Here is a 72,089-nt window from a genome sequence, read left to right as displayed (position 1 = left end):
CCTTCTTTATGAGAGCAGGTAGGAAGAGGCTTGCCTAAGTTCCAGCAGCCCATAACTTCCATCAGAGTGGTTTTCCCAGGAGATGACTTTTGTTACCTCATTACTTCAAAAACGATGTTGTACCTCCAATAGTCTACTAGATAAAAAACAAATTTATCTATGACTTCAAGACTCTTACTATTACTTAACTTTCTTTTCATCCCTTTTTCATCCTTCTTAAGTATAACATGAATATTGCTTACTGTCTATATTATCTTCTATTCCTCTCCCCAAGACCTCTAACCCTTTTATAAATGAGGTGACACACCCATGTACACACATGCACACACATGCACACACATGAAGATTGCTTGATTCTTTTATTGCTGTTTATCCCAAATTCAACTTTAGCCTAGAAATAGCCTGCTAATCCAAAGAATATTTTGTTCTTCACCCCACTCAAAAAGTCCAGGTTGTTTCATCTGAACCCAAGTTTTATGTGTATATGTAGTTTTGTATATATATGAAGTTTAAACATACAAAATGCAAGAAAACAAGGTGCTGATAGCAATACCTGTATAACTACCACTGAGATTTAACAAATGTTAATATTTGATTCCGATTTATTTTTAATTTTTAGTTTTGTGTGTACATAATAGGTGTATGCATTTATGGGTTACATGAGATATTTTGTCACAAGAATGCAATGCGTAATAATCACATCAGGGTAAATGGTGTATCCATCACCTCGAGCATTTATCCTTTGTATTACAATCTAATTATACTCATTTAGTAACTTTAAAATGTACTATTAAGTTACATTTGATTATAAATTACATCTGACTATTGTGCTAGAAAACACTAGGCCTTATTTATTATTTCTAACTTTTTTTGTACCCATTAACCATTGCCACTTAAGCACCACACCCCCACTACCATTCCCAGCCTCTGGTAGCCAGCCTTCTACTCTCCATCTCCATGAGTTCAACTGTTTTAACTTTTACCTCCCACAAATAATTAAGACCATGAAGGGTTTGTCTTTCTATGTCTGGTTTATTTCACGTAACACCATGACATCCACTTCCAACTATGTTGTAGCAAATGACAGAATATCATTTTTTTGAAGGAGGGATAGTACTCCATTGTGTATATATACCGCTTTTTCTTTATCCATGTATAGGTTGATGGACATTAAGGTTGCTTCCAAATCTTGGCTATTTGTGTATAGCCAAAGTGTAATAAACATGAGAGTGCAGGTATCTCTTTGATATACTGATTTCCTTTATTTTGAATATATACATAGGAGAGGGATTGATGGATCTTATGGAAGCTCTATTTTTAGTTTGTTGAGAAACCTCCAAACAGTTCTCCATAGTAGTTTTACTAATTTATATTCCCACCAACAGTGTACAAGGGTTCCTTTTTTCCAACAGCCTCATCCGCGTGTGTTATTGCCTTACACTTGGATAAAAGCCATTCTAACTAAGATGAGATGGTATCTCTTTGCAGTTTTACATTTCTCTGATGATCAATGATATTGGGAAGCTTTTCATATATACGTTTGCCATTTGTATGTCTTCTTTTGAGAAATGTCTATTCAGATCTTCAGCCCATTTTTAATTGGATTGTTAGCTTTTTTTTTCTATAGAGCTGTTTGAGTTTCTTATATATTCTGGTTATTAGCTCCTTGACAGATTATTAGTTTGCAAATATTTACTTCCAATATGTGGGTTGCTTCTTCACTTTCTTTATTGTATTCTTTGCTATGCAGAAGCTTTTTAACTTGTGATTCCATTTGTCCATGTTTGCTTTGGTTGTCTGTGCTTGTGGTGTATTACTCAAGAAATCTTTGCCCAGACCAGTGTCCTGGAGATTTTCCCCAAAGTTTTCTTGTACTAGTTTTATAATGTTATGTCTTAGATTTAAGTTTTTCTTATCAGTGTATTTTTTTTTTTTTTGCATATGATGAGAGACAGTGGTCCAGCTTCATTCTTTTCCATATAGATGTCCAGTTTTCCCAACACCATTTATTGAAGAGAATCTCCTTTCCCCGATGTGTGTTCTTGGCCACCTTGTGGAAAATGAGCTCACTGTAAGTGTGTGGATTTATTTCTGGGTTGTCTATTCTGTTATTTTGGTCTGTGTGTCTGTTTTTATTCCTGTACTATGCTGTCTTGGTTACTATACCTCTGTAGTATAATTTGAAGTTAAGTAATATAATTTCTCCAGTTTGGTTCTTTTTGCTTAGGGTAGCTTTTGCTATTCTGGGTCTTTTTGTGACTCCATATATATTTTAGAATCATTTTCTCTATTTCTGTGAAGAAGATCATTGGTATTTTGACAGAGATTGCATTTAGTAGATACTTCTGTTAGTATGGATATTTTAACAGTATTTATTCTTCTAATACATAAGCGTAAAATATCTTTTCAGTTTTGTCTTCTCTTCAATTTATTTCATCAGTATATTATAGTTTTTATGGTAGAGATCTTTCACTTCTTTGGTTAGGTTTAATTCCTAGGTACATTATTTGTATCTATTGTAAATTGAATTAGCTTATTTATTTCTTTTTCACATTGTTCACTGTTGGCATATAAAAATGCTACTGATTTTTTGTATGTTGATTTTGTATCCTACAACTTTACTTAATTAGTTTATCAGTTCTCATAGTATTTTGGTGGAGTCTTTAGGTTTCTCCAAAGGTAAGGTCATATCATCTGACCATCAGGATAATTTGACTCTTTATTTTTAATTTGAATGCTCTTTATTTCAGTCTCTTGTCTGATCACTCTAGCTAGGACTTCCAGTACTATGTTGAACTGCAGTGGTTAAAGTGGGCATTCTTGTCATGTTCTAAATCTTTGAGTAAGGGCTCTCATTTTTTCCCCCATTCAGTAGGATACTATCTGTGAGTCTGGTGTATATAGCTTTTATTACGTTGAGGTATTTTCTTTCTACACTACACTCAGGTTTTTAAGGGTTTTTTTGTTTTGTTTTGTTTTTTTGTTTTTTGTTTTTTTTTTTTATCATGAAGACATGTTGAATTGTATCAAATGTCTTTTGAGAATCAACTGAACCGACCATATAATTTTTGCCCTTCATTTTATTGATATGATATATCACATTGACTGTTTTGCATATGTTAAACATCCTTGCATCCCTGGAAGGATAAATACTTGCATATTTGGCTCATCACCAACATTAGGCTATAGAACAGGAAGTAGCTGACTTATGAGTAATTGTTCATCTGCCCACCCAACATCCATAATGTGGTAACTGTTCATGCCTCTTTTGCCTCCACTACTTGATCTCTGTTGTCTATACCAAGAGGGGTTATAGAGGCTGGCTAAAACTATACTACTGTAAAATTCATGTGTCTCTTCCAGATATCCTGAGATTCCCCCAATAAGCCTTGCATTCTGTGTGACTGTTTTCTAAATAAGTACAATCTACCATGAAATGTCTGTGGCTCTCTATAAGTAGTGCAAAAAGAGGGATGTTTTCATTGTTCTCAAGTTTTAGTGACTGAGAAGTGCCATTAATCACAGTTTCTCTGCCACTGCCCTAAGATGTTATCTGGAGGGCAGATTCAGAGGTGTATTCATTTGGTAAGGAATTAAGTTCCCTTTTACTTGGCAATTTGTACTTAGAGACAGTGCATAGGCATGTTACAACCTGGCTTCCCACACATTTGCAAAGTGGTTGTCAGGACTTCTCCTCCAGCCAAAACCCACGCCAAATGGTATCTGACTCTAAATTACCTGGGCAAATCTCCTCTGTTACAGAATCTCTGTCATCTGTTTGAATGCAGATGACTTTTTCTCCAGCTCTCTGAAGTGTTTTTAAGAGGTTTATCCAGTATGCATTTTGATTTTCAGCAAGAAAGAAAACCTCTTCTAAAGCTTGCAAAGATTCAGCCAAAGTCACTTGTATGCTTCCAGATTCCAAACACCTTTGGGTATTACATCAAATTCTGCAGTTTCTTGGCCTCGGATGACTACAGCATCTTTTGTATCTACTCTGAAGAAGATTCAAAAGTCTTTTCTCCCTAATAGAATTTCCAGTGCTAGAAATATCCTTGAGTTTTGGTAGGTTATCATTCCTATAGCAAGCAAAATATTCTAAGTAAGATAGTTCATGTCTTAAGCAGGATATCTAGGCAAGGGTGAATTAGGGCTCTTTAATATCCCAGGAAATGCTAACATCTGTTGTTATATGCCACTTTCTCTCAGAAAAGAATTTCCTGTTTTGTTTCATTTCTGGTTTTAATTTAAATAAATTAAAAATCTAATATAAGGCCACAAACATGAAAATTTTATGAACTTTCTCTTTCTACATATTCTCCTGTGAATTATGGAGAAGTTAATCTCATCATCAAATTGTAGTAAAAGTGCATTCATTCTCTTCTACTGAGAATCCCTTCTATAGATCATCATGCCAAGGAGGTAAAATATATACTGCAACACTCTGTCCAATATAATAATGCAATATCCCCCTCTCATAGCTTTGGTAGATTTATATAACAGACCTTAAAATAATAGAAAAGTTGCAAATATATTACAAATAACTTTTTTTTTTTTTTTTACTGGAAACATTTGAGAGTAAATTGATTACCTTTTTTGTAATCCCTTCTGAATAATTTGGTGTATATTGCCTTTAGTCAAGGATATTCTACATAATTGCAATACAGCCACAAAATTAGAAAATTAACCCTGTTATATTATGACCATATAATCATACATGAGTGTACAGATTTAGAAATAGCCAGATCAAATCTTGACTTCTTTGTTGCTTAGAAATGTCTTCTGCCAGATACCCTAAATCATCTTTCTCAAGTTCCATAGATCTCTAGGGCAGGGGCAAAATGTCACCAGTCTATTTGTAAAAGCATAGCAAGAGTGACCCTTCCTCCAATTCCCAATAAGATCCTCATCTCCATCTGAGACCACCTTAGTCTGGACTTTATTGTCCATATCAGTAACATCATTTTGCTCAAATTCATTTAACAAATCTCTAGGAAGTTTCAAGCTTTCCCACATTTTCCAGCCTTCTTCTGAGCTCTCCAAACTGTTCCAACCTCTGCCTGTTACCCAGTTTCAAACTCGCTTCCACATTTTCAGGTATGTTTATAGCAGTGCCCCACGCTTGGTACAAATTTTCTGTATTAGTTTGTTTTCACATTGCTATAAGGAGCTACCTGAAATGGGGTAATTTATAAACCAAAGAGGTTTAATTGACTCATAGTTCCACATGGCTGGGGAGGCCTCAGGAAACTTACAATTATAGCAGAAAGTGAAGCGGAAGGAAGGCACGTCTTACATGGCAGCAGGAGAGAGTAAGAGTGGGGATATATGACACACTTTAAACTATCAGATCTCGTGAGTACTCATTATAACAAGAATAGTAAAGGGGAAGTCCACCCCCATGATTCAGTCACCTCCCCCTAAGCCCCTCCCCTGACATGTGGAGATTACAATTCAGGATGAGATTTTGGTGGAGACACAGAGTGAAACCGTATTAGGGTTTCTTTTCTTTTTTCTTTTCCATATTTGTTAAAGCCTTCTTTTGTCCTCATTAGCTTTAATATATTTACGTGTGTGATCAATATCTTCATACAGACACAGTCTCCCTTTACTGCCACCTTAACTTCCATATCAGCCTAGATTTCTTTCTCACCTATTTTGGGCTCCAAAATCCTGTCACCTTTTTGTATGAGTGTACTTTTTACCAAATTTTTGCTCCAACACATTAAGCCAGACTGTTGCTGATGCCAGTACCCTGTATGGAAACCTTGCTTACCCTGCTCAGTTATCTGCACCTCACACTGATACGCCTTTCATGTGGAAGCCCTCTTCATTCTGCTTGTCTCTCATACCACATGTCAGATTGCCCCTCCACACACCCTAGGCATGGATTCTTTCCTTACCCCACTCAGGCTCTGACCTTTGAATTCAGAACACTCCCCTTTCTCAGGTATATCTTTTTCATCCTTCTTGCTCACTGACACCTACCTCTAGGCCACTCTACTTCATCTGCTTATTGATAAAATATAATACTCTTGTGTATCTGTGTGGTTGAACTCAGACACTTCTGATTGGTGCTGCTAATGACCATTTCACAGCCAACCTAAGAGTACATGCATGTGTAGGAGTCTTTGGATGTACTATATGTGTTTAAGAGGTTGGCTATGCTATGGTTCCTTTCTTGACCCTGGATAAAGTTCTAAACTAGATAAGAAAAAAATGGCATCTGGATTAATGTCCTACTAATGCATACCAACGTGCAGCACTAACAATATAAAAATAGTTGAAATGAGCTTCCATAAACCTTAGTGTTGAATTTGAAGCTTACTTGTTCCAGATTGAAATCGGACATCTAGAAAAGACTTACCAGAATATCCAAAAAAATAAAAGGATTTAAAGTACAATTAAAATAAGGAGGTAAGCTTAAATATTGAAAGAATTTCATCTTAGTTTCTTCACATTATTAATAATAATGTTTCTAACATTATTCATATTTTATTTCAGTGAAATGTTTTTACAGAATAATTGAAATCATTCTTAAAGTCCCTATGATGGATAAATGTAGCCCAACAAGAATTAGACAAAGGTAGAATATTGGAATTACAATGTGGTTTAGGAAAGACAAAATACATATTTGCTGTATTCTTCAGCGACGAAGGCAGTTTAAACCTTTTACAGATTCCATCATTTGTGTTTGCAATACCTGTATTGTTTAAAACAGTGTTGGTAAACATTTTCTATAGAGAGTCAGATAATAATATATACTTCATGGGAAACATAGTCTCTGTTATATATCCTTGGGTTGGGGGGATGTTTTAACAACCCTTTAAAACTTAAAAAAAAAAAATTCTTAGATCATGGACTGTACAAAAATATGCTGAGGGTAAATTTACCAGCAGGTTTACCCCTGGTTTTAAAAAAAAAAAAATCCCATGGTTCTCAAAGTGTGATTCCTAGAGTAATAGCATTAGTGTCCCTTACGAACATGACAGAAATGCAAATTATTAGCCCCAGACTTACTGGATCAAATTCTGGCAATCTATGGTTTGACAAACTCTGCAGTTGATAATGATGCCTCCTCAGTTTGCAAGACACTGATTTAGATTCAAACAAGAGCCTTTTAACCAGATGTTATGTTAGACGTTGTCAATCTAAAGATGAATAAAATCCACCTTCATCTACAAATGCCTTATAATTTATTAACAAGTAATTTATTGCCTAAGGAATGCTGCAGATTTAAGATCCACACTGAGACTTTTGCCACGATTCTAGTGCTCCGTTTATGTTACCATGGTGCCTCTTTGAGGCGAAGGATTTCCTTAAGGATAACTTTTTATCTCATTATAATACTTTTCCTAATTTGTTTGTATGAGTCTCTTCCATTTTCCTACGTCTTCCCTCTCTTTCATTTCTCAGGGTTTGGGCCATTTGACACTTGTCTTCTACCTTTAGAGTCCTCCAGTCTCCACAACCCCTTATCACAATCGGGACATTTCTTTTGATTGATAATAACTCTTCCACCAATTGCCAGTCAGAAAGACTTTAAATCTAGATGTGACCTGGAAGTACCCCTCTGAGTTGTCCTGACCTCCCAGTTAAAACCAGTGTAAATCTTACAAGCACTAATTGATGTATTACATCTTCCTAAAATGTGTAAATGTAAGCGGTACCCCAATCACCTTGGGCAGATTTTGTCAGGGCCTCCTGCGGGTGTATCACAGGCATGTCCTTAACGTTGGCAAAATAAACTTTCTAAAATGATTGAGATCTGTCTCAGATACTTTGAGGTTCACAAAGGGATTCTTAGTGTAGGTGCCCTTGAGCTTTGACAGGTCTCCTATAGGTGCTTAGTACCAGCTTGAGATAATCTTATGGCTCAAAGCAATAGGATAATTTGCTAAAGACTAAGAGCTCACCCTTTAATAGAATCCCCGGTCTTCCAAAAATGATTTTTAAAAGTGTTCCTTACAGAGGAGGCTCAGAGGCCACTGACTACAAATTTCATATAAGGTTTTATTTGACAATAGAGATAGATAGATAGATAGTTATGCCAGCGATAAAAAATTGAATTTTTACACACTATTCACAATAATATAAAAACTAAATGGTATAAACCTAACAAAATATATACCAGATCAATAGAAGGAAAAGTACAAAACTCTGGTGAAGGAAATAAAAAAAGATCTAAATAAATGCAGAGATATTTTATGTTCATGGATAGAAAGACTCAATATTGTTAATTTGTTCATTTTTCTTAACTTGATCTATATATTTAGTACAATCCCAATCCCATCAAGTTATTTTTTGAATATCAACCAAATGATTATAAAATTTATATAGAGAGACAAAATACCCAGAATACTGATACAGTATTAATAGGGAAGAACAAAGTTGGAGGGCTTCCATTACCTGACATCAAGGCTTACTATAAAGCTAGGATAAATTAAGACAGTGTGATATTTGTGAAATAACAGACAAATAGATCAATGAAACAGGATGCAGAGTTTAGAAATAGGTTTAATAAATGGTGCTGGGAAAATTGGCTAGCCGTAAGTAGAAAGCTGAAACTGCATCCTTTCCTTACTCCTTATATGAAAATTAATTCAAGATGGATTAGATCTAAAACCATAAAAATCCTAGAAGAAAACCTAGGTAACACCATTCAGGACATAGGCATGGGCAAGGACTTCATGTCTAAAACACCAAAAGCAACGGCAACAAAAGCCAAAATTGACAAATGGGATCTAATTAAACTAAAGAGCTTCTGCACAGCAAAAGAAACTACCATCAGAGTGAACACGCAACCTACAGAATGGGAGAAAATTTTTGCAATCTACTCATCTGACAAAGGGCTAATATCCAGAACCTATAAATAACTCAATCAAATTTACAAGACAAAAACAACCCCATCAAAAAGTGGGCAAAGGATATGAACAGACACTGCTCAAAAGAAGACATTTATGCAGCCAACAGACACATGAAAAAATGCTCATCATCACTTGTCATCAGAGAAATGCAAATCAAAACCACAATGAGATACCATCTCACACCAGTTAGAATGGCAATCATTAAAAAATCAGGAAACAACAGGTGCTAGAGAGGATGTGGAGAAATAGGAACACTTTTACACTGTTGATGGGACTGTAAACTAGTTCAACCATTGTGAAACACAGTGTGGCGATTCCTCAAGGATCTAGAACTAGAAATACCATTTGACCCAGCTGTCCCATTACTGGGGATATACCCAAAGGATTATAAGTCACGCTGCTATAAAGACACATGCACATGTATGTTTATTGCAGCACTATTCACAATAGCAAAGACTTGGAACCAACCCAAATGTCTATCAGTGACAGACAGGATTAAGAAATTGTGGCACATATATACCATGGAATACTATGCAGCCATAAACAAGGATGAGTTTGTTGTGTCCTTTGTAGGGACAGGGATGCAGCTGGAAACCATCATTCTCAGCAAACTATCGCAAGAACAGAAAACCAAATACCGCATGTTCTCACTCATAGGTGGGAATTGAACAATGAGAACACTTGGACATGGGAAGGGGAACATCACACACTGGGTCCTATCATGGGGAGGGAGGGGGGAGGGAGGAGGGGGGGATAGCATTAGAAGATATACCTAATGCAAATGATGAGTTAATGGGTGCAGCACACCAACATGGCACATGTATACATATGTGACTAACCTGCACGTTGTGCACATGTACCCTAGAACTTAAAGTATAATAATAATGTAAAAAAAAAAATCAACATTTTCAGAAATTCTTTTTAGTTTTCTCATTAGGACAAAGATTTCTGAAAAGACAGAGACAAGCTTCTTTAGACATCACATAAAGCAAAGTACACTCCAGGGATAACTGCAAAAACAAGCTAGGGGAGACCGAAGCCAAATGAAATGCGACAAGCAACTGTCATATTCCAAATGGTCAATCAAAAGCTGAAACAATGTGAATGCAACAGAAGTCTATTATGAGGAAAATAATCATCTCAGGACAAGGGACACTTAATGATTTGCAGATTTAAGTACAAAATAAATATTCATCCATGTCCGGGGGTAACTTTTCAAGTTCTAAAAAAAAAAAAAAAAAAAAAAAAAATAGGTTTATACAAACATAATTTTTGGGCTAAGGAGCAAAGTCAAATTTATGAAGAAAAATTAGTCTTTTCAGCAAATGCTACAGAAAAAATGGAACATCCACATGCAAAATAAAAAATGAATCTAGAGACACACAACACTTCACAACAATTACTTCAATATTTATGGTTACACTAAATGCAAAATATAAAATTGTAATTGTGTATTTTTCAGTTCTCATGCTACTAATAAAGACATAACTGAGACCGGGTAATTTATACAGAAAAAGAGGTTTAATGGACTCACAGTTCCACTTGGCTGGGGTGACCTCACAATCATGGCAGAAGGCAAAGGAGAAGCAAAGGCACATCTTACATGGTGACAGGCAAGAGAGCTTGTGCAGGTTTATAAAACCATCAGGACTTGTGAAACTTGTTCACAACAAAAAGAACAGTATGAGGGAAACTGCCCCCATGATTCAATTATCTCCACCTGGCCCCCCACTTGACACGTGGGGATTTTTACAATTAATGGTGAGATTTGAGTAGGGACATGGCCAAACCATATCATTCTACCTCTGGCCCCTCCCAAGTCTTATGTCCTCACATTTCAAAACCAATCATGCCTTCCCAACTGCCCCAAAGTCTTCACTTATTTCAGCATTAACTCAAAAGTCCACAGTCCAAAGTCTCATCTGACACAAGGAAAGTACCTTCTGCCTATGAACTTGTAAAATCAAAAGCAAGTTAGTTACTTCCTAGATACAATGAGGATACAGGCATTGGGTAAATATGCCCATTCCAAATGGCAGAAAAGGAAAAAACGGAGGGGCAACAGGTCCCATGAAAGTCCAAAATCCAATAGGGCAATCATTAAACCTTAAAAGTCCCAAAATGATCTCCTTTGACTCTGTGTCTCACATCTAGATCATTTTGATGCAAGAGATGGGCTTCCATAGCCTTGAGAAGCTCTGCCTCTGTGGCTTTACAGGGTACAACCCCCCACCCCAGCTGCTTCCACAGTTGAGTGCCTACAGCTTTTCCAGGTGTACAGTGCAAGCTGTCAGTGGATCTACCATTCTGGGGTCTGAAGGATGGTGGCTTTCTTCTCACAGCTCCACTAGGCAGTGTCCCAGTGGGGACTCTATGGGAGCTTCAAACCACATTTCCCTTCCTCACTGCCCTATAGGTAGTTCTCCAGAAAACTCCGCCCCTGCAGCAGACTTCTGCCTGGGCAACCAGGCATTTTCACACATCATCTGAAATCTAGGCAGAGGTTCCCAAACCTCAATTCCCGACTCTTGTGCACCTGCAGGCTCAACACCACGTGGAAGCTACCAAGGCTTGGGGCTTGCACCCTCTGAAGCAATAGCCTGAGCTATACCTTGGCCCCTTTTAGCCACAGCTGTAACAGCTAGCATGCAGGACACCAAGTCCCAGGGCTGTACAGAGCAGGGGGACCCTGGACCTAGCCCAGGAAACCATTTTTCCCTCCTAGGCCTTTGGACCTATGATGGGAGGGGCTTCCATCATGTTATTTGACATGCCCTGGAGACATTTTCCCCATTGTTTTGATGAGAGGCATTTGGCTTCTTGTTATTTATGCAAATTTCTGCAGCTTGCTTGAAATTCTCCCCAGAAAATGTTTTTATTTCTGTCTCATCATCAGGCTGCAATTTTTTAAAATGTTTATGCTCTGCTTCCTTTTGAACACTTTTCCACTTAAAAATTTCTTCCACCAGATACCCCAAATCATCTCTCTCAAGTTCAAAGTTCCACAGATCTCTAGGGCAGGGGCAAAATGGCACCAGTCCCTTTGCTAAAACATAGCAAGAGTCACCTTTATTCCAGTTCCCAACAAGATCCTCATCTCCGTCTGAGACCACCTCAGCCTGGACCTTACTATCCATATCACTATCAGCATTTTGGTAAAAGCCATTCAACAAGTTTCTGGGAAGTTCCAAACTTTTCCACATTTTCCTCTCTTTCTGAGCTCTCTGAACTGTTCCAACCTCTGTCTGTTAATCAGTTCCAAAGTTGCTTCCACATTTTCAGCTATCTTTACAGCAGCACCCCACTTTCCCAAGTAACAATTTAATGTGTTAGTCAGTTGTCATGCTGGTAATAAAGACATACCTGAGATTGCATAATTTATACAGAAAAAGAGATTTAATAAACTCACAGTTCCACATGGCTGGGAAGGCCTCAAAATCATGGCAGAGGCAAAGGAGGAGGAAAGGCACGTCTTAAATGGTGCCAGGCAAGAGAGCTTGTGCAGGGAGACTCCCATTGATAAAGCCAGCAGATCTCATGAGACTTATTCACTACTATGATAACAGCATGGGGAAAACTGTCCCCATGATTCAATTATCTCCACCTGGCCTGCCCTTGGCACATGGGGATTATTACAATTCAATGTGAAATTTGGGTGAGGACACAGCCAAACTCTATCAAATTGCTTTAGAAGAAAGTCAGAAAAAATATAGGCAAACTTAGCTTTGAAGGTAAGTTGTAGCAACCCAAAAAGCAAAGTTTATAATAGAAAATATAAATTGTTCTTTATTAAAATTAAAATATTTTGCATTACAAATGACAATGTCTAAAGAATTATAAACAAGCCAAGACTGAGAGAAAATATTTGGAAGACACATATCTGACAGAGAACATGTTTCTATAATATACAAAAACATTTAAATTGCAACAGTAAGCAAAAAACCCAATTTAAAAAATGGGCAGATATCTGGACATATGTTATCAAGAAGATAAATTGTTGGCAGACAAACCTGTGAAAAGGTGCTTAACATATTTTTTATTATGGAATTTTAATTAAAATTACAATTTGGTGGCAATATTCCTATGAGTTGAATTTTGTTTTGTCAAGGACATGTTGTATTAGTTCGTTTTCAGGCTGCTGATAAAGACATACGCAAGACTGTGAGGAATAAGAAGTTTAATGGACTTACAGTTCCACATGGCTGGAGAGGCCTCACAATCATGGTTGAAGGCAAGGAGAAGCAAGTCACATTTTACATGGATGGCAACAGGCAAAGAGAGCTTGTGCAGGGAAAGTCCCCTTTATAGATCCATCAGATCTCGTGAAACTTATTCACTATCACAAGAACAGCAATATAATAAGCTATTAATATTGGTTTGTTAGTTTTAACAAATGAGCCATACTAATATAAGATGTTAATAGCAACGAGATTTGGATGTTGAGTATATGAAAACTCTATACTATCAGTGCGATTTTTCTGTAAATCTAATATTGTTCTAAAATAAAAACTTTATTTTTAAAACAGTAAATAATATCAAACCAGGGTGGCAAGTTTAGAAAGCTTAGAAATACCATTAAGAATAGCATTCTTGTGGCATCATCTCTAGAAAGCTTCCATAACTATACTTCCTTTCCAGAAAGACAGAACTAGATGTTTTCCCATGTGATTCCATATTTTCACTGCTTATTTTCTTCATGACATCACACTGTAGACAGTAAGCTTATTATTTGATTCTAAACTCATCGCCAACATCATACTAAGTGGGCAAAAGTTGGCAGCATTTCCCTTGAGAACTGGAACAAGACAAGGATGCCCACTCTCAACACAGTTCTAAAAATCCTAGCAAGAGCAATTAGGCAAAAGAAATAAAAGCCATCCAAATAGGAAAAGAATAAGTCAGAGTATCTCTTCACTGAAGATACAATTCTATATCTAGAAACCCCTAAAAATTCCTGCAAAAGTCTCCTAGAACTGATAAACTACTTTAGTAAAATTTTAAGATACAAAATACATATACAAAAGTAATTGGTATTTGTAGACACTAATAACATTCAAGCTGCGAGCAAAATCAATAATGAAATCCCATTAGCCACAAAAGAATAAAATACCTAGGAGTACATCTAACCACAGAGTGAAATATCTCTACAAGGAGAACTACAAAATACTGCTTAAAGGAATCAGAGATGATATGAATAAATTGAAAAATATTCTATGCTCATGCATTGGAAGAATCAATATCATTAAAATGACCATGCTACCGAAAGCAATTTACAAATTCAAAGCAATTCCTAACAATCTACCAATATAATTGTTTGCAGAATCAGAAAAAATATATTCTAAAATTCATATGGAACCAAAAAGAGACCAAATAGCCGAAACTATAGTAAGCAAAAAAACCAAAGCCAAAGGCATCATGTTACCCTACTTCAAACTATACTACAAGGCTACAGTAACTAAAACAACATGATACAAAAACATGTATAAAACTGATATAAATACAGACACATAGACCAATGGAACAAAATAGCCCAGAAATAATGCCACACAACAATGACCATCTGGTCTTCAAAAAAGATGATAAAAATGAGCAATGAGAAAAAGATTTTCTATTCAACAAATTGTGCTGGAATAACTGATAACAGAAGAATAAAAATGGACCCCTACCTATCACCATATACAAAAGTCAACTTGAGATAGATTAAAAGATTAAATTTAAAACCTCAAACTATAAAAATCCTCTAAGAAAACCTAGAAAATATATTTCTTGCTATCAGCTTTGGCAAAGAATGTATGACTAAATCCTTAAAAGCAATTGCAACAAAAATTGACAAGTGGGACCTGATTAAACTAAAGAGCTTCTTCACGGCTAAAGAAATTATCAACTGGCCGGTCACTGTGGCTCACACCCGTAATCCAAGCACTTTGGGAGCACGAGGCAGGCAGATCACTTTGAGCTCAGGAGTTTGAAACCACCCTAGTCAACATGGCGAAACCCCATCTATATTAAAAAATAAATAAATAAAATACAATAATTAGCTGGGCATTGTTGGCTCCTGCCTGTAGTGCCAGCTTCTTGGGAGGCTGAGGCTGGAGAATCACTTGAGCCCAGGAAGCAGAGGTTGCAGTGGGTCAAGATGGTGCCACTGGACTCCAGCCTGGGTGACAGAGTGAGACAAAGAAAGAAAAGAAAGGAAAAGAAAAGAGAAGAAAGGAAGGAGAGACAGGAAGGAAGGAGAGAAAGAGAGCAAGAAAGGGAGGAAGGGCAGATGGAAAGAATCAACGGAGTAAGCAGACAACCTAGAGAATGGGAGAAAATAGTCACAACTGTGCATCGGAGAAAGGTCTAATATCCAGAATCTATAAATAACTTAATAAGGAAAAATAAATAACCCTATTAAAAAGTAGGCAAAGGTCATGAACACTTCTTAGAAGAAGGCATACAAGTGGCCAAGACACATACAAAAAAGAAAGCTTATCATCACCAATCATCAGAGAAATGCAAATCAAAATCACAATGAGATACTATCTCATACCAGTCAAAATTACTTTGGTAAAATGTCAAAAAATAACAGATGCTGGTGAGGCTGTGGAGAAAAGGGAACATATATACACTTCTTGATGTGAATGTAAATTAGTTCAGTCACTGTGGAAAGCAGTTTAGATAGTTCTTTGAGCAATCTCATAACTGGCTATATACCCAAAGGAAAATAAATCATTCTACCAAAAAGACACTTGCACCCATATGTTCACTGCAGCACTATTCACAATATCAAAGACGGAATCAGCCCAGGTGCACACTGATGGTGGAGTGGATTAAGAAAATGTGCTGCATATATGTGGGGAAAAGAAAGATCAGACTGTTACTGTGTCTATATAGAAAGAAGTAGACCTAAGAGACTCCATTTTGTTCTGTATTTGAGATGCTGTTAATCTGTGACCCTACCCCCTACCTTGTCCTTGCAAGAGACATGTGCTGTGGTGACTCAAGATTTAACGGATTTTGGGCTGTGCAGGGTGTGCTTTGTTAAACAAGTGCCTAAAGGCAGTATGCTGGTTAAAAGTCATCACCATTCTCTTAATCTCAAGTACCCAGGGACACGACACGTACACTGCCAAAGGTCACAGGGACCTCTGCCTAGGAAAGCTAGGTATTGTCCAAGGTTTCTCCCCATGTGATAGTCTGAAATATGGCCTCGTGGGAAGGGAAAGACCTAATCGTCCCCCAGCCTGAAACCCCTGAAGGGTCTGTGCTGAGGAGGACTAGTGTAAGAGGGAAGAAGGCCTCTTGGCGGTTGTTGGCGGTTGAGGTAGAGAAAAGCTTCTGTCTCCTGCCCGTCCCTGGGCAATGGAACATCTGGGTGTAAAACCCAATTGTATGTTCTGTTTACTGAGAAAGGAGAAAACCACCTTAGGGTGAAAGGTGGGACTTGCTAGCGCAATGCTGCTCTTTATGCACTAAAAAGGTTTATGGAGATGTTTGCATATGCATATCAAGGCACAGCACTTTTCCTTAAATTTATGTCACAGAGATTTTTATTCATATGTCTTACTGCTGACCTTCTCCCTATGATGATCCTATTATCCTGCTACTTCCCTTTTTCTAAGATGGTAAAGATAATTATCAATAAATACTAAGGGAACTCAGAGACCAGTGCCGGCGTGGGTCCTCTGTATGCTGTGCGCCGGTGCCCTGGGCCCACTTTTTCTGTCTCTATACTTTGTCTCTGTGTCTCATTTCTTTTCTCAAGTCTCTCCTTCCACCTAACGAGAAACGCCCACAGGTGTGGAGGGGCAGGCCACCCCTTCACATATACACCATGAAATACTACATAACCATAAGAGAGAACAAAATCATGGCCTTTGCAGCAGCATGGATACAGCTGGAAACCATTATTCTAAGTGAATTCGTGCAGGAAAAGAAAACCGAATAATACATGTTCTCACTTACAAGTCAAAGCTAAACATTGGGTTCACATGGACATAAAGATAGGAACAAGAGACACTGGGGAATACAAGAGAGGGGAGGAAGGGAGGGAGGGGAGCAAGGGATAAAAAACTCCCTATTGGGTCCTATGCTCAGTGCCTGGGTGACAGGCTCAGTCATACTCCAAACCTGAGCATCAAGCAATACACCTTTGTAACAAACCTGCACATGTAGCAACTGATTCTAAAATAAGAGTTGAAAATAAAGCAGAAATTGACATTTATTTTTGTATCCCCATCCTTTAGCATAGTTCTTGGCACATAGTATGCCTTTCATAAAAGTTTGTTAAATACATGAATAAATAAATGGAGAAAATAAGCTTCCTCTACAATAATTAAGTGCACTTGATTCTTAAGTTTGCCTAAATCTTCAGCATTCAATAGTATATTCGATGCATAAAATCAGTAATGACACGGAGAATGTGTCTGTAGCTAATGAAAGTGAATGAAAGCTTTTCAATAATCATTGTTCAATTGTGTTTGATTGAAGAATGTTCTATATTGTCCATAATATCTTTATTCTCCACATCCTTCCTCAAAAGTAAGGAGATAGGAATACTCAGTCAATTGATAAGGAGAGGCCACTGAGGCTATCAAAGATGTCAACATGACATTTCACCTCTTCTGTTTATAAACTTGGTTTAAAATTGACTGCTCTCTACTCTCTCTTTGAAATATTGTTCATTATCTTTTACTGACTATAAAATGTGTCACTTAAATCTTTCAAATAAATGTATAGGTCTATTCTGTTGAGATAATAAGGAGCTAATATTTTATAAACCATGGTCTTTACAAAGCCTTTTCTTGCCATCTGCATTTAATATTTAATTTACTCTTAGCTTTGCACAGGGCTCTCTCAAAACAAAAATCAAATCACTGCTATTATTATTGTCATCCGCTTCGTTTCAGTTTAGGCTTTTGATTTTATTATTAAAGGTTAGTGATTACTCTCTTTGTTGTGCATTAGTCATTAATAGGCCTCATTATTCAGTAACTACTGATTTTCGCAAGTGAGCAACAGATATCTTGTCTTAAGATAAAATGTTAAAGAGAACAAAGCAGAATAGTAACCTTTGAGTTTTTCCCTATCTGATGTCTTACAAGCAGAACACATATTTTCTTCCTAGCAAATATTGATGTAGTACCATACTCAGTAGATCCTGGCTGCCTAGCACTGTGCTTTAGAACATGGGAAATACAAAAAGTCTGATGCCTAGCTATGAAATGTTTCTAGTTATTTTTTAAGCTTAACAAAGGGTTGTTTTTAGTCATTAGCTTTATTCAATTATATGATTAATACATGATCATGATTGAAAAATTTAAAACAATAGAGAAGACTATAAAGTGAAATATCAGTTTCCATTCCTCCTTTTCTGATCCACCATTCTCCCTTCCTGGAGACAAATGCTTACCAGTGCCTTGCAGAAAACAAATGTCAGCCTGTTATACATTAAATTATGCCTTTTTACTTTCCAAGTCAGTATACAGATGTTTATCTCATTCTTTTAAATGGATATATATTAATAGTAATATAGTAAGTAAAGATATTTTAAGACATATTTTATGTAGAAAATGAATTTATGAAAAGGTAAAATAAATACAAAATAAAGGAGAATTTTGTGTCAAATACTGACAGACGCACATGCACTGTAGAAAACTAAGCTTATGTTTATTCTCTTTGACAAGTGTAGGCCTTTACTAGGAAGCTGTTATAAGTATTTTGAAATCCTTTATGCAGATTAATATTTATGTGTGTTATTCACTGAGTACCATATCTGAGTCAAAATTAGTACCAGTTGCTTACTATGTATCATACTATTGAGTTATCACCAAAGACATTGTAGTCAAGGAACCTTGCCTTTCATTCCCTAAGTTGTTTAACAACTGTATAGTATTAGGTACTGTGTCCTCGGTCTCCTAATCTTTAAAAAGACAATAATATTACTTACCCAAAAGGGTTTATGTGCTAATTGATATATGTAAATACCTGAAGAGTTTTTATGAAAATGAAATGAATTAATATATGTAGAAGCACCTAGAACAGAGGCTAATGAAGTATAAGTTCTATACAAGTTAGCTAAATAGTAACAAACTATGTGTTTAGCATAATGCCCACGGGTCATGCAACAGATTACGTGAGTCACAAAATATGTTAGGGTCTAGAGATATAATGGAATATTCTGGACAACTGAAATTAGAAAAGGTATTGGGGGGATGGATTTCACATTATTTGTAAGGTTACGTGTTGTTCGAATTATGAATAATATTTAATATATGAATTGACTTATATTTTACCAGTTACACATGCATATATAGTCTCTAAAATAAAATAGAAAAAGGCTTACAATAAGTGTATCTATACTTCTGTCCCTCCTCTCTCTATACTTAGTCGCATTCTTAAGAGGCAATCATTTCAATTGTAGCTGTTTTAAATGATATCAACTGCCATGTTTGTAAATAATATATGTATATTGGATTCATCAGTTTCTGACAGTGACTATTGAAAATATAGTATATTAGTTGGAAATTTAACTTCTTATACTACAATGCTTCCCCCTTTCCCAAGCCAGTTTCTCCCCATGTGGTTATATTAGACAGTTTTCTGCCATTGTCAAATGAGTGTTTAACCTTTGCATCAATAATGATTCAAATATTCTTGATTTCTGGGTCATTTTTTTCATGGAGTACACTTACTTTTTCTTAAAGCCTTTTATTTGTACCAGAGTTGTTAATCTCCTTCTCTTCCTCCTTCTTACCTTTCATTTGATTGGCTTTTAGGTACTCATTGCTACATTTTTCTCCAAATATGAATAAATATGCTGCAAAATATATCAAAAGCATCTATTGATAATGTCTATAAATAGTCCAAAACATTATATTACCCATTAACTTCTTTATGTAAAATTATCTTCTTCCTAGAGGCTCCAATTTTCTCTTTTTCTGACCTTCTCTGGTTGTTTTCTAAAGCCTGCTTCCTAGCTGTTATTCTGGTACTTCATTTGACCATTCCTCAGGTATGTGTCTCCTATATCTTGGGTCCCAAGTCTTTATCTTTTAGTTTACCCCTTTGTCATCTGAAATATATCTTTCGCTAGCTTTCTTAGAGTACACCATATGCAAATTATTGAGTTTTCTAATGTCTAAAAATGTGTTTTCTACCTTCATTTGATTGATAAGTGGGTTGGTATAGAGTGCACTGGTGAAAAAATTTAGTACCTGGAGATCTTCTTACGTATACTAGGAGCTGGGTAGAGGATGAGACTAAGAGTTTAGTAATTGAACTTTTACTTAATTCGCCTTTAAGCCTGTGTCTTATGCAAGTTTTCTGCTTCACTTTTAATCCCCAAGTTGAAAGACCCTCAGATCTAATTTCTCCCAGGAATTGAGAGCCTTCTGCCTGACAAGTTAGGAGAGGAACTCATTTCTCATAGTGTCTATGCAACTACCTCCACTTTCTGCATTACCTAACGACTTTATCCCTAATCATTGAAGCTAATGGGAGTCCTTCACAGGACCTTTTCTTGTCAGTCTTTTCTGATCTTTTCTTGTCAGTGTCTTTTTGAAAAAAACAAAATCCTATTTGTTGTTTTTTTCTCCCGTTTTTTTAATCTTTCTGGATTTGTACCTTACAGTCTGTATTAGGCAGAATTCTGCCCTGAAAAGCACACAAAATGTCTACTATTCAAATTTCCTGTAACTTGCAGTTCTCTCAGTAAATTGTGGGTTCCGTGAAGGCAGAGCCTTTTAAATTCCTCTAATATTCTTGACAGAACATTAGAAGCTTAGTAAAAAGTTCTTCATGAAAGAGTGTAAAAAAGAAAAAAGTAAAGTAACCACATCTGGGACAGAATTCAATTGCTTCTGTTCTTCTTAATCAAAATGCCATCTAGGTATTATCTTGCTAAAATAGTCTGTTAAAATAGTTTATTAATTTTTATGGACAACCCTAAGTAATCACAAATTTAGCTAAAAACTAATTGTATAGATTAAATTGTGTCTCTTTGGTTCTTCATCTGTGTGTTATAATTAAAATTAAACCATCTGCAGCCATTTTGTATTGATGGTAATTTAGAACTTTTGATTTGGCATTTTATAAAGGTGACGTGTTTAAAGTCAAATTGCCTAAAATACATTTTATGTTTCCTCCCTTGACCTTTGAGGAATTCAATTAGGTAATTAATATATATAATTAATGACATCAGTGACTTTAGCTCTTCTGCAGCAGAATCTCTAAGATGCCTCATACCTATCCAATGAGGAAAAAAATGCTTCTATTTTCAGGACATGCTTTTGGTTTCCATGGAAACAGTTCAGTAAAAAGTTTGGAATGTTACATATTACTTAATATCTTATATTCATATAAATATTGCCAGAAGATATGTCATATCTATTCAAGTGTAAAGTATCATGAGAATTAAGCAAAGGAATATATTAAATTGAAATTCTTTGTGGTCCATCACTGTTAACACTGCTGGCCTGGAAGGAACTTCAGTGAGAATCTCAAGGACTATCTTGAAAAAATAATCAATATTTTCGGTACAGAGTGCACTGATTTTAATTACAGAGGATTCTTGTAATCACTCTTTACTCTTCTATTAAAATTGCCAGTAGAAAAAAATCTTCCGGGCTCAAATTTAGCTTAGATTTTGAGGGATATCCATTTAAAATTGGCTTAAATATATTCACTTCAATTTATTGGGGAAGCATTAAACTGGATTGATCCTGAATAACAGATGTTGTTGGCTTTGCATTATAATATAAAGATCTCAAATATGTTAGCCATTTCAACAGATTTTTTTTTTTTTTTTTTTTTTTTTTTTTACTTTCAAACAATTCCATATACTATTGGCCAATCTCAACTATTAAGCCCAGGCATCTAGTTGTTTTGGATCACTAGGAATTCTCACATTGTAAACTCTACAAATCTTACAGATTACAAAAACACTGCTGAATAAATCTTTAGAGATAATCATGTTCAAGTGTTTTCTTTCATGTTTAAATTTGCCAAACAGTGAAGGAAATTGACAAATATTAAAGGAATTTGATGATTGCCATGAAACCTACATTTCATACTTTATTCTATAATATATTTACATTGAGTGTCATATGCAATTTCCATTAATGGCTGCTACATATCAAACTGATCATTCTCTAATGCACAAATCCCTGTGAAATCTTTCCTGTGCTGCTTAGTCTCAGAAGGAGAAAAGCTAAGGCAGACACTGCACCCACCTCGTCCTAGTAGTACTTTCAAATCTGTGTTTGCTTCCTTCCATATCAATCTTGCCATATTGTAAACTCCCTGATGCCAGGGGCCATGCTTATCAATTTCTCATTCATTCTTGCCTAGCTTATCTGAGGTGGAGTTCAATAAATTAATATTAATTGATCCAGTCTGAAACAGGCTTTGCTTAAAGAAGTATATTATTGTATTTAACAATTTATACTGGATGAGTATTAAAAATAACCTAGAAATAATTTTTGCATAAATTTCAATGTGTGACACATGCTAAATTTTCAAACAGCCAACGAGCCTCTTCCACAGACCCCCAAAAATGCCTATGTGACTTTTCTGTGAGAATCATGCATGAATGGCTTTTAAATAGCCCAGAGGTTAAAAGATACTGATAGGGTATTACAAAAACAACCTTGAGAATGCATTGTTTAAGAAAAAGACTATTTCAAAATCTATCCTTAAGTCATTATTGCAGTATAAAACACTGTGATTTACAAGAGGAGTGGTTACACCAACAATATATGATGGTACCCAGGAACCTTGCTGCTGTCTGACTCACTGCCTGACCTTGTCACTAAACATTTTGGTGCTTGTCAGTGAAGCTGCAAAAGTATGAAAAAAACAGTCTCGCCTAGAACCTTCCTAAACTGAGTTGTTCTGAGAGGTATGCATCTTAAAAATAAAAGTAATTGAAAGGAGAATGCCATAAGCAATACTATCAATCTAAGTAGCAAAAATTGCCCAAATGCTTATTGAAATATTTGACACAAAGAATTTTAAGAACATCATTGACTCTCCTGTATCCCTATCTCATCCCCTTTGGGTGGAATTAATCCTCCTCGGTAGCCTCAAACACTGCAGAAATCAATCAAAAAAGAAAGTTGCAACAAGTGCTACCAACCCAAAGTAACTCACAAAAGTCACCACACCAAGCCAAGGAGCTCTACCTGCTTTTTTTCCATTTTTGTTTGAGGTAACATCTTCTAGTATTGCCCATTCTGGAGTGCAATGGCACAATAATAAAACCTCTACCTTCTTTCAATGCTAGGATATTCTTCCATGAAGTAATGGATGAGATGGAAGGGGCATGGTAATATGATGCATGGAATGTTTCATTTATTGACATTGACTAAAATAAAGTCAGTTATGTAGCTATGGTATTGAAAATATCTTGTATGCCGGTTCAGTACAATTTTATGTAATTTTTTTCCAGCAGATTAAGGGGGTACAAGTGCAATTTAGTTAAATAGATATATTGTGTTATAAATATATCTTTACCAGTATATCTATGTTAAATAGATGTACTGGTAAAGTCTGGGCTTTAAATGTACCCATCACCTATATAATGTACATTGTATCCAATAGGTAATTTTACACCCCTCTACCCCCTCTTTCTCTTCCACCTTTTGGAGTCTCCAATGTGTTATTCCAATTTGTATTTTCATGTGTATGCATTGTTTAGCTCCCATTTATAAGTGAGGACATGTGGTATTTGACTTTTTGTTTCTGAGTTATTTCACTTAGGATAATGGCCTCCAGTTCTATCAATGTTGCTTCAAAATACATGACTTCATTCTTTTCATGGCTGAGTAGTATTCCATGGTGTATGTGTGTGTGTGTGTGTGGGGGGGGTGTATTTACATACATATAGATACATCATATAGATTCATATTATGTGTATATATATAGATGTGTGTGTACATATATACATGTATATATACATACACACACACATATATACACACACAGTGTGTATATATATATACACACACACATAATGTGTGTATATATGCATATATACACACACACACACACACACACACACACATACATACCATATTTGGTTTATTCAGTTCTTCATTGACGAAAATGAAGGTTGAGTTCACATCTTTACTGTTGTGAATAGTGCTGTGATAAACAAGTGTAGGTGCCTTTTTGGTAAAACCGTATATTTTGAGATTCCTGAATCAAATGTAGTTCTGTTTTTAGTTCTTTGAAAAATCTACATATTATTTTACATAGAGGTTATAGTCATTTACATTCCCACCAATAGTGTATAAGTGTTTCCTTTTCTCCACATCCTCACCAATATCTGTTGATTTTTGACTTTTTAATAATAACTATTCTGACTGTTGTAAGATGATATCTCATTGTGGTTTTAATATGCATTTCTCTGATAATTAGTTATGTGGAGCACTTTTCATACTTGCTTTGACTGCTTGCATGTCTTTTCAAAGTAATTTAAATGTCTGTATGTATAATCTTATACTTTGTCTATTGAACAAAACCCCTAACAAATTCTTTCCTTTTCATACCCTGAAGGTGGAGTTTGCTGGACCATATTTTACTCTGATTCCTGGTATACTTTCTGATTACTATTTACTTCATTTTATAAGCTTTCTGTTTTAATTATTAGAAGCTAACTCTGAAGGGCACAGAAAATAGCCTGGGCAACAAGAAGTGGGGTCTATGGAGTTCAGTCTGTTATAACCTCTGCTTAATTTGGTCAAATTCAAATGCGTTCTTCGCTCACTTCATTCCTGTTGTTTACTAGAGTGCAAATACTCCACTGTCTCTTCATCCTTTTCCTGTTTTCTTTTTCTACAATGTGTTATTTCTACATGTATCCCTGATTTCATTGATCTGGCAAACACTGTTTCTACTAATTGAAGCAATGCATTTTTCTTCTCCTATACCAGAGATGCCTTCTCTAACAACCTATCTAACAATCATTAAATCAATTCTGTTGTCTGGTGATATTCAACTAGGCATTATAAAGGGAATATTTAATATTGTTTCTGATTTAACCAACTCTCCACAAAGTAATATGTAACATTTTATGTATCTCCTTCTTCTGCAGACCATTCAGACCATTCACTTCCAAGCTGCTTTATTCTTGAAAATACCTAGGGAAGCCATCACATTTCTCTCCTATTTCATACTATAGATGCTTTATTAATAACTTTACAAATGTTTTGTGAGAAAACAGAACTCGCAACTCTTATTGTTTAAGTTTTCATGATAATATATATTTTACCTGAACACTTTCATGGTATTTCAGTTTGTTGATGTTTTGGAGGTTAGATTATTTACATAGAGAGGTTGATTTTTATCTAACTGTATTTTTGCACCCAGTAACCATCCTCTTTTCTTCTCCCTCTCTCATACTGTTTCCAGTCTCTATTAAATGCCATTTTACCCTTACCTCTATGAATTCAACGTTTTTAGCTCCCACCTATGAGTGAGAGCAAAAAGTATTTGTCTTTCTCTGCCTAGCTTATTTCACTTACCACAGTGAACAATGAACTTACCTCTAAGTTCATCCATTAGAGATTGATTTTTTAGGCTGTTATTACTTAGAAACCAAGACTGGCCCTAGCTATCCAGGTTGAAAAGAAATCGTGAAGTATACTTATAATGATGCAGACTTGTATTTCTTTTGGAAAATGTCATTTGTTAACTTTAAAAATGTTCTTTTTGATGTAGACTAAAAATGAGAAATAAACAGAAAAAAGAACTAAATGGGAGAAGATGTGCCATGAGATTATTCCAGAAATACATTAACTTCAAAAATATGCATGACTCACAAAAATACAGAGCAAAATTAAGGTTAGCATAAGGCATATTTTAAAACCACGTGAATTCATTTCAAAGGGTAAATTGTTTTATATTAAATAGTAACTATAGTTCCCAAAATGGACTATGGCTACTAATGAACATCAGGTCCCAGGCTTTTCATTACTGGGAGACTTTTTATTACAGATTCTACCTCATGACTTGTTATTGGTCTGTTCAGGTTTTGAATTTCCTCCTGGTCCAGTGTTGGTAGGTTATATGTGTTTAGGAATTTGTCCATTTCTTCTAGGTTTTCCAATTTATTAGCATATGGTTACTCATAGTAGCCACTAATTGTCGTTTCAATTTCTGCAGTACATTTGTAATGTAACCATTTTTACTTCTGATTTCATTTATTTGATCTCTCTTTTCTTCTTAGTTTGTCTGGCTAGAGGTTTGTAGATTTTTTTAACTTTCCAAAAACCACCTTTTTATAGGATGGTCTGATAATTGATGAAATCCCTCAGTTTTTGTTTCTCTGGATAAGTATGTATTTCTCCTTTAAATTTGAAGGACATTTTTCACTGGGTATACTATTCTAGCATAAAGTGTTTTTTTTTTTCTTTTTCTTCAGCACTTCATATATGTCAAGCCACTCTATCCTGGCCTGTAAGGTTTCCACTGAAATGTCCGCTGTCAGATGTATTGGAGCTCCTTTGTATGTTATTTGTTTATTTTTTTCTTGCTGCTTTAAGGATCCTTTCCTTACCCTTGGAATTTGGGAGTTTGAATATTAAATTCCTTGAAGTAGTTTCCTTTAGGTTAAATCTGCTTGGCATTCTACAACCTTCCTGTACTTGGATATCAATATCTTTCTCTAAATTTTAGAAGTTCTCTGTTTTTATCCCTTTGATTACATTTTTTACCCTCTTTGTCTATCTCCTTTTCAAGGACAATAACTCTTAGATTTGTCCTTTTTAGGCTATTTTCTAGATATTGTAGGTGTGCTTCATTGTTTTTTATTCTTTTTTCTTTTGTTTCCTCTATTAGTCCATTCTCACACTGCTAATAAAGACATACCTGAGACTGGGTAATTTACAAAAAAAAGAGGTTTAATTGACTCACAGTACAGCATGGCTGGGGAGGCCTCACAATCATAGTGGAAGGCAAAGAAAGAGCAATGGTACATCTTACATGGCAGCAGGCAAGAGACTGTGTTTTCCTGAACTGCCCTTTATGAAACTATCAGATCTCATGAGCCTTATTTGCTATCTTAAGAACTGCACAGGAAAACCCGCCCCCATGATTCACTTGCCTCCCACCAGGTCCCTCCCTTGACACATGGGGATTATGGGAGTTCCTATTCAAGATGAGATTTGGGTGGGGACAGAACCAAACTATATCATCCTGCCCTGAGCCACTCCTAAATCTCATGTTCTTCTCACATTTCAACACCAATCATGCCTTCCCAACAGTCCCCCAAAGTCTTAATTCATTTCAGCATTAAATCAAAAGTCCACATTCTAAACTCTCATCTGAAACAAGGCAAGTCCCTTCTCCCTATGAGCCTGTAAAATCAAAAGCAAGTTAATTACTTCCTAGATACAATGGAGGTACAGGCGCTGGGTAAATACACCCACTCCAAATGTGAGAAATTGGCAAAAATGAAGGGGCTACAGGCCCCAAGCAAGTCCAAAATCCAGCAGGGCAGTCAAATCTTAAAGCTCCAAAATGATTTCCTTTGGCTCCATGTCTCACATCCAGGTCATGCTGATGGAAGAACTGAATTCCCATGACCTTTGGCAGCTCTGCCTCTGTGGCTTAGCAGGGTACAGCTCCCTCCTGGCTACTTTGATGGGCTGGCATTGTCTGTGGCTTTTCCAGGAACACAGTGCAAGCTGTTGGTGAATCTACCATTCTGGGGTCTGGAGTATGGTGGCCTTCTACTCACAGCTCCACTAGGCAGTGCCCCAGTGGGAACTCTGTGTGAAGGCTCTGACCCCACATTTCCCTTCCTCACTGCTGTAGCCGAGATTCTCCATGAAGGCCCCAACCCTGCAGCACACCTCTGCCTGGACATCCAGGTGTCTCCATACATCCTCTAAAATCTAGGTGGAGTTTCCCAAATCGTGATTCTTGACTTCTGTGTACCCACAGGCTCAACACCATGTGGAAGCTGTCAAGGCTTGGGGCTTCAACCCGCTGAAGCCACAGCCCAAGCTCTATGTTGGCCCCTTTCAGCCATGGCTGGAGTGGCTGGGACACAGGGCACCAAGTCTCGTGGCTGCACACAGCAAAGGAGGCCCTGGGCTCAGCCCAGGAAACCATTTTTCCCTTTTGGCCTCTGGGCCTGTGATAAGAGGGGATGCTTTGAAGTTCTCTGACATGCTCTGGAGACATTTTCCCCTTTGTCTTGGTGATTAACATTTGGCTCCTCATTTACTTATAAAAATTTCTGTAGCCAGCTTGAATTTCTCCCCACAAAATGGGGTTTTCTTTTCTATCACATCCTCAGACTACAAATTTTCCAAACTTTTATGCTGTGCTTCTTCTTGAGCCCTTCGCCACTTAGAAACATTTTCCCCCAAATACCTTAAATAACCTCTCTTAAGTTCAAAGTTTCATAGATCTCTGGGGCAGGGGGAAAATGCTGCCAGCCTCTTTGCATAGAAGGAGTGACCTTTACTCCAGTTCCCAACACATTCCTCAATTCCATCTGAGACCAGCACAGCCTGGACCTTATCGTCTATATCACTATCAGCATTTTGGTCAAAGCCATTCAACAAGTCTCTAGGAAGTTCCAAACTTTCCCACATCTTCCTGTCTTCTGAGCCTTCCAAGTCACTAGGAAGCTCCAAACATCCCCACATTTTCCTGCCTTCTTTTGAGCCCTCTAAACTGTTCCAACGTCTGCCTGCCTATTACCCAGTTCCAAAGTTGCTTACACATTTTCAGGTATCTTTACAGCAGCGCCCCACTCCCTGGTACCAATTTATTGTATTAGCCTGCTCTCATTCTGTTCTCTTTCCTCACTTTCTTCCACACATACAGAGTTTCTCTCTGTGTCCTGAGCAATCTAAAGCTGGGGTGGAGTTACAAGTACACCTGTGCTCACCACTCCTGGGAGTGATCTGAGTCAGACCCAAAGGCAGCATAGCACTGGGTCTTGTCCAAGGCCTGCTGTAACCACTCCCTGGCTACTGCCTTTGTTTGTTCAAGTCCCTTGGGCTCTACAATCAGCAGGTGGCAAAACCAGCCAGGTCTGTGTCTTCCCCTTCATGGTGGCAAGTTCTCTCAAGCCTCTGTTGGGTCTAGAGGTGCCTTCTGGGAGTCAAGAACTGGAGTCATAAATGTTAAAAGTCTCTCTGGTGTTCGTTGTAGTGCCACTGGACCAACATTCAAAATACAAGATACAGTTTTTCCCACTCTTTGCTCCCGTTTCCAAAGGTAGGGGAGAACTCCTTGTTTCCACCACCAGCACATGCCATCGGGAGTACTGTCGGACTACTGCCAATGTTCCATTAATGCCCAAAGGCTCTTGAGTCAGCTTGTGGTGAATGATGCTTAGCTTGAGACTCACACTTAAGGGAAGTGGACTCCCCTTTAGCCAAGGGCAGGTCCAGATATGCTATCCAAGCGTCAAGTCTTGGCATCAGGGAGCTTAAGAGGCCACTTAGTGGTACACCTTGTATGGCTGTGCTGGTACCTAATGTGTAAAGCAAAGCCCCTTTATTTTTCCTCTGTTTTTCTCAAGCACAAGGTGTTTTGCCCAGTAACCACCACACATGGTAATGTGCTGAGTTTCACCAAAAGCCATTAAGTCTCAGAGGGTCACCCAAGGCCACTGGGGGTAGTAACTGGGTATCACTGCTGGCTATTCAGGGCCCAAGGGCTCTTCAGTTAGCGGGTGATGAATGCTGCCAGAACTGGGTGCTTTCCTTCAGGCAATTGGTTTTATTCTGGCTGAAAGTGTGTCTAGAAATGTTATCAGGGTACTAGGGCCTGGAATGTAAGCCTCATGACTCAGATTGGTGCCCTATCCTTCAGTGGCTGAGCTAGTAGCCAACATGCAAGACAAAGTCCTCCCCACTCTTCCCTTTCCTCTGCTAAAGTGGAAGGAATGGCTCTTTTTTTGACCCACAAGCTGTGCAGCCTTGAATTCAGGAAGGGATGATGCCAGCATTTCCTTTGCCCCTTCAGCTGGTGTCTCAGTGGGTTGTGTGTCTTCCCAGTCCATTGTCTTTAAGGCCACTTCGACACTATGACTCACCTAAAAGTTGCAGATTTTCTGGCTGAGACTGCCTTTCCAGGTTACTTAGAGACCAAGAGCAGTTTAGCCCTTGGTGGCAAGATTTGTGAGAACTGAAGTCCTGACTCTTAAGATCAGTGATTCCCCTCTGGCTAGGGCTGGTTCAGAGCCCTCTTCATGGGTGGCCATCAGCTAAGTTTGGTTTGGTTTTTGTTTCTGCTCTAACAGGACATCACTGTGTTCAGTCCCTCACAACTGCTGTGTTCTCCCTCCTCCAGCACCCAGACACACTGTCTGTGCCATGCTGCCACTGCTGAGAGCTGGGGAAGTGGAAACATGGGCAATTTGAAGCTGTTTTTTTTTTCCTCTCTCTTCAGTGCCTCTTTCAGCAATGTGAAGATAAAGCTAGGTATTATGATTTTTGGTTCTTATGAAGGTATTTACTTAGTGTAGATAATTGTTAATTTTGTGTCCTTGTTGTGGAGATGATTGGTAAAGCCATCTATTTTGCTATATGAAGGAGGTATGTAGCTTTTTTTATTTTTGTAGCTTCTTATTTAGAATAAAATGGGAGGCAGCTTTGCCTGACATAGTTCCCTGCTAGACTTTTTTCTTGGCTTAGTGATTTAGGGGTCCCGAGATTAATTTTCTTTTCACAGGTGGCAGCATATAGGCTTATTGGATATTGCTCAATGATCTAAGAAATACTATGAAGCATTCTTACTTTTAGTTTTTAATTTCTGTGGGTAGATCTGTGACACATTCTTAATGTTTATTTCTGGTTCTGATTTATTCTTTCCAGGACAATGCATTTGTATAGTAGAGAAAAAGGGTTTTCTTGTATTTTTCAAATGTATGCCAAAAAGTTCTCATGCTTAAATTACCATTAATTCTGTATATGTTGCTATTACAATGTTATATTTCCATTAAAATAGAATGCTATACAGCTTTCTAGAATTTTTTTGTAATGACCAGATTATCAGTATTGTTGTTATAAGTTAATAATTTTTTACTCTTCAGTGTGTCTGTGATATTATCCTAGATATTTGGAAGAGGACACACAGATTAATTTTTAAAAGTCACATTTGTGTCCTTGCAACCTACTTTTTTTCGGCAACATCAATATAGACTCATTAAGAATAAAAGAAATGAGATTGAACAACATATGGACTCATTGCTTTCATTTCTCTTAGTGTTTAAAAGACTCACTAAGTGTAATGAGGTTCTAAAGAAAGCATTAACTATTTCAAGCCAAAGTGAAGTTTTCATGGCAATTAGCTGATAAAATTATCCTTCAAAATGCCAGACGTAGATGGTAGTTCAATCATTTCTTCAACAAATATTTACTGAGTGCCTATATGTTTTCAGGTATTGTTCTCAGCACTAAAATATAATAGTGGAAAAAGAAAAGACAAGATCCCTGCTCACATGGGAGCTTACATTCCAGAAGTGTGAACCGAAAATTATCTTCTCTTCACTTCCCTTCATTTTAACCATCCCTAGGCAACATTTATTCCCCCCTGTTCCTTATATTGACTGAAGGTACTATTATCCACTAAGGCATGCAAGTTAGAAACTTGGGAATTATTTTGCACTTTTTCTATTTCTTGCAATATTTAATCAGTTATGTATACTTTCTGATGTGTATTTCTACCTTGTGTCTACTTTGAAATAGGCCTTCGTTGTCTCTCAAAAAGACTTAAAAGAGAGTGTTATTTTTGGTTTGTTTCCCAATCTAGGTTATATTTCCCCAGTACTTTAAGAAACTTGCTTCCAATTCTTGTCCCAAAATATGTTTGATTATTCCATTTCCTGATTCAAAGTAAATCAGTGACTTCTTATCCTCTATAAATCTCTGTATAATTTGAGCCAAATGCAGGGGCCTGTGGGAGCTGTCTCATACAGCTTGTAGGAGTCTATGATGAGCATCTCTTCCTGATTCTGTGTTCAGTGACATATGTTAGCAGCTTGAAATTGACCATGATGAGAATATTTGTACTATATGTATTAGTCTGTTTTCATGCTGCTGATAAAGACATGCCCCAGACTTGGAAGAAAAAGAGGTTTAATTGGACTTACAGTTCCACATGGCTGGGAAGGCCTCAGAGTCATGGTGGGAGGCAAAAGGCACTTCTTACATGGAGGCGGCAAGATAAAATGAGGAAGATGCAAAAGCGGAAACCCCTGATAAAACCATCAGATCTCATGAGACTTACTCATTACACGAGAACAGTATGGGGGAACTGTCCCCGTGATTCAAACTATCTCCCACCAAGTCCCTCCCACAACACTTGGAATCTATGGGCAAACAACTCAACATGGGTAGAGACACAGAGCCAAACCATATCACAGCATAAATTGACAAAACTTACAAATGAGGGCTTTCTGGGGAGCTGACTGTTAATTTACCAGCACACAGTTTGCACAAACTATTTTCCCGGGTTTTCCTTTCACTCTGCTCCTCCAATGAAACCTTCCTTTATTCATTTCATTCTGTTCCAGTTCTTGGCCTTGTTCAGTCCATTTTGTCAGAAATGTCCTCCTCTAGCCCAGGTTCTTACCTGTCTATGAAAACCTACTTATCTTTCAGACCCTACTCAAATCCTCATCCTATGATTGTTATTAGACAACCCTCCTCAACCACCAACCGGAAATATATCTCTCTTTCCATACTCCCAGAGCCCTTGTTCCTCTAATATTACAACAAGAACTGTTGTCTTGCTCAATGCTTTACTGTGTACATGGCTGCTACTTTTACAAGTGAGTGAATATTTTACTTTACTCCACAGTACCCAACAAAATGCTTTGTACATTGAAAATGATCAATAATAATAATTGGATTAAAATTGACTGAAAAAAGCATGACTCCTAATCTTTTCATGATGCAAATACTAGAAATTTCCTAAACAACAAGGGAGAAAAAGTCATACATTGGTTGAAAACAAAACTGGTATTACTTTATTAAAACTGTGTACTGGTGATTTTCTTATGGATTCAAGTAGGATATTTCTTCAATATCCATGATGCAATATATTAAATATTTTCAGTGAAATTGCTAAAGAATTCTTGGCATCACAAAATATTTTTCATAAGCAATATTTTCAGGCTTATTAATACTCTTTTTCCATTTCAGTTATTGTTGAAATCTGCATAATATTTAAACAATTGACTGACCATTATTCATTTCTCTACTCATTATCTTTGTCAGTTAATCAATTAGCATGCTTATCTTTCATTGAAGTGACAGCTTCCAAAGTATAGAAAAATTCATTTATAAATGAGTTATCAATATATTGACCTTTGGATTCAACTAATTTACCCACTTGAGAGTATGGGCTATAAAATTTTTAATGTAAAATAACATTAATTACATTTTCTCATTTTAATATTAAAAGATGCTCATTAACTAAAAAGCACAAGATGCTGATAAGTGAACGGAAGCAACAATAGTGACCTACTATTTCATCTGTCTAGAGATAAACATAATTGTTGTGTATATTTGCCTTTTATTTATTTCCTATGTATTTTTTTATATGTACTAATTCATTCAATCACTCATTCAAACATTTATTAATATTTATATGCCAAGAATATTTCTGAGCCTTAGAGACAGATGAGGGAACAAAACAGACAAAGCATCTGCACTAAATGGAACTAAAACTCTAGAGATGAATACACAGAGAAAATAAATGATGCATCTATTTTAAAATATTACATAGATTATAATGGATATGAAGAATGCTGATGTAAATAAATAAATAGTAGAGGCGTTATATTAAAGTTGTCAAGAAAGGCCTGTCTGAGAAGGTGATGTCAAAGTAGAAGTCTGAATAAAGAAAGGCAAAATGCCATGTGGATGTCTCAGGGAAGGAAATTACAGGCAGAAAGAACATCATGCAAACTCAAAAGGTAAAAATGAATTTGTTATTATTAATGAGCAGCAAAAATATCAAATTTGTTTCAAGTACAGTGAGTGAAGAAGTAAATAGTAAGAGAAGAAATCTAGAGAAAGCTTGGTCCCAGAATATGTCATTCCCTTGTATTAATCAGGGTTCTCCAAATAGACAGAATCAATAGGAAATAGAGATAGAAGTGGAGAGAGAGAGAATTGATTATGAGGAATTGGCTCATGTGATTATAGAGGCTGAGACGTTTCATGCTCTGCCATCTGTAAGCTAGAGACTCCAGAATGTTGGTGGTATAATTAGGTCCAAATCTGAAGTCCTGAGAACAAGGGGGGCAATAATATAATTCCCAGTATGAGGGCTGGAGAAGATGAGATATGATGTCCCAGATCAAGCGGTGAGTCAGGAAAAAAAGGAACAAATTACTCTTTTCTTCACCTTTTATTCTATTCAGGTCCTCAATGGATTAGATGTTACCCAACCATAATTGTGAGGAGGGCTATCTACTTTACTGAGTCCACTGATTCAAATACTAATCTCAGTTACAAACATTCTCACAGGCACACTCAGAAACACTGTTTAATCTTCTCATTCTGTGGCCCACTCAAGTTGTCACATAAAATTAACCATCACAGCCTTTATGCACATATACTTACAACCAAAACTATTGCCAAGGACGTTCCAAATTTCAGCTTGCTGCGTGAATCACAAGGACAGCTAGCCAGATGCACATGAACATTTGCCTGACACAGTGTCTCCACTAATGAAGTGACTTCAACTCCTGTAATTAGCCCCTGTAACCAATGTTCTTTTATCACAATACAACTTACATGTACTCCTACTTTTGACTTTAAAAGCTTCTTCTTGCCTCAACCTATTTTGATATGCCTGTGGTCCCCATAGCACATATTCCAAATTTTCAAATCCCCTGCACATTCCCAAGTAAACTCATTATCTATGGAGAATCTCTCTCTTTGTTATTTAGTTTGACAAATGTCAGGCGTTTCCAATTCACTCACAGTGGGCCACCTTGTGGTTCATGTTTCAGCAAACCAATGAAACAAATTGAGCCTTTTCTAACTCCCTGAGCTGCAATGTTAAAGGCAGAATCTCTGATTAGTAAGCCCTTGTCAATAAACTTGGCCCGATCCAACTTCATGTTCCTTCCACATATCATCCAACATCTTTAATATCCACTCCCACATATGCTCTCTGGATTTTTGCCTGTATAAATTAGAAAACTCAAATAGTTATTTTGGAGTGTAGCACATCTCCTCATGAGTCACACTTTGTACCTCATTTTTAGGAACTGTTGGGACTTGAGTCTAGTTATAGTTTTAAAAGAAAGAGGGATGATGGGGATGGGTTATGAGGATGATCACCACTGTCTTGCATGGCTACTGCCTCAGGGGAGGACGTTAGAGTTTGCTCAGGCAATGTAGAGTTAATTCCCATAAATGGAAGTGGAAAGGCTGCTCAGACCATGGGTGAGGATGCCACCACCACTAGTAATAGGGAGACCACTTCCACTGGGGATGAGAAGACCACTTCCAAAAACAAAGAAAACGCATCAGAATTTAAGAGTTCAATATGCCCGGCTTCATCAATATCTTCCAATACATTCCAATCCTAACTTACAGAATTCCATTCTTTCCCAATCAATTTCCTCACTATAACTAGATACCCCTAAAGGCTGGAGGCTACACTTGGTTTTAATTCAGCCACTCACTGAACAAGGTTCAGTGTTTGATTTTTCAAGAATTTCAGCTCTGCAACTACAGGGGGTTAGAGTTTCTTTCAGGGTATCCACAGAAGACTTTAGGTCCTTTATGTGGCTCTTGAACTGAGAATTAAAATACCTGAGCTTATTCTTTTCTTTCTAGTGACATTAGGAGCAACCAACCAGTGGCATTATATTGGTTAGCTTTTCAACAATGTTTGAAGGTATTATATACAAAGTCACATAGCTCCTTACTTCTTATAAGTAGTTTATTAGAAGTATCCAGTATAAGTATTTTCCATGTCTCTATAAACAGTTTGTACCATGGGCTATCAGTGCTTTCTTCATTATTGAAAATAGAGTCATGAGCATCTTAAAATCTAGTCAGATTCACAAGCTAATTCCAGAAAACCCAGAACCAATTCAGAAAACTTACTCTTAAAATTATGCTCCTCTAGAAAAATTCTAGGTACCAAAATCTATGTTAGTCATTGTTCTCCAGAGAAAGAGGTTTGAGATGAATGGCACTTGCTGGAAACAAAATTTGAGTTGTCAGTAGAAGGTTGTCATTTTGTCATAGATCTCAGTGGCCTCACCTAGAATGAGAGAGTAAACAGAAACAAGAAGTCCTGGGATGTGCCTTGGAGCACTCCAACAATTAGAGATTTAAAATAAGAAGAAGAATTAAAAAAAAAAAAAACCAAGAAAATGGAAATGAGTTATGAGGAAAACAGGAGAGTAGATTTGATGTCCTAGAAGCCAAAGAAGAAAATATTTTAACAAGGAAGCAATCAACTCTATCAAAAATATATGATGGATCAAAGAGTTAGATTGGCATTTAATTTGGCAATTGTATCAGTCATTGGTGAAATGACTTTTAGTGTTAGTGTCGATTTTGGCTTGTAATATTTAAATTTGATGTGAATAGGTACAATAAGTGGATATATTAGAGAGATGCGATTTTGCTAATTATTTTTATAGGGTTAAGCAGTCTATATTGCATGCTCTGTGAGTTAGAAAATATATTGATGTATAAGTTTGAAAATATACATGCTCTTTAAGTTTGAAAGTCTATACTTCATGTTCTATACATTTGAGAACAGAGAAATTACTGAATTAATTCAACAAATATTTATTGGAATAACCTTTGTGCCATATACTCTTTTGAGTTCTGGAGGTGGGGCAGAAAAACAAAAGTTTTAACTGCAAGGAGCTCATATTCTGATGGGGGGAGATAAATAATCAACAAAATTAGGTAAATTATACACTATGTCAGATGATGTCTTAGTCTGTTCAGGCTGTTAGACAAAAATTCCTTAATTTGGGTGACTTATAACCAACAAAAATTTATTTCTCACAGTTCTAAGAACTGGGAAACCCATGATCAAAGTGCCAGGATGAGTGCGTTCTGGTGAAAGCCCTCTTCCAGGTTGCAGACTGCCAAATCCTTGCTGTGTCGTCACATGGTGGAAAGAGTCGGGAAACTCTCTAGGTTCTCTTTTATAAGGGCACTAACTTAATTCACAAGGGCTCTGCCCTCGTGACCTAATCACCTCTCAAAGGCCCCACCTCCTAATACCATCACATTGGGGGTTAGGATTTCAACGTATGAATTTTGGGGAGACACACGCATTCAGATCATACCATATGCCAATATGTGTTATAGAGAAAAATGAAATTGAAAAGGGACATAGTGTATGACAATGGTGGAGGAAGGGTTGCAATTTTAAATACAGTGGTCAAAGAAGACTTCTCTAATAAGGTGAATTTTGAGATGAGGCATGGAAGTAACGAGGTATCTGGGAAAATTTGCTGGCTGGAAGAGACAGGAAATGCTAAGGTCCTTAGGAGGGAACAATGGCATACATGTTCTACAGAATGTAAGAAGACCAATGTGGCTACAGCATAGTGAGAAAGACTTAGAATTGCGGTAGACGAAGTCAGAGAGGAAAAGAGGGGCAGAGGCAGAATTTAGGTCAGATCATGTAGAGCCTTTTAGAAAACTGTAGGACTTCAGCAGTTCAGGTCTAATAACAGTATTCTGTGAATGGGGACTGTCCAGAGAGCTGTAAGACAGCACAAACACGGCCTTCCCTTACTATCCAGTATAGGGAGAGGAATTAGGTCGAGAACCCATGAGGATACTAAAATCCATGAATGCTCCAGTCCAGACAATTTTCAACATTGAATTGCAGAGTTTACATCATTTTAATTTTATGTAGTAGAACAAAATGGAAAATAAATAGCAACATAGTAGGTTTAAATGCAAATCTATTGACCTACTATCTTGCTATTTATTTTCTATTTGTCACATTTGCTCTTGGTTTCAGTTTTTCTCTTACCTTGCTTTCATTGAATAAATTTTTATGATTCCATTTTCTTTCCAATGTTAGCTTGCAAGCTATTATTCATTTATTTTTGGTTGCTTTAGGCTTACAAAATTACATTTTTAGTTCATTACTCTCTACCTTTAAATACTAGCATATTATTTAAAGTATAGTAAAAAAAAAAAAAACAAACCTGAAAATAGTATATTTTTATTTTCTACCTTTCTGTTTTTTGTTCTAGTGTTTGCTTCATTAAAATCCCCACAATGCATAATTACTGATTTTGCATTAAATGGTCAGTTATCTTTGATATGGTTTTTAAAATGTGTAAAAAAGGTATTTTATATTTCCCACACATTTAGCATTTTAGGACTCTTTCTTTCTTTGTGTAGATGCAATTTTAATTTTGTATCAATTCTTCTTTAGTCTTAAGACTTCCTTTAAAATTTCTTCTAATACAAGTGTGCTGGTAATGTATTCTGTCACTGAAAATATAAACACAATGAAAATGTCTTCATTTCACTTTCACTTTTGATATTCTTGTTGGATAAAAAAAATACTATGTTGGTAGTTTTGTTTTGCTTTCAGCACTGAAAAGATGTATCCCTACCATCTCTTATCTTTATAATTTCTAGTAAAAGTCCATTGTCATTCTTAACTGTGTCCCCTGTATGTCATGAGTCATTTAGCTCTGGCTGTTATTAAAAATTCTATTTATCACTGGTTTTAAGCAGTTTGATTAAGTGTCTTTGTTTGAATCATTACGCTTATTTTCCCTGGAGTCTTAAATTTCGATTTTTTTTTTTTTGGCGGAGTCTCGCTCTGTTGCCCAGGCTAGAGTGCAGCGGCACAATCTCGGCTCAATACAGCCTCTGCCTCCCGGGTTCAAGCAATTCTCCTGCCTCAGCCTCCAGAGGAGCTGGGATTACAGGCGTGTGCCACCACACCTGGCTAATTTTTGTATTTTTAGTAGAGACGGGGTTCCACTGTGTTGGCCAGGCTGGTCTTGAACTCCTGACCTCGTGATCCGCCTGACTCGGCTTCCCAATGTGCTGGGATTACAGGCATAAGCCACCGTGCCCGGCCTAAATTTCTAAAATTTGTGAGTTTATATATATGTTTTTTTAATCCAGAAAATTCCTAGCCATTATTGTAGCTTAATATTGTCCCATAGCTCACTCATGCTCTACTTATGTTCATGTTTCACTCTGTTTTTCTCTCTGTGCTTCAATTCAAATAATTTTTTCTATGTTTTAAAGTTTTCTGATTTTTTTCTGCAAAACCTAACTTGCTTGTGATAGCATCCAGTGTATTTTTCATTTCAGTTATTGCATTTTTTCTCTTTACAGGTTTCATCTAGCACTCTTTTATTTATTCTGTTTTTCTCCTCATCATGCTCATATATTTGTCTAGCTTATTAAACACATGAAAAGTATATATTCTATATAAGAATTTATAAGTGCTTTAACATCCCTGGATGCTAGTTGAATCATCTCTATTATTTCTGGATTTCTCTATTGATTGATATTTTTCTCCTTAATATAAATAATGGGTCATATTTTTGTGCTTCTTTGCATACCAGGGAGATTTACCTTTTGGGTAGTAGAATTTATTGTATCTACAAAATAGTGTTGGATTTTGCTCTGGCTTCTGGATGACTTACTTAGAATTAATTGAATTCTTTCAAGGCTTGATTCTATCTTCATTAGATGTAGTTCATAGCAATCTTAGGTCTAGAGCTAATCTAACCTCACTACTAATGTAATACCATTCTAAGGATTCAAAACTATGACAAAGGAATCTTTCTCCTCTGATTTGTGGAAGCCAGACCTACTTATACATCTGTGTGGACTTTAGTAATTGGTTTGCCTGCTCCCTTTTGGTTGTTCTTTTCAGTATTTCAGGTAATTTTCAGGCACGAGTGCATAGATAAATACTCAGTCAAACATGTGAGGATTCCACTGTGCATCTCTCCCGAGCTCTTTCACTCTCTCTCTGTACTTCCCTATTCTCCAATAATCTGTGCTGCACATTTCTAACCCTTTCAAGTTTTCTTGCCAGGTTTCTATTTGCATCTCCTTAGTTCAGCAAGACTGCAGACCTTGAATGGGTTTCTCCTGCCTCAGATGTAGCCTAGAAACTGCTTACAGGAAATAAACTGATGAAATCATTAGTGCTTACATTGTTTGTTGTCCTTGTTTCAGAGTCTGCATTTCTGTATCATCTGTTTTCCAATGCCTGAAAACCTGATTAACGTTTTTCTGGTTTCCTCTTGCCTAAGGCAGGAGGACTAATCTGATTCTTGTTACTCTATCTTGACTGCCAATTATGTTTTGAAAAGTTCTCTCTGCTATTTTGTTGAGGCTACATTGAAGGGAAGAAAGTATGTAGCAGTGAGACCAATTAAGAAGCTATTATGCAAAATTCCAGGCTAGATATGATGATGGCTTGGATCTGGGTGGCAGCAATTGAGGTTGAGAGAGCTAATTATATTTTGGATATACTTTGAAGACAGAAAAAAACAGGATTTTATTACAGAGTGAGTGCAAGTTGTTTGAGAGAGAAATCAAGAATAACTAAAATAGATTTTTAACATTTATCAATTTATTTCGTGGTTGTTTATATATTTGTGTTTGCTCACTTTTATTTTCATAGAAATTGTCCATTTGTTTGAAATGTTCAAGTTTACTCTAATAGAGTTACATGAGCTTTTTACTTCTTCATATCTCTAATTCTATAATTATTAACAATTTTTCGTTTCTGAAAAGTTGTATTTTTTTCTCATACATAATCAACTAGAATTGACAGGGCTGTGGTGATTTTAACTCAAGTCTATCTCACAGTGTAAAAAAAGTAATTAGCTACAAGAGCATTAGAAGACAACATCATGATGCAAGAAATTATCATAGTTATATCGTCAATAAAATTATGTCTTGTAATTGTATAATTAATTCAAGAAACATTTCTGAGTTGACTCTATACAGAATTTTAGAAGAAAAACGGCATCAAAAACACAGTCTTACATGTGTACAACACTTTCTAGTTTATGCAATGAACATTCACATTATTTTCTTTGCGTATCATAATTACATTATGATGCAACATTTTCCTTGGTGTTTTACAAGGTATAAATTGAAGTTCAGAATGGAAAAGTTCTTTGTCTAATATATCTATTGAATGGTAAAGCCTGTATAGTATACACACACACACACACACACACACACACACTAGATAGATAGATAGATTATATATATTTGTATTATATATAAACATTTCTGTGGATACATAACAGTACAAATTTTTGAGGTAAATATTATGTTTTGATGCAAGCATACAATGTGTAATGATCAAATCATAATAATTGGGATATTCATTACTTGGGTAATGGAATATTAAATAGTAATTGAAATATCCACATGCATTTATTATTTTATTTGAAACATTCCAATTCCACTTTTCTAAATTATTTTGAAATATACACTAAGTTATTTTTAACTATAGTCCCCCTAATGTGCTACCAAATATGAGATCTTATTTATTCTATTGAACTATATATTTGTACACATTAGCCAATTCCTCTTTATCCTTTCCTGTTATCTACCTTTCCCAGGTTCTGGTAATCATCATTGTAATCCCTATCTCCATTAGATCAACTATTTTATTTGAAACATGTAGGTGAGGACATGCAATATTTGTCTGTTTTTGCCTGCTTTATTTTTAACTTAATATAATGTCCTCCAGTTCCATCCATGTTGTTGCAAATGACAAGATTTTATGTTTTATGGTTTAATAATATTTATTTGTGTATAGGTACTATATTTTTGAAAATCCATTCATCCTTTGATGTACACTTAGGTGGATTCCATAATTTGGTTATTGTGAATAGCGCTGCAATAAACATGGAAGTACCCATATCTCCTTGATCTACTGATTTCCGTTCTTTTGAATATATACTCAGCAGTGGGATTGCTGAATCATATGATAGTTCTATTCTTAGTTTTTTGAGGACCACCATACTCTTCTCCATACTGGCTTATGAATTCACATTCCCATTAATAGTGTATAAGAGTTCCCTATTCTTCACGTTCTTGCTAGCAACCATTATTGCCTGTTTTTCTTTTTCTTTTCTTTTTTTTTTTTTTTGACATTGTTGTCTGCCTTTTAAACAGAAATAAGATGACATATCATTTTACTTTTGATTTTCATTTATCTGATGTGATTAGTGGTGTTCAACATTTTTTCTTACACCTCTTTGACATTTGTATGTCTTCTTTTAAGAAATGTCTATCCACATATTTTGCCCATCTTTTAATTGGAATATATATATTTATATACGCGTATATATATATATTTTGAAACAAAGTCTCACTCTGTCGCCCAGGCTGGAGTGCAGTGGCGTGATTTTTGCTCACTGCAACCTCCTCTTCCTGGGTTCAATGAACAGAGCTTCCTGGGTTCTCATGCCTCAACCATCTGAGTAGCTGAGATTACAAGGGAGTGCCACCACTCCTGGCTAATTTTTATATTTTTAGTGGAAGTGGGGTTTCCTCATGCTGGCCAGGCTGGTCTCAAACTCCTGGCCTCAAGTGATCTGCCAGCCTCAGCCTCCCACAGTGCTGGGATTATAGGCATATGCCACTGCACTCGGCCTGGGTTGTCTTTTCACTTTTTAAATTATTTCCTTTTCTGTGCAGAATATTTTTAGTTTGATGTGATTTCATTTGTCAATTTTTGCTTTGATTGTCTATGCTTTTCAGGTCTTACTCAAGAAATATTTGTCCATACTAATGTCCTGGAGAATTTCCTCAATGTTTTCTTCTAGTAGTTTCATATTTTCAGGTCTTACACTTAAGTGCTCAAGTAATTTTGATTTTATTTTTATATGTGGTGAGAGATAGAGATCTAGTATTTTTCCTCTTCATATGGATATCCAGTTTTCCCAAAACCATTTATTGAAGAGACTGTTCTTTCTCCATTGTATGTTGTTGAGGCTAAAGTAACTCCATCTTGGAAACTATTCCACCATATTGACTTCTAGTTAACCCAGGTTGGAGAATGCCTTTGATGTTTCCACTTTATCTGTTGTCCCTTTTGTAAGAGCATGTACTTACTGTAAATCCTGCCCTTAGAGCAAATTAACCTTGATAAACTCCTACTTACTATAAACCCTGCCCTTAGGGCAAATTTCTACCCTTTCTCTCTGAAGCATGTGTAACCCTCCCTTATGGTATATCATCCCTGGGTCTGAGAGGTGATGATGTGGAGATGTACCTGTCTTGTAACCACTCAAGACTACATTTCTGTCCATAAGTTTTGCAATAAAATCAAATTATAATGACAAACTGAACTTTTCTACCTTGGTTTCTTGGCTCCTTCTGTGTTTGGGGATCATTTTATATATATGCACCTTTCACAGAATAAGTGTCTATCTCACCAGGAGCCTGAGAACCAAAGTACAGACAAGTGGTAAGAAGCATCTGAGGGAAAAATCCTGGGGTGGCCCTCCTCATCTGTGTGGTGTGGTGGTGTCCATTTGCAAGATGCCCGTGGACCACTGTGTGTATATGATGATGCCCTAAAAATGCCAGAGGGCCTAGAATGCTTGTTAGTGGAAAGCCACATGACCCACTGGGATAAGGAAAACTGCTAGGCAGTGTCAACAGTGGGAAGGTTCCTGTTATGTGCTGTATAAATGGCCATGGAAGGACAATTAGCAGAAGAATGAGGGTAGGAAAGATAGATAAATAATTACAATTAAAAAATGATATATGAACCTCCATGTCTATGTTAGTGTTGAGTGTGGTGTGGACAAGCTTGAAACTCATAAAGCACAATTGGAAAATGTAGCCTGTCTATTTGATTTGTGCCACTGGGAGGGAGGCAGGTGCACAGACAGAGGTGAGCCATCTTTGCTAAACCAGACTGGAATGCTAAGACTTAGAATTCAGTGAAAGCAACGGTTTAGTGAGACGAAGACAGAGATAATCTCAGAGGAGAAGAAAGATAACTCTCTTCCCCTCTTGAGGGCAAGACCACTCATGCAATGGAAAGCAAAGGCCCAACACATGCAACTGAGCAATAATGAACAGAGTTTCCAGGGAAACCTTAACTATCTGAGACTACACCTTGGCAGTATTATTAGACATGGCAAAAACCTGTAAACAGCTGCTGAAAGAAAGCTCACTACATTGATGTTAATTAATGCATCACCATTAATGTAGTACTGTGGCACACTGGTGGAGAAGGCTTCTCCCTAACAGGGAATTAAGTTAAAAAAATGAGCAATGTAACTACTCATCCTGATTTAAGACAGCATTTGCACAATGCTAGAACTGTTGAGGGCAATTGTGGTCTTAGGTCAATCTCTGGAGAAAGTGCAGAGCAATTTAAGAGAGTTGGGCTTGCACCAAACAATCTATTCACAATAATCTGCAGGACTGAATAAGGTGTGTTTACTGTGGGATGAAATATAACTTGTTAAAAAGTGCTTACCCCAACCCCCACCAGATTGACATGGTCCCCTCACCTCTCTCGGGCCTCCTTGTGGGATAAGATGTGTATGACGTGGGAGAAACAATAACTGATCTTGGAAAAATTGAAAACAGAAGGTCAACTGGTTACCAGGGAAAAAGACAAGAAATAAGATTCTAAGTTTGTTGGACTGAAAAAGAGAAGTCTAAAAGGCCCAGTTAAGGTTATCAGAAAACAAATATGGTATGATCTCATCTCAGCTTGGGTAGATAGAGAAAATATAGATTGGCAACCTAATGCCATTATTCGTGGACATTTGGAAAGATTTAACTCCTTCTCAGCAGCTTAGGACCATCCCCTGTGCCCTGTCAGAGGAGGAAGAAGAAGGAAAAGAAACCCCAGGTAAAAGAATTCCAGTCTCTGCATTCCAGGGGCAGACTCCTCTCAACCTAGAGACTACGGGTGTGGTCAAGTTTTCCTCCATGTGCGAGCCATAGGGGGTGACCAGAGGCCTCATATGGAGCTCACAAACCATTGGTGCCCCCCAAACAAGCAGAGAACCTTAACTTTAGTAACTTAATTTATGGAAATACAGAAAACCATCCTGGCAAGTGGACAGCTATAGATGATGATGGAGGATGAACAATCCGAGGGAAGCAAACTTCTCTCCCCCTTAGTATTGGGCAGAGTTCAGTACTTCCTTAGTTACTATCCTGTCTTTATTTCAACGATTCCAGAGAAGATCTTAGGTATGAATGTCCTTTTAGGATGTACTTTACAAACATCTGTGAGGCAATTTTACCTACAATTTAGGTAGTGAAAGATATTTAAAAAGGGAAAGCAAAAAGGAAATCTGTATATTTCCTTCCCTCATGGCATGTTTCTAATGTGAAACAACACCATCTTTCTGGTGAGATGGAAGAAATTAGAGCCACTGTACAGGAGCTGGCCAAATCTAATATTATTCTACCACCCCAGAACCCATTTAGTAATTCCACATGACCAGTGGGGAAAGTTGATGGCACCTGGTACACAATGATAGACCACCAGGAATTAAATAAGTTGGCTCCCAAGATATATGCTGCAGTGTCTATATAACTCAGCTGATAGGAAAACTAATACAAAGTATAGGCACTTAACATATTGCATTAGATCTAGTCAATGCCTTCTTCAGTATCCCTTTACATCCTGACTCACAGGATCAATTTGCTTTTACTTGGAACGACCAGCAATGGACATTCCAGTTGTTGCCCCGGGGAAATCTACATAGCCCCACTATTTGATATGGATTAATTCCTGGAGATTTAACTATATGTCCACCACCCCCTATTGTAAAATAGTTTCATTACATTGGTGATGTTATGCTGACCTCCAAAGACTTGTCATTGCTATGACAACACCTTGACTTATTGTGTACCTATCTCCAATCCAGAGGATGAGCCATCAATCCACAAAAGATACAAGGCCCAGGACCAGCTGTAAAGTTCCTAGGGGTCACTTGGTACTCAGATGGGTGGAGTTGAAGTAACCCTTGTGTATACAAGGCAGTAGCTGTACAACCACAGACAGGTACCATATGGTTTGAAATGGTAACACAGCAAAGCAGTCAATGGTCAGAACTCTGGGCTGCGGTTGATTTGTACCCAGGAGTTATGGCTTATAGTTCTCTGCACAGACAGTTGGGCTGTATTTAAGAGTCTTTCCACCTGGCTTGCCCAATGCGACCGAGATGACTGGTATGTCGTCAATAAATCCTTATGAGGAGCTGCTATGTGGAAAGATATTTGAGAAAGGCTACAAGAACCCACCAAGAGGCTAAATGTGTATTAGGTTTCAGCACACTGGTCAGATTCACCTCTCAGTAACATGGAGGCAGATACTCTAGCAAATATTAGAATGCTGGCTGTCTTACAGCCATTTGAGCTAGCTAATTGGGTACATAAACATAAACACTGCAGTACACGAGTGGGCTGGCAAATAGCCAAAGGAGCAGATATGCTTCTCCACTATGTAGATTTAGTGTCACAAGCAACAGACTGCTCCCCTGCCACATCCCACATACACCTGGACAAATTCATAAGATGTCCAGCCATGTGAGAGGCTAGCAGATAGACCACATCAAACCCCTGCCAGTAACCTTGGGACGAAAGTGTGCACCAACATGTGTAGACCTTGCCATGGGATTGTTACACACTTTTCTTTGCAAAAATGACAAACCAAACAGCCACCATTAAGTGCTTGGGGCAGCCCAGTGTCATGGATTAATACCCTCATTGCATTAATAGCAACTGGCGTGAGCATTTCACTGAACATAACGTACAAGATTGGGAACATGAAAAAGATATAGACTGGAGATTTTTCTTGTCATACAATCCCCAGAGTGGAAGGGTTGATTGATAGGAAAAATGGCATTTTCAAGGAACAACTTTGAGCACTTTCACAATGCAATACCCTGCCTTGGTGGGTGAAGGTTTTTCCTCAAGCTATTAGGAAACTTAATTCAGTTGAGATAAGTACAGGGCTGGCACCCTACCAAGGACTTGGGATGACTTTAAAGGAGCGCCCATTAACCATGGTTGTAAAGAAATTTCAGACCAGACATGGTAGCTTATGCCTGCAGTTCCAACACTTTGGAAGGTGAAAGCAGGCAGATCGCTTGAGCCCAAGAGTTCAAGACCAGCCTGGGCAACATGGTGAAAACCCATCTCTACAAAAAAAATACAAAAATGCATGTCTGTATTCCCAGCTATCCGGGAGGCTGATGCGGGAGAATTGCTTGAGCCCAGGAAGTTGAGGCTGCAGTGAGCCAAGATCACACCACTCTACTCCAGCCAGTGACAAGGGAGACCCTGTCTCAAAAAATAATAATAATAAAATAAAATACAACACAATAGATAAATAAATTGAAAAGAAAAAAAGAAAGTTTGACCAGATGCATCTCTACCAGAGCTGATAAAGAGTGAAAGCAAATGTTGTTTAGGACTCCCCAAGATCTTGAGCTGGAGTAGGGGACATTTGAATGGGGGTTGAATTGGCATCTCCCCTTAGGTTGAATAAGATATTTCTTGCCAGGAAGCAAAACGTATCTATGTGACATAGGTGTTATTGTCTGGATTATTGCTGCAGACAAGTATTAAACAAGTATTAAACAAACTGATGCCATCCACAACCTCATCAAATAAAGGCCCAGGGCATTGCAAAAAAGAAGGGCATGTGAGATTGTAAGAGCCATATTAGAGGGGTGGACTATGGAGGATAAGGTAACTCTGTCTTTGAAACTAATCTGCCATGTTAATTTCTAATTAACTCAGGTTACAGGAATGCCTATGAGATTTCCAGTTTATTTCGGGTTCCTTGTGTAAAGTAAGAATAGGTACTTACCATAAATCCTGCCCTTAGATCAAATTGACCTTGATCAGCTCATATTTACTGTAAAACCTGCCCTTTGGGCAAATTTCTGCCCATTCTCCTGAAGTACGTGTGCCTGTCCCTAGGGTATACAGTTACTGGGTCTAGGGAGTGATAGCATGGAGATCTACCTGTTGGGGGCAACCAAAGACCATATTTCTGTCCATAAGTTACCAAATAAAGCCACCTTATGACAAGCTGGACTTGTCCTCCTTTGTTTTTTCTCAGCTCCTCTGCATTTGGGGGTCATTTTATATATATGGCCCTTCACAAAACATACCTTCTTGGCACTTTTGTTGAAGATGAGTTGGCTGTAAATACATAGATTTATTTAAGGTTCTCTGTTCTCTATTTCGTCAGAATATGTGTCTGTTTTTATGCCGGTGCAATGCTGTATTGGTTACTAGATCTTTGTAGTATAATTTGAAGTCAGGTAATACATACAGTGCCTTCAGTTTTGTTCTTTTGTTCAAGATTGATTTAGTAATTCTAGGTCTTTTGTGATTCCATATACATTTTATAATTGTTTATATTTCTGTGAAGAATGTCATCTTTTTTAAATTTACACATTTTTCTTACGGTGGATACATAGTAGGTGTATAAATATATAGGGTATATAAGATATTTTGAAACAAGCATATAATGAATAATTACATCAGAGAAAATTGGGTATTAATCACTTCAAACATTTATGTGTGTTACAAACAATCCAATTTTACCATTTTAGTTACTTTAATATGTGAAATTAAATTATTATTGACCACAGTAACCCTGTTGTACTCTAAAATATTAGATATTATTCATTCTATTTTTTGTACTCATTAAACATCTCCACTCCCCTCTGCTCAGCCATGATCCCCCACACCCGATACCCTTCCCTGACTCTGGTAACCATCATTCTACCTTCTATCTCCATTAGTTCAATTGTGTTATGTTTTAGCTCCTAAAAATAACTGAAAACATGCAAAGTTTATTGCTTTCAGATTTATGTCATTAAACAATAACCTCCAATTTCATCCATGTCGTTGCAAATGACAGGATCTCGTTCTTCTTTATGACAGAATAGTACTCCATCTGTTGATAGACACTTGGGATGATTCCAAATCTTTGCTATTGTGAATAGTGCTACCATAAACATGGGAATGCAGATAATCTCTTCCATATACTGATTTCCTTTCTTTTAAATATAGACCTAGGAATGGGATTGCTGGATTATATGGTAGCTCTAGTTTAGATTTTTGAAAAACCTTCAAAGCTGTTCTCCATTGTGGTTGTATTAATTTACGTTCTCACCAGCATTGTACAAAAGTTTCTTTTTCTCCATATCCTGACCGACATTTGTTGTCACCTGTCTTTTGATAAAAGTCATTTATACTGAGGTAAGAAGACACCACACTGTACTTTTGATTTGCATTTCTCTGATGATCAGTAATGTTCACCACTTTTGTGTACCTGTTTGCCATTTGTATGTCTTCTTTAAAGAAACGTCTATTCAGATTTTTCCCATTTTTAATTCAGATTATTATATTTTTTCCCCTTGAGTTGTATGAGTTCCTTATATAGTCTAGTTATTAACCCCTTGTCAGGTAGTTATTTCACAGATACTTTCTCTTGTGGATTGTCTCTTAAAATTATTGTTCCCTTTGCTGTGCATAAGCTTTTTAACTTGATGTAATATTATTTGTCTATTTTTGCTTTGGTTGCCTGTGCTTGTAGGGTATCATTCAGGAAATTTTTGTGTAGATCAATGTCCTGGAGAATTTCCCCCAATGTTCTCTTTTGGTAGCTTCATAGTTTAAGGTGTTAGATTTAATTATTTAATCCATTTTGATTTGATTATTTTTCTTTCTTTTGCCCATTTTGTTTGATTTTTTTTTTTTTTTTTTTTTTTTTTTTTTTTACATAGTGAGAGTTAGGGAGGGGTCTAGTTTCATTCTTCTGTATATCTATATCCAGTTTGCCTACCACCATTTATTGAAGTGACTGTCCTTTTCCCAATGTCTGTTCTTAAAACCTTTGTCAAAAATGAGTTCACTGTATATGTATAGATTTGTTTCTGGGTTTTTCACTCTATTCCACTGGCATATGTGTTTCTTTTTATTCCAGTATCATGCTGTTTTGATTACTATTGCTCTATAGTATAATTTAAAGGTATGTAATATGATTCCTCCAGTTTTGTTCTTATCGTTCAGAATAGCTTTGGCTACTCTGGGTCTTTTGTGGTTCCACGTAAATTTTAGCATTGCATTTTCTATTTCTGTGAAAAGCATCATTGGTATTTTGATAAGGATTGCATTGAATTCATAGATTGCCTTGGGTAGTATGGACAATTTAACCATATTGATTCTTCCAATCCATAAACATGGAATATCTTTCCAGTTTTTTGTGTCCTCATAATTTCTTTCATCAATATTTTATAGTTTTTATTGCAGAGAGTTTTTATTTCTTTGGTTAAGTTTATCCCTAGATATTCAATTTTACTTGAAGCTATTGTAAATGAGATGACTTTTTTATTGTTTTTCAAGTTTTTCACTGTTGGCATGCTACTGATTATTGTCTTGATTTTGTGTCTTCCAAATTTACTGAATTTGTTTATCAGTTCTAATATGTTTCTGGTGGAATCTTTTGGTTTTTTCAAATATAAGATTATATTATCTGCAAACAAAAATAATTTCACTTATTCTATTTGAATGCAGATGTCCTTTTTATCTGTCTCTTATCTGATTTCTCTAACTAGGATTTCCTGTACTATGTTGTTGAATAACAGTGGTGAAAGTGGGTATCCTTGTCATATTCCAGATCTAAGAGGAAAAGCTTTCAGATTTTCGTCATTCAGCATGATCCTAGCTGTTGGTCTGCATAAATGACTTTTATTATGGTGATGCATGTTTTTTATATATCTGTTTTTTAGGATTTTTGTTAAATTTTACCAAATCCTTTTTCAGCGTCAATTAAAATGACTATACAATTTTTTTCCTTCATCCTGTTGAAATGATGTATCACATGGTTTGATTAGTGTATGCAGAAATATTCTTGCATCCCTTCAATGAATCCAACTTAGTCATAATGAATAATTTTTTCAGTGTTTTTGAATTTGGTTTGTTAGTATTTTATTGATGATTTTTGCATAAATGCCCATCAGGGACATTTGATTTGTTTTGTTTTGTCTTTGTCTGGTTTTGGTATCAGGGTAATAATAACCTCATAGAATGAATCTGAAAGCATTTTCTCCTCCTCTATGTTTCAGAATAGTTAGAGTAGGATTGGTATTAGTTTTTCTTTAAATGTTTAGTAAAATTCAGCAGTGAAGCCATTTGATCCTGGACTTTTTTGGCTGGGAGACTTTTTTATTATGGCTTTAATTTTGTTACTAGTTATTGGTCTGCTCGGGTTTTGGATTTCTTTATGTTTCAATCTTGGTAGGTTGGATGTGTCTAGGAATTTTTCAACTTCTGATAAGTTTTCCAATTTATTGGCATATAGTTGCTCAATATAATCTCTAGTAATACTTTGCTTTTCTGCAGTACTGGTTGTAATCTATTTTTTTTTTTTTTATCTCTGACTGTATTTATTTCAGTCTTCTGTCACGTTTTTTCATCAGTCTGTCTAAACATTTGTCAATTTTGTTTACATTTTCAAAAACCAATTTTTTACTTTGTTGGTGTTTTGTATTGTTTTCTTTGTTTCAATTTATTTATGCTATGATCCTTAATACTACTTTCCTTCTACTAACTTTGCATTGGGTTTGTTCTTGCCATTCTATTTCTTTATGATGCATTGTACAGTTTTTTGAGTTTTTTTTTTTTTTTTTTTTTTTTTTCTGATATAGGCCCTTACTGCTATAAACTTTCCTCTTAGTACTGCTTTTGCTCTATCACATAGGTTTTGGTATATTGTATTTCCATTATTATTTGCTTCAGATTTTTTTTTTCCATTTTTTTCTTAATTTCTTCATTTACCCACTGGTCATTCAGGATTATACTGTTTAATTTCCACATAGTTGTATATTTTCAAATTTCCTCCTGTTATTGACTTACAGTTTTATTTATTTGTGGTCAGAGAAGATACTTGATAGTATTTCATTTCTTTGAATGTTTTAAGATTTGTTTTATTGCCTAGCATATGGTTTATCCTTGAGATTAATTTATGTGTTGAAGAAAAAAGGTGTATTCTGTAGCCATGAGATCATTAGATTAAATGCTCTGTAAATATTTATTAGGTCTATTTGATCTATACTGAAGATTATGTTCAATGTTTCTTTGTTCATTTTCTGTCTGGAAGATTTGTCCAATCCTGAAAGTGGGGCATTGAAGTCTCCAGCTATTATTATATTAGGGTCTATCTTTCTCTTCAGCTATAAAAATGTTTGCTTTATGTACCTGAAAGGTCTATTATTGGGTGCATATATATTTACAATTGTTGTATCCTCCTACTGAATTGACTCCTTTACCATTATATGATGGTCTTTGTTTCTTTTTACCAATTGTTTTCTTGAAATCTATTTCGTCTGATGTAAGTGTATCTACTCCTGCTCTTTTTTGGTCTCCATAGGCATAGAATATTTTCTTTCATCCCTTCATTTTCAGCCTATGTGTGTCTTTGTAAAGTGTGTTTTTTATAAGGAACAGAATATTGGGCCCTTTTTTTTTTCTTAATCCACCCAGCCACTGTAGTTCTTTTGATAGGAGAGGCTTTCCATTTACACTTAATATTATTATGGATAAGTAAGGACTTACTTCTGTCAGTTTGTTATTTGTTTTCTGGTTGTTTTCAGATCCTATCTTCCTTCCTTTCTTCCTTCCTTCCTTCATTTTTATTTTTCTTCCTTCCTATCTAGCTCTTAGTAGAGATAATTCTCTTTGGTTGCATTTTAAATTTCTTGCTTTATATGTTTTGTGTTACCATTTTATTTTTTTAATTTGAGGTTACTATGAGTCTTGCAAATAATATCTTATAACCCATTATTTTAAATTCATGGCAACTTAACACTGATTGCATAAACAAACTATTAATGAGAAAACTAATTTTAAAAAATCATATACTTTAGTTTTGTTCCTCTATTTTTTTACTTTCTGTTGTTTCTATTTATTTTACTGAATATGTTTAGAAATTTTGCAGTTATTGTTTTTGATGAATTCATGTTTTAGACCTTCTACTCCAGATATGAGTAGTTTACATACCACAAACACAGCGTTATAATGTTTTGTATTTTTATGTTCTTACCAGTGAGTTTTGTACCTTTAGATAATTTTTATTGCGCATTAACGTCATTTTCTTTAAAGTTGAAGAACCTCCTTTAGCATATCTTATAGGATAGGTCTGGTGTTGATGAAATTCCTCAGCTTTTGTTTGTCTGGAAAAGTATTTATTTATCCTTTATGTTTGCAGGATATTTTTGCCAGATATACTATTCCAGTGTAAAAAGCTTTTCTTTCAACATTTTAAGTATGTCATGCCACTGTCTCCTGGACTGTAAAGTTTTCAGTAAAAAGTCTGCTGCCAGACATATTAGAGCACCAATGCATGTTACTTTTTTGTTGTTGTTGTACTGCTTTTAGGATTCTTCCTTTATGTTTGCCCTTTAGGAATTTCATTATTAAATGTCTTGAGGTAGGCTTCTTTGGGTTAAATGTGCTTGGTATTCTATAATCTTCTTTTACTTGAGTGTTAGTATCTTTCTCTAGTTTGGGGTAGTTTTCTGTTATTATCTCTTTGAATAAATTTTATTTCCTTCTCTCTCTCTCTCTTTCTCTACTTCCTCTTTAAGGCCATCATCTCTTAGATTTGCCCTTTTGAGGCAGGTTTCTAGATCTTGTAGGTGTGCTTAATTCATTTTTGTTTTCCTTTTTCCCTTTGACTGTGTATTTTCAAATGGCCTGTCTTCAAGCTCACTCAGTAATTCTTTCTTCTGTTTGATAAGTTCTGCTATTAAGAGACTCTGATGCATCCTGTAGTATGTCAGTTACATTTTTTAACTCTAGAATTTTTGGTTATTTAAAAAAAAAAATTGCAATGTTGTTTTTAAATTTATCTAATAGGATTCTGAATTCCTTCTCTGTATTATCTTGAATTTTATTGAGTTTTCACAAAGCAGCTATTTTGAATTCTGTCTGAAAGTTCATATATCCCTGTCTCTCCAGGATCAGTCCATGGTGCTTTTTTTGTTGTTCATTTGATGAGGTCGCATTTTCCTGGATGGTATTGATGCTTGTGGCTATTCCTTGATATCTGGGCACTGAAGAATTAGGTATTCATTGTAGTCTTCATAGTCTGGGTTTATTTGTAGCTGTCCTTCTTGGGAGTGCTTTCCAGGTATTTGAAAGGATTTGAATGCTATGATCTAAGCTGCTTCTGCTTTAGGGGGCCACCTCAAGCCCAGTAACATTGTGGCACTTGCAGACTTGTAGAGATACCACTTGTTTGTACCCATTATTGTGGGGAAGTTTTTCCAAGTATTTGAAGAGTCTTGGGTATTGCAGTCTAAGTTTTTAGTTACTGCAGCTGAATCTGCACAAGTGGGCACCCCAAGTTTAGTAATGTTGTGGATCTTGAAGAGTTATAGAGGTACCACCTTGGTGGCCTTGGGATAAGATCCAGAAGAATTCTCTGGATCACCAATTTGATACCTTTCTTCACTTCCTTTACTTTCTTCCAAACAAATCGAGTCTCTCTCTTTGTGCTGAGCAACCTGGAGCTTAGTGAGGGTTGACAGAAGCACCCCTGTTGCTACCTCCACTGAGTCTGCTGGGTTGGAGCTGAATCCAGCACAACACTGCATCTTGCCCAAGGCCTGGTGTAACTACTACCTGGCTACCATCTATGTTTGCTCAAGGCCCTAGTGCTCCACAATCAGCAGGTGGTGATGCTAGCCAGTATTGTGTCCCTCCTTTCAGGTTGGCAAGTTCTCTGTAGCACTGAGCAGCTCTTAGATGCTATCTGGGAGCCAGGGCCTGGGATCACAAACCTTAGGAAACTACCATTTGGTCTATTCTACTGTGACTGATCAGGCACCCAACCCACAAGACAAATTATTTTTCATTCTTTCCTCCCATTTCCAAAAGCAGAGTGGTCTATCCGCATGGCCACTGACACCATGGGTCCACAGAGAGTACAGCCAGGCTACCAATCATGTTCACTCATGATAAAGGGCTCTTAAGTCTACTTGTAAAAGCTGCCAAGCTAGGGACTCACCTTTCAGGGAAGTGTCCTCCCCTCTGGCCCAGGAAAGGTCCAGAAATGCCATCTGATAGTTTCAATATTTGTCCCCACCCAAATCTCGTGTTGAATTGTAATCCCCAGTATTGGAGGTGAGATCTGTTGGGAGGTTTTAGGTCATAGAAACAGATCCCTCATAAATGGCTTGTCACCATCCCCTTGGTGATAAGTGAGCTCTCACTCTGAGTTCACACAAGATCTGGTTGTTTAAAAGTGTATGGCAGTTCCCCTCCTCTTGCTCCTGAATTCAACATGTGACATACCTGCTCACAATTTCACTTTCGCTATGATCTTAAGATTCCCAAGACCTTCCTAGGAGCCAAGAAGATGCTAGCACCATGCTTTCTGTAAGGCCTGCAAACCATTAGCCAATTAAACTTTTTTTTTTTTAATAAATTACCCAGTCTCATGTATTTATTTATGGATATTCAAGAATGGCCTAATAGAGAAAATTGGTCCAGAGGTGTGGGGCTTTGCTATAAAGATACCTTAAAATGTGGAAGCAACTTTGGAACAGGATAATGAGCAGAACTTGGAAGAGTTTGGGGGGCTCACAAGAGGACAGGAAGATGAAGGAAAGATTTAAACTTTTTAGAGAATGTTTGAATGGCTGTAACCAAAATGCTGATAGTAATATTGACAGTGAAGTCAAGGCTGAGGAGGTGTTAGATGGAAATGAGGAACTTATTGGAAACTAAAGCAAAGGTCACACATGTTATGCCTTAGCAAAGAAATTACCTTCATTCGTTTTAAGCCCTAGGGATCCATTGAAGTTTGAGATTGAGAGTGATTTCCGAAGGTATCTGACAGAATGTATTTCTAAGCAGCATTTAAGATGTGTCTTGGCTGCTTCTAACAACCTATGCTCAGATGTGAGAGCAAAGAAATGTGTGTCCTAAAGTTGCAATTTATGTGTAAAAGGAAAGCAGTGTGTAAAAGTTGGGAAAATTTGTAGATTTGCCATGTGACACAAAAAGAAAAAAAAAAAAAAAGCTTTTTTGGAAAAGGAATTCCAGCAGGATGCAGAGTAACCACTTGCTAGAGACATTTGCATAACTAAAAAGGACCAAAGCACTAATAGACAAGACAATAGGAAAAAGGCCTCAAAAGAATTTCAGAGACCTTTGTGGCAGCCCCTCCCAAAACAGGCCCAGAGACCTGGAAGGAAAGAATAATTTCAGGGACAGGCCTAGGGCCCTGCTGCCCTATGCAGCCTTGGGACACTGCTCCCTGCATCCCAACTTCTATGGCTCCAGTCTCATCTCAAAGGTCCCCAGATACAGCTCATACTACTACTTCAGATCGTTTGAACCATAAGCCTTGGAGGCTTCCATGCAGTCTTAAGCCTGCAGGTGCACAGAATGCAAAAATGAAGGAGGCTTTGGAGACTCTGCCTAGATTTCAGAGAATATATGGAAACATCTGAGTGTCCAGACAGAAGCCTGCTGCAAGGGTGGAGCCCTCACAGATAACCTCTACTAGATCAGTGTAAAGGGGAAATGCAGGGTTGGAGGCCCCACACATAGTCCTCACTTGGGCACTGTCTAGTAGAGCTATGAGAAGGGGTCCATTATTCCTCTGACCCAAGAATGATAGATCCACCAGTAGCTTGCACCCTGCTCCTGGAAAAGCAGCAGGCATTCAACTCCAGCCTGTGAGAGCAGTCTTAGGGATAAACCCTGCAAAGCCACAGGGGTGAAGCTGACAAAGGACTTGAGAACCCACCCTTTGCTCCCGTGTGCCCTGTATGTGTTACATGGATTCAAATATTACTTTGAAACTTTAAGGTTTAATGACTGTTGTGCTGTGCATCAGACTTGTATGGGGACTGTGACCTCTTTCTTTTGGCTAATTTCTCCTTTTGGAATGGCAATATTTACACAATACCTATACTCTTATAGTATCATGAAAGTACATAACTTTAAAAAAAAAAAATTGTAGACTCATATGTGGAAGAGATTTGCCTTGTCTCAGATGAGACTTTGAACTTTTGAGTTAATGCTGTCATGAGTTAAATCTCTGGGGAACTGTTGGGAAGACATGATTGTATTTTGCAAAGTGAGAAGAACATGAGAGTTGGGAGGAGCCAGGGATGGAATGATATAGTTTGCATATTTGTCCCCACCCAAATCTCAAGTTAAATTGTAATTCCCAGTATTGGAGGTGGGGCCTGGTGGAAGGTATTTGGATCATTGGGGCAGATTCTTCATGAATGACTTGACACCATCTTTTTGGTGATGAATAATCTCTCTCTCTTACTTCACACAGAATCTTGTTGTTTAAAAATGTGTGTGGCACCTCCCCTGCTATTGCTCCTGCTTTAGTTATGTTATGTGCTTGCTCCCCCTTCATTTTCTGCCATGATTATTAGCTTCCTGAAACCTCCATAGAAACCAAGCAGATGCCAGGACCATGCTTTGTGTAAATCCTACAGAACTGTGAGCCAATTCAACCTCTTTTTTAAATAAATTACCCAGTCTCACGTGTTTCTTTATAGCAATGAAAGAATGGTATAATACACCATTCAAGAGCCAAGGCCTGGAATTGAAGACCCTGAGAACCTGCTTGGTGTTCTACTCCATTATGGTGGACCTGGTACTAAAGGTGCAGGACAGTCACTTTTACTATTTCTTCTGCTTTTCTCAAGCAGAATAAGTCTCTTCCTGCAGCTATCATGGCTGAAATGTGATGGGTACCCCCTGAAGCCCACACATCTCAGAGTCTTACTTAATACCCACAGCATATACTACCTGGCTCTTGTTGCTGATTACTCAGGACCTAATGACTCTTTAATCAGTAGGCGATAAATCCTGCCAGGACTGAGTCCTACTTGTCAAGGAAGAAGGTCCTCTTCTTGCTCAGGGTATGTCTAGAAATATTCTCTGGGAGGTAGGTCATAGAAGGGGGACCCATGATTCTGCCCAGTGCCCTATCCTAGTTGCTCAGCCGGTATTTGGATCATTGGAACAGATCCTTCTGATGTACTTTTTAGTTTGCCAATTGAATTTTTCAGCTCCAGACTTCCTGTTTGATGTTTTATATTATCTCAATTTTAAAAATTACCTGTTGGAATTATGAATTCTCTTTCTGTGTTATTTTGGCTTGTTGAGCTTATCAAAACAGCTATTTTAAATTCTCCATCTTCAGTCAAATATTTCTGTCATTCCAGGATTTGTCACTGGTGCCTTATTTAGTCTGTTTGGTGAGGTCATGTTTTCTTGGGTGTTCTTGATGCTTCTAGATCTTTGTTTATGTCTGTGTTTTAACAAGTTAGGTATTTTTTCTCATCTACGGAGTTTGGGCTGGTTTGTACCCACCTTTCTTGAGATCGCTTTCCAAGAATTTAAAGGGAATTGAGTATCATGACCTAAGCCTATGGTTACTGCAGCCACTTTAGCACTAGGGGGTGCCCTGAGCCCAGTAACTCTGCAACACTTGCAGACTCCTAGATACACAGCCTTGGTGGACTTGAGGAAAATAAGGAAGACTTCTCTGGGTTTTCAGGTGAAGTCTCTCACTCTCTTTCCTCACTCTCTCCCATGCAAAGGAGTCTCTGTGATGAGCTACCTGGAGTTTGGGAAAAGGGGATGTGGGCACTTTTGTGGCCCTAAAACATGGCACCTTAATGGGTCCCACCAGCAGTCCTTAACTTTCTAGGCCAGCACAGTACTGGGGCTCACCCAAGCCCTGTGGTCTCTACTCTGGCTGTCCCTGATTATGCAAGGGCCAAGGTCTCTTTAGTCAGCAGGTCATGAATACTGCTGGCACTGGGTCTGTTCCACCAAGGTAGCAAATCACCTTCTGGCACAGGGTAAGTACAAAACACCATCCAGGAGCAAAGGCCTAGAATTAGGGGCAAGAAGAATCTGCCTGGTGTTTTACTTTACTGTGGCTGAACTTAACACCCAAGTTACAAGACAAAGTCCTCTGTAATCTTCCCTCTCTTTTCCCCAGGTGGAAAGAGTCTCTCCCTGATTGCACTGCCTGGAGTTAGGGGGAAAGTGATGTAGGCATTGCTGTAGCTACCACAGTTGATGTTGTACTGGGCCACACACCAAGCCCATTGACTCTAAGACCAGTGCAGCACCAAGGCTTGCCCAAGGACTGTAATCTTTGTGGCCTGACTGCAACTCAAATTTATTCAAGACTTCAGGCCACTTAAGTTAGCTCGTGGTGAACACTTCTGGGACTGGGGTTTCTCCTACTGGGGCAAAGGATTCCTCTTTGGCCCTGGTCTGGTATAAATGCTCTCTGTGGGTGCCCGCAGAATTCTGCCGTGATGTGTTCCAGCGTGACGTAGTAACACTGAGTTCCCATATAAATTTCCACACTCACTCTGCTCTCCCTCCCCCAAGCATACAAATTCTTTCTTCAGACTGAACTTCCTAGGGTTGCAGGATGGATGATGTAGGCAATTCAAGACCATCCTTCCTACCATCTTCAATGTCTTTTTAAAATTGTGCTGTTAAAACAAAGTACTGTGTTTGTTTGCCTGATTTCTTGGTTCTTACGGTGATGCTTTCTTGCTGAATAGTTGTTCAATTTGGTGTTCCTGTGGGGCCATGTTTCCTGGAGGGTTCTAGCGAACCATGTTGTTCCACCTCCCCTCTCAAGCCTATATACATTTTCCCCTATAACATTCTGTGTTCTGTATAAGGGAGTATGTGAATGATCATATTTATGAGTGTGTGTGTGTGTGCGCGCGCACACTTGTAGATGTTTGCAGTACTTATAGTTTTCTTGTGTTTTTTGCCAGTAAAATATGGATTGTTACTATGGTTTACAGAACACTAATAAGGGTGAGAATAAAAGGTATTTGATGCTGTATAAAATAACTTTCTTCTAAAATGTCAGCACTGTTTTTATTTGTTTTAAAAAGCTTACTTATTATAAAAAGCATTTTAATGATGAATTTCTAATTAGGTATAGTGAAGCTATTTGATGTGGGTGGAATAATTTGAAATAATGATTTTTCTCATTGTCTATTGTATAATTCTGTTTTGTGTGTGTGAATATCTCTGTGGAACTTAATGGGGGTATTTGTGAGTGACATGAAAATAACACAAATTATTTGAAGCATATTAGAATAAAAGAGAATTCTGATGACAGACAATATATTAAAAAAAAAGTGAGAGGAGGAAAGACCTGTTTGATTTTTATCAGGTCCCTATATACATTTCTTCTTAGCAAGTATTGGAAAAGAAAGATTTTCATGCCCACCTGAGTCTAATAAATCCACAGACATGCTGATGATTCAAAATTCAAAATACTCTTTTGGAAAAAGTATCTTTAAAAATAACAACATTTTTGTATCATGAGGCACGGTGTGTTTTCCATGCTTATATTTGAGTTATTACAATTCAGGATTTTTACATATGACTAATTCAGTAGCAATTTTATTTTATGAGAAATATGTTATATTCTAGAGATACTTTTTCCTATTCAGCCATCTTATAAAACTTTTTATGCTATCATAAGTTATCAAACAATAAAATCATTTTATTGAATTTGAGAACAGACACATAACATACTGGAATTTGTGAGTCAGATAATATGATTTGTTGAGAACAAAGTATGTTACAAAAATTCTCATGTATTCTGTTTGCCAATCTGAGGCTACTTCCAAAAGTAAGACTCAAGGCCTTCATTTCATATTATGCTATGTAACATCTGGATTATGTTTAATTACATGAGGAGAGCAAAGCGATCTAAAATTCTTTATATTCTATACAGAGACATATGTTATGTCCTTTTAATTGAAAATCTTTATCTGCTTTGTTTATAACATTCCAGGATAATAAACAAGTCCCGCTCACTTACACATTAAGTGGCTGGAGGCTAGTATATTATGTGAACCTGCCAGGAGATGTTGATATACCTGATGATGGCCATCTTGCCACATTAACTATTTTAACTGAGATTATTCCTTTTCATTAAATCAATAATAGGGAATAGTCTGCCTCACTAGCACCATTTCACAGCCGGAATGATGATGCTGAGTGATAGTTCTCAGAAACATTTGGTTAGGCTAATTTCTATTATAAACAGATTCCCGGAAACACACACACACACACACACACACACACACACACACACACATACACACACACACACTCTGTCTCTCTCTTTCTCTCTCTCTCTCTCTCTCTCTCTTTTCTTTTTAAATTCGCATTTGTTTAGTGCTGCCTGTACTCTTTGCCAATAATTCTACCAGCTGGCCTGTGGGAGATGTTAGCAAAAATGTTTGAATTTCCCTTCTTTCTCCTCTAAACCTTTGTTTCACCACAATAATGAAGGGGACAAATGTTCACATTTTCCAAAGGTTTATCATTTGCAAGAAAAACACAAAAGCTGAAGTAAAATGAGTGTTCACTTGCTGGGAGACAGCCAAGTACAAACAGATGTTTAGCTTTTGTGGATTAACTTTTCAGTTTCTGAGTTTGACTGTAGAAGAACACTTTGTGCTTTTAGAGATGGACTGATTCCTAGTATCAGCATTCTACCTCATAAAAGGTATAATTTCCCAGCCATATCTTGGCCTATCCAAATGGTAGTGAACTTCTTTTCGTTTCAGTGTCTAAAAGCAAAATTGTGTATCCTCCCAGGTGATTATAGTGAAATCAGGCTTAGACAGAAGGCCTGGATCCTGCGTCTTTGCAACTAATCCCTCCTGTAAGCCTAGGGAATTATATCCCCTCTCTAGGTATTAATTTCCTGTGTGATTAGAATACCTTCTAAGATAATATAAGTCCAAATTCTCCTAATTATGTTAATTCTCATGGGGAAAATATTGACGGTTGAAAGTTTATTGGAAATAAACTCTTAATAGATGAAATCACCTTTATTCTTGTTATCTATTTCTATTATAAACAGATTCTCGGAATCAATCTCTCTCTCTCTCTCTCTCTCTCTCTCTCTCTATCTCTATCGCTCTTTTTTTTTTAAATCTGGACGACTTAATTTATACACTGTGCAGAGATTTTCAAAAGAGTCCCCCGTCCAAAAAAAAAGCCAATGGGAAAAAGAGGCAGCTAGATACTATGATCAGGCTCTGGAACCAGACTGCTTGTGTGAAAATCTATTTCTTCTTACCAGCTGCATGACCTTGGGAAAATCACTTAAATTGTTCAGAAACTTGAGAAGCCTCAATTTATTCATCTGTAAAATGGATATGGTGATAGTGCCTACCCATAAAATTGTTGTGAAGATTAAATGAGTTAATACATAATACAAAGTGTAAGTCCTTAGAAAAGATAACTATAATTTCTCCATAACATTATTTGACAAATCAAGAAATTAGAAAGCATACAGAGATTTATGAGATAAAGGTAGTCTCCAAGATAAAGAAATGCAATCATGTCGGATACACTCTCATTGAACTTTAGTGTCTTTGAGCTATGATCTAATACTACCACCACTATTTTCTCACAGTATACAATACAGGATACATTTCTTCTGGGCCTACGATGTGTCAGGCTCTGATTCACACGATGACATGTGCTCTCTGTAAGAGGGGAAATTGAAAATACTGATATTGTACCATGGACTCAAATAGTTTGCTATGGTGCCTACAGTAGTTCAACATGCAACCCAGTTGTATTTATTAAATTTTTGACTATTAACTAATCTTCATTTAACATCAAATACAACAATATTATTGAATACATTTAATTAACAGGGAAATTGGGAAAGCTGAATGATACGGTTTGAATCTGTGTCCCCATCCAAATCTCATATTGAATTGTAATCCCCAGTGTTGGAGGCAGGGCCTGGTGGGAGGTGACCAGATCATGGGGGTTGATGCTTTGTGAATGGTTTAGCACCATCACCTCGGTGCTGTATTCCTTAGAGTAACGGAGTTCTTATGAGAGCTGGTTATGTTAAAAAGTATAGCATCTCCCCTCACTTCTCTCTCTCTTGCTCCTGCTCTGGTCATGTAAGACATGCCTGCTTCCCCTTCTGCCATAATTATGAGTTCCCGGAGGCCTCTCCCAAAACAGAAGCCACTGTGCTCCCTTTATAGTCTATAGAACCATGAGTCAGTTAAACCTCTTTTCCTTATACATTATCCAGTCTCATGTATTTTGTTATTGCAGTGCAAGAATGGAACAATACACCCAATTCTTAATTTTATAATTAAAATATACTTTATGATTTATATTCTAATAATTAGTAAATATTTGAGGTACTAAATATTAATCAGTATAGTCTTTTTTATGTTTCAGAACTAATCAGCTTGTCATGAAAGGAGATACACATATATTTTTTCCCATATACCAGTAATAACCATTTTAAAGTATATTTTAAAAATTCCATTGGTAACAGTGACCTAAACTCTAAACTTTAATAAATCATAAATAAACTTAGCAATGAGTATGTGAGATCTTAAAATAAAAAGCTATAAATCTATGTTGAATTTATCAAGAAAGCATGAATAAATGATGAAGCATATTATGTTGTTGGATTGGGGATCCCAATGTTTTAAAACTGTTTGTTTCCAAAGTAATTTATAAATTTAGTGAAATTTTAATGAAAATAATAACATAGTTTGGAACTTCACAGTTGAATCCAAAAGGTCATATAGAAAAACATATGAGTGAGAACTGCCAAAATATTTTTATTTTATGAGGGGAATTGACTTGTAAGATGAGAAAACATACTAAGAAAGTAATCTAAGCTGAGTAGCACTGCTACACAAACTAACAAGTAGATCAAGGGAATAATTCAGAAACAGATTTTTGTGTTTATGAAAATGTATTATAACCTATTTTGAATCACTAAAAAAAAAGGTGGTTTATTATTCTTTTGATAATTAGAAATAATTGTGTTGGGACAATTGGATAGCTATCTATAAGAAAGTTTCATTTTGTATTTTATATCATACCCTCTAAAATATTCTGGTAAAATTAAATGTTTTAGTTAACTACATATATATAAATATATATATATACACCATATATTCAAAATTATATAATCTTTGTAAAGAAAATACTTTTCTAAGAAAACAAAATCTATAATAAAGATGAACAGATATGCTTAATTAAAAATATTGTATATCAAAATATACAGTGGACAAGGTTAAATATTGTAGTCACTGCAAACATGCAGCATATATAACAGAGAAACGATAAATATCACAATATACAGTGAATTTATATTAATAAGCAAGAAAAGAATGAGTAGCTCAAAAGCAAATGAGCAGCGGTTAAGAATAGAATAGAAACATACACACACACACAGACACAGTCAATAAACTTTTAAAAAGACATTCTACTTCAATAACAATCAAATAATGAAAAGTAACATAGCTACAAAAAGAGAAATAATGTAACCATGAGATTATTGTTCTTTACTTATTGTTTCAGCAAATAATGAGGAAAAATGATTTATTCCAGCTCTGAGTTCTCAAGATACTGCAGAGTCAAGTATTTTCATTAACTCTTTTAGTGAAAATATAAATTAATACAGTTTTGGAGGGGTTAATTTGAGAATACTTTTTAAAACTAAAATTCCCCTATTCTTTTAGTCAGTGTTTCTACTTGTATGTATCTATATTATAGAACTACTGTGCACAGAGGGTAATGGACAAGGGTGGTTTATGATTCTTTTAATAATTAAAAATAATAAGAAATAATGTTATGCTCATCAGTAAGAAACCGAGTAAAGAAATTGTGGTGTATCCATACAAAGGCAAACTATACAGTCATTAACAAGAATGAGGTAAAGACATATGTACCGTCATAAAAACTTGATCACAGTACATATTTCAAAATAAATTACAAAACAGTATGCCTAGTATGATCCCTTTAAAATATACTATTAATAACATATGTTTGAATATGTATAAAAAGAAAAATGGAGAAATATTAGCGATTGTCTTTCTGGGGTTGTAAGGATGTCACTCCCACATTATATATTTTTACAATGTTTGAATTTTTATCACAAACATATAAATTTAAGAACAAAAATAACTAGGATGAAAAATAAAAATTCCTTCCATGACCATTATTCCTGCCTCAGCCGGGGACATATCTCCTCAAGATAGTTGAGAAGGTTGAATAATAAGAATTCTAGATCCCTTAGAAGGTCATTGATGGAATTACAGAGGCCTTTGCTCTCTGCTGGCTCTCTTCCCATAATGCACCATTCAATCTTCACACAGAGGTAGGACAGTAACATTGACTAAAGGAAGGTGTGAGAGAGTAGCTTCTGTCCCATACAAAGTACCCAGCAAGAGGATAAATCCTGATTTTCTTTATCCCACGGGTAACTGGTGACTCAGAATGGGTCTCAGCAGGCAGTGGTTCGGACAGTTTTCCATGGACAAAACTTCTTACAGGAAAGAAGCATTTACTATTTAGAGTCATACTACGAATGAGGTGGACCCCTCACCTCTCCTGCTCCTCCAGTGTCTTGAAGTCAGGTCAGGAGTGGCCAGAGGATGTAGACCTCAGAAGCCTGACAGCTCTAATTTGACAAATCAGTGGACTCTGTGTGGATAAGAGATGTGAGAATGGACATGTCACCTCAGGCCACTAGGTCTGTCTTTTCTAATCCTATAATCTGAGTGTTCAGAGGCTTAGGAGCGGATTCAAATCAGTGTGCCTGTCAGTATGCCTCTGTGGAATGGGCCTGAACTCTTGGGCACAGAGAACTCCATATCAGAAAGCTTGTCCTTTAGCACAGTCACATGGCAAAAGCCCATGTGCCCACCCCGGGAGCCCCCCTGGAGTCCACCATGCTAGGAGCTGCCGGGATGGGGCCAGATCAAGTCACCCACCACCAGGGTAGCAATGTAATTGGGCACGGAGGGGCAGGCGGAGTAGAGCCCCAAGGCAGATCTGGGCCCAGAGTGGTGCCATGCTCCACAGAGCTGGCTGGAGCCAGGAGCAGGTAGGATCTTCACCCTCCTGGGCACAGCTGCAGCAGCATCTCACTCCAGACAGTGGAGGAGAGGCTTGGCTCGGAAGTAGTTGACTGGACTCTGTGAAGGTTGTAGGGTGGAGAATGTGGTATTAAGGTATGTGTTAACAATAGCAAAGACTTGAAACCAACCCAAATGTCCAGCAAGGATAGACTAGATTAAGAAAATGTGGCACATGTACACCATGGAACACTATGCAGCCATAAAAAAGGATGAGTTCATGTCCTTTGTAGGGACATGGATGCAGCCGGAAACCATCATTCTCAGCAAACTATTGCAAGGACAGAAAACCAAACACCACATGTTCTAGTTCATAGGTAGGAACTGAACAATGAGATCACTTGGACACAGGAAGGGGAACATCACACACGGGGGCCTGTCGTGGGGTGGGGGGAGGGGGGAGGGATAGCATTAGGAGATATACATAATGTAAATGACGAGTTAATGGGTGCAGCACACCAACATGGCACATGTATACATATGTAACAAACCTGCACGTTGTGCACATGTACCCTAGAACTTAAAGTATAATAATAATAATAATAATAATAATAAAGATATGTGTTAAAACTGAAAAGCTAGAACATTAGGCGAGAAAAGGTGCATGAAAGGATCACCCTGAGAGAAAAAGGGAAGGGTACTTACAGTGTGATGGAGTGTCCTGGGGCCTCAGATGAATCCGAGTTCCCAATGAACAGAGTGCTCAATGGAAAGGAAGGTGATGAAGGCACTGTGGCACAGTGAGAAGAAAGAAAGGGAGGACCATGGCCTGTTCTGTGGGAGACTGTTGCTTTTATTAGTCTTCAATGCCCTCAGAATGACCACCTCCCATTGGTCTTCAGGTTGTTTCACAAAGACCTTATGCTAACACAGTGGTTTCAACCAGGGACAATTTTGCCTCTATCTCCACAGGATATTTGGTGATGTTTGCACCCATATTTCATTGTCATAACTTGAGAGATGCTACTGGAAATTAGTGAGTAGAGGCCAGGAATGCTGCTAAACACCATGCAATGCACAAGATATCCCCCCACAACAAATAGTTAGCCCCAAATTTCAATTGGATTGAGGTTGAGAAATCCTGCACTAAACATTTCCTTTGACTCAGTTGAAATACTCAAGAAATTCTTCTATGGAATGCTAGAGTTCGGCATGGTAAATTATTGGCCCTGTTTGTAACAGACTAAGTTTATCTACTCAAATCTTGGGTGTTAAGGGGAATGATAGGCCCTTCTGTTATAAACAGAGAAATCTTGACAAGGGAATTTTCATCTTTTTCCTCTAGAGTCACAGGACAGTGAAAGATTTTGGAAATAATGATGTGAAAAATAATTATATTTTTTCAGTAAGATTCAGAAGCTTATATTTTCTTGGAGGGATTATACAAAGATGTGACTTCTCATTAGTTTCTTTATTGGTCCAGAATTAAGAGATTACTTAGGCTCCAGAATAAGAATCTTATTTTATGCATTTAATCCCAGGATGTGACTGATCTGCTCTGTATTAGTTTTCTATTGTTGTATAACAAAGTACAACAAATTCAGTGGCTTCAAACAATCTCCATTTATTATCTCACAGTTTTCATGGGTCAGAAATACAGGAAAAGCATAGCTCAGTCCTCTGCTCAGGGTTTTCCAAGGCTGAAATCAGGATGTTGGCCAAACTGTTTCTCATGTTAGCCTTGGAGTGACCTTTTAACTTAAAAATGAGTCTGGGCGAGGTGGTGGCTCATGTCTGCAATCCCAGAACTTTGGGAGGCCAAAGTGGCTGGATCACCTGAGGTCAGGAGTTCAAGGCTAACCTGGTCAACATGGTGAAACTCTGTCTCTACTAAAAAAGAAGGAAAAAAAGGAAAAAAAGAAAAAAGCTGCATGGTGGCATGTACCTATAATCCCAGCTGCTTGCTTGAGAGGCTGAGGTGGGAGAAAACTTGAACTAGGAGGCAGAGCCTGCAGTGAGCCAAGATTGGACCACTATACTCCAGCTGGCCTGGGCAAAGAGTGAGACTCCATCTCAAAAAATAATAAATAAATAAATAAATAATAAACAAAGAATTTTTTTGTAATGGTCAGTTACAGAATCAAGTTCCTTGTGGTTGTAGGAATGAGGTATCCCTCTTCATCCCAGCTGCCATTCCGGAGCTACTCTCAGCTCCTGAAGGCACCTACAGTTCCCCACTACATGGCTGTCTCACAGGCCTACTCACATTATGGTGTTTGCTTCTTCTAAGCTAGCAGGAGAATTTCTCACTATGATGGCAGTGGCAGGCTGTCCAAGGTGGTCACTGCCATCATGCCAGCTGCAGCAGGGAGGCACAGATGGTGGCATCAGGAATGGCTGTAGGAGCAGAAGTGGTGGTGGGGGGTCCCCTGTGCCCCGCATCCCCAAGGCAGCTGACTGTGCCACCTCCACCCTCACATGACCCCAGAGCCTCTGCTGTGGTGTCAGCCTCGCTCCCCACCCTGTCTTGTGAGCCTGCAAGCATCTGGCTGAAGGCACATCCAGGACTAGCGGGGCCAGTCCTGAGAGCATCCAGTTTGTTTGTGCAGAGTTGGCTGGGGCCAGTGCCACCTGAATCTTGTCTGCTGCCATTGCAGGGAAAATGCAGAGAGAAGGTGGGCAATCCCCAGATCCCACCCCTGAGAGCCCTCCTGGAGTCCACCATGCTAGGAGCTGATTGATGGGGCCAGATCGAGTTACTCACCAGCAGAGTAGCAATGTGATTGGGCATGGAGGGGCAGGCAGTGTAGGGCCCCAAGGCGGATCTGGGCCCAGGGTGGTGTCATGCTCCACAGAACTGGCTGGAGCCAGGAGCAGGTAGGGTCTTCACCCTCCTGGGCACAGCTTCAGGCACCCAAGTCACAGCTGTGGACCTGGGCCTCCGTGTGCTCTCGGGGGCCAGTAGCAGGCAGGAGTCCTGCCATCCCGGGTGCAGCTGCAACTGCCCTGCTATGGCTGTGGACCCAGGCATCTCTGCACTTTTGGGCACCTGGGAAGACTACCCCCTTGCTCCTGCAGGCTTAGAGGTGTCTTCTCCTGTTGCCTGGCCTCTCCCTACCCCCGGTGCCTGCTCCAGTCTCAGAGCAGGGTTGGAGCCAAGTTCACGCACTGTTGTAGCCTGGCCAGGTGTGCACATGCTTGGGACAGTACTGACACACTAGGCCCCTGCTGCCTCAGCCCCCTCCGGACTTGGGCACCAACAAGCATGGGAGGGAGACTGAGGTGGACACTTAGGGCAGCTTAGCACTGGCCCGCAGGTGCCCCTTGGCATAAACAGCCCAGGAGCCACATACAGCAGCAGGAGTCAGACAAGCTTCTGGGTGGAAGGGGGCAGGTCCCCAGTGAAATCTCGCCTTCAAGTGAGGGAGGACTTGAAGCCTGGGATTGGGCTGCCAGTCCCATGGACCAGAGTAGAAACTTGTGGTGCTCTTTCTGGGACTGCTCATGGCTGCCCATGGACCAATTGGCACACACTTCCTCCCCTCTGAGGCCCATAAAAGCCCCAAACTCAGCCAGACTCAAAGAGACAACAGGACGACCTACCTGCAGAGAAGAGCTCTCTGCTGAGAGCTGAACGCTTGTTGGGATGACCTTCCCAACAGAGAGGAGCTATCCTATGTGCTGAGAGCTGAAAACTTGTTGGGACAAACTGCCTAGTAGAGAGGCGCTACCCTCTCTGCTAAGAACTGAATACTCACTGGGACACCCTGGCTATGGAGAGGGGCTACCCACTGCAGGTCTCCTCTGAGCTGTTCTATTGCTTAATAAAGCTCCTTTTCATCTTGCTCTCCCTCTGCTTGTCTGTGTACTTCATTCTTCCTAGACACGGGACAAGAACTCAGGACCCACTGAATGAAGGGGCTAAAAGAAAGTAACACAACCAGGGCTAAAACATGCCCCTTGCTTGCCACATTGCAGATGACAAGAAGAGGAGAAGAGAGAAAGAGAGAAGTGCTGTGGCCCTTTGGGGAGCCTAGACCTTGGAACTCCTGGAGCAAGTGCTATGGGACCCTCTTTAGGGCTTTGCAGTTCCTGGCATCTCCAAGCTTTGGGGTGTCACTGCATTCCCTGGTGTCAGCCATGGAAGCTTCTTATGGTATGCCTGGTCCAGCCACAGCCTTGAAGGGAGCCGGAGCCCATGCTGGCTCCTGGAGCTGCCTGCCCCACTGCAGCCAGCGTGCCTGGCTGTGTGCAGCAACTGGACCCCATGCTCGCTCACACACCCCTCATTGCTCCGTGCCTTGGAATATGTGGGATCCAGGCTGGTAGCATAAGCTAAGGACAGCCTGACAGGCCGAGTGGGCAGAATGAGTCCAGCAGGCCAGAGCAAAACTCAGGCAAAGGCACCACTAGCCACAGCGGTTTCTGGCTGGTGAAGTGACACCCACAAAGATCCTGTAACAACTCCATTCTGCTAAAATGCAATCTTTTATAATGTAATATAAGCACTTGAGTGACTCTGCCATCACCTTTGCCATATTTTATTGCCATATTTTATATTTTATTGGTATTGGAAGGAAGTCACATAAGAAAAAGACTGAATTATACATGGGCATGTGCCTCATTGAGTGCCATCTTAGGGAATGCTGCCTAACACAAAATCTTTCTTCTAAAACTTACTCTTCCCCAGGTTGGCTTTAGATTTTGGCTTGTAATTCTGCTATCTTGGCAACAGTATTCTAATCTGGCCTGCCAATAAATGTAGATTACATTTGGAGGTTACAAAAGATCTTGCAGGACCAACTGAAGAGAACAGCCTCGTCACCTCCCTTTTGTAGGGGCCTGGACTTTTATTACTACTGCCTCCTGATACTGTCACATTATTTTCCCTGTTTAAAAAAATAATCAAGAAATAATAGATAAAATATGGGTCTATCAGAAGCTGGTGCTAAATTGTTGGCAAGGGCGAACTTTCTCAAGGAAGAATGAAAGGCTTACAGCCCTTGGAGACCAGTTTCTCTTTTCCTAGGTATCTCAGGAAGAGCTGCATAAGCTATTATTTTCAAATCTTGAATGTCGCTTTTGGTTTTCAGTTACTTTCTAAGAAAGGCAAAAATAAAAACGTATCCTGGCATTTTAAGCATTTCCCGGCAACTGATTTTTAAATTATTTATAGATTTGCTGTCTTATTTAATTAACGGTTTTTGTTTGTTTGGCACCAAACAAACTGTATGGTTGTTTTCTTGTCTTCCTGTTGTGCCTGAGCTCTGATATTCCAGACAGTTTTGAAATAAATCTTATAACTCTGATGTCTCAAAGTAGGCAGCAGAGATAACTGGCATGTCAGTACTATTATTTCTTTCACTGCATAGCACTCACAAACTCTAAGCTCACTTTTCATATAAGTGGTAATAATCTGTACCGTTTGTTGTGTATTATACATATAGATTAGCCATCAAGTCTCTCAGGGGATAATTCCCTTCATTTTGACATAAACTGATTTAGCAAATATAAATCTCAGCCCAAATATTCAAGTATGCAAAAAAAAAAATCATTTTTAAAATTTTCCTTAAACCAATTTAATGCTGACATTGAGGCCACATGTTTCTGGGTTGGTGTGAAATTCCATCTCAATCATTATTGTGAGGTTGTTCTTCACTGAAAATACTAGGAGAATTTAGAAGACTTTAGTTTGCCTCAAAAATAATAATTATAACCACCAACAACATGACCACCACCACCACCACCTTGTATATATAGCAAGTCCTTTGTGCCAGGCACTGTTGTATGCAATTTAAGTGAGGGAATGGGTGGTTCATTATTGTGGGCACTAAATCTTGTTTCAGAACTCTCTGTTTAAGAGCCCTTAGACCTAACTTTTACTAACCGAGGGCGGAGCAGAATTGCTTCCTTTTCAGTGGACTTCTCTCTCTTGCTTTTCTGTCTTAGTCTGTTTGTGCTGCTTAGAACAAAATTCCATAAACTGACAACAGAAGTTTATTTCTTACATTTCTAGATTCTTGGAAGTCCAAGATAAAGGACCAAGAAGATTCAATGTCTGGGGAATGCCCTCTTTCTTATAACTGGTGCCTTCTATTTGTTTCTTCACATATCAGAAGGGCCGAGGGATCTCTCTGAGGTCTCCTTTATGAGGGCACTAACTTTATTCATACGAAGGCACCACCCTCATGACCTAATTACCTCACCTTCTAATACTATCACATTAGGAATATGCTCCTTCCAGAGCACAAACTCTAATAAAATAGAATCTTCTTTATTTTTGACAC

The sequence above is a fragment of the Macaca mulatta genome, chromosome X, assembly GCF_049350105.2.
Source record: "Macaca mulatta isolate MMU2019108-1 chromosome X, T2T-MMU8v2.0, whole genome shotgun sequence".
In the NCBI taxonomy this organism is placed as follows: domain Eukaryota; kingdom Metazoa; phylum Chordata; class Mammalia; order Primates; family Cercopithecidae; genus Macaca; species Macaca mulatta.
The sequence above is the reverse complement of the archived record's forward strand: the minus strand, read 5'-3'. Positions refer to the sequence as shown.